The sequence below is a fragment of the Euphorbia lathyris genome, chromosome 4, assembly GCF_963576675.1.
Source record: "Euphorbia lathyris chromosome 4, ddEupLath1.1, whole genome shotgun sequence".
Lineage (NCBI taxonomy): Eukaryota > Viridiplantae > Streptophyta > Magnoliopsida > Malpighiales > Euphorbiaceae > Euphorbia > Euphorbia lathyris.
In genome coordinates this window covers 75,778,408-75,849,321 of record NC_088913.1, presented here as the reverse complement: position 1 = coordinate 75,849,321, position 70,914 = coordinate 75,778,408, and the positions used below count along the sequence as shown (strand labels likewise).

At 34.5% G+C, this 70,914-nt stretch overlaps 7 protein-coding genes across 7 annotated transcripts; 3 read left to right on the top strand and 4 right to left on the bottom strand.

The window, feature by feature from the left end:
• The first annotated feature begins 24,840 nt into the window (after positions 1–24,840).
• Positions 24,841–29,527, top strand: LOC136225719 (uncharacterized). The gene is made up of 10 exons (XM_066013826.1): positions 24,841–25,114; positions 25,194–25,331; positions 25,809–26,024; positions 26,153–26,335; positions 26,610–26,831; positions 27,044–27,160; positions 27,248–27,391; positions 27,528–27,629; positions 27,784–27,852; positions 27,936–29,527. Exons 1-10 carry the CDS (start codon positions 24,923–24,925, stop codon positions 28,167–28,169), a joined length of 1,617 nt encoding a protein of 538 aa, XP_065869898.1. The 5' UTR covers positions 24,841–24,922; the 3' UTR covers positions 28,170–29,527.
• A 143-nt stretch (positions 29,528–29,670) lies between these two features.
• LOC136225720 (sedoheptulose-1,7-bisphosphatase, chloroplastic) lies at positions 29,671–33,142 on the top strand. The gene is made up of 8 exons (XM_066013827.1): positions 29,671–29,854; positions 29,926–30,054; positions 30,152–30,337; positions 31,325–31,406; positions 31,494–31,715; positions 32,390–32,490; positions 32,569–32,640; positions 32,724–33,142. The coding sequence occupies exons 1-8, from the start codon at positions 29,753–29,755 to the stop codon at positions 33,006–33,008; spliced, it is 1,179 nt and encodes a 392-aa protein (XP_065869899.1). The 5' UTR covers positions 29,671–29,752; the 3' UTR covers positions 33,009–33,142.
• A 5,578-nt stretch (positions 33,143–38,720) lies between these two features.
• On the bottom strand, positions 38,721–40,053 carry LOC136225769 (glucan endo-1,3-beta-glucosidase 2). Its single transcript, XM_066013879.1, has one exon. The coding sequence runs from the start codon at positions 39,959–39,961 to the stop codon at positions 38,807–38,809; it is 1,155 nt and encodes a 384-aa protein (XP_065869951.1). The 5' UTR covers positions 39,962–40,053; the 3' UTR covers positions 38,721–38,806.
• Positions 40,054–43,173: 3,120 nt separating this feature from the next.
• Positions 43,174–45,912, bottom strand: LOC136227319 (LIM domain-containing protein WLIM2b). The gene is made up of 5 exons (XM_066015963.1): positions 45,713–45,912; positions 45,188–45,327; positions 44,769–44,868; positions 44,545–44,669; positions 43,174–43,663 (listed from the first exon to the last, which is right to left on the bottom strand). The coding sequence occupies exons 2-5, from the start codon at positions 45,320–45,322 to the stop codon at positions 43,454–43,456; spliced, it is 570 nt and encodes a 189-aa protein (XP_065872035.1). The 5' UTR covers positions 45,323–45,327; positions 45,713–45,912; the 3' UTR covers positions 43,174–43,453.
• Positions 45,913–55,998: 10,086 nt separating this feature from the next.
• LOC136225582 (trihelix transcription factor GT-2) lies at positions 55,999–59,159 on the bottom strand. The gene is made up of 2 exons (XM_066013661.1): positions 58,594–59,159; positions 55,999–56,996 (listed from the first exon to the last, which is right to left on the bottom strand). Exons 1-2 carry the CDS (start codon positions 59,055–59,057, stop codon positions 56,228–56,230), a joined length of 1,233 nt encoding a protein of 410 aa, XP_065869733.1. The 5' UTR covers positions 59,058–59,159; the 3' UTR covers positions 55,999–56,227.
• A 3,628-nt stretch (positions 59,160–62,787) lies between these two features.
• LOC136227521 (uncharacterized protein At2g39910) lies at positions 62,788–66,997 on the top strand. The gene is made up of 8 exons (XM_066016212.1): positions 62,788–62,905; positions 62,986–63,526; positions 63,612–63,698; positions 64,262–64,452; positions 65,160–65,355; positions 65,723–65,787; positions 66,304–66,405; positions 66,490–66,997. The coding sequence occupies exons 1-8, from the start codon at positions 62,865–62,867 to the stop codon at positions 66,605–66,607; spliced, it is 1,341 nt and encodes a 446-aa protein (XP_065872284.1). The 5' UTR covers positions 62,788–62,864; the 3' UTR covers positions 66,608–66,997.
• A 226-nt stretch (positions 66,998–67,223) lies between these two features.
• Positions 67,224–70,794, bottom strand: LOC136227522 (probable sugar phosphate/phosphate translocator At3g11320). The gene is made up of 4 exons (XM_066016213.1): positions 69,914–70,794; positions 68,900–69,003; positions 68,536–68,764; positions 67,224–67,797 (listed from the first exon to the last, which is right to left on the bottom strand). Exons 1-4 carry the CDS (start codon positions 70,352–70,354, stop codon positions 67,651–67,653), a joined length of 921 nt encoding a protein of 306 aa, XP_065872285.1. The 5' UTR covers positions 70,355–70,794; the 3' UTR covers positions 67,224–67,650.
• Between the last annotated feature and the right edge of the window lie 120 nt (positions 70,795–70,914).

Genomic DNA, 70,914 nt, shown 5'->3' with positions numbered 1-70,914 from the left:
GCAAAACTCTCCAGGATGTGAAGGAGCGAGAAGGGGGAGTGTGAGCATTCCAAACAAATTTATACTAGTCCACCGAGTAGGAACGAGGACCGATAATCGAATAGTACTCTTTGATAGAGAAAATACCATTCGTAGAGGGCTGCCAAACGCATAAATCAAAATCATCTCTACCCTTGTGAATAGATCGAATACTGTCTTGAACAACTGAAGGCAGAGTGCCTAAGCCAAGCCAATCTGAATTGACCAAAAAATCATCAATAGAATTAAAACGTGAACGCTTATCCTGGTGGTCAAGACCCAATCTGTTCGCCACCGAAGGAATGATCCACCGATCAGTCCAGAAATTGAGTGATGAAGACTAGCCAATCCACCAAAAGGTCTAGTCCCAAATTGATGAATAAACAATCTTATAGGAAGACCAAATCGAGGAAGGAGCAATGGTAGCCTTAGGCAAACCAGAGACAGCCATAAATCTAGCCTTCATCAGAGAAATAGCAAGACTGTTGCCTTGAATTAACTCCCAACACATCTTACCCAAGAGAGCCTGGTTAAAGATCCTAAAATCCTTAACGCCCAATCCACCTTCCTCCAAACGTTTGCAACAAGTTTGCTGGGGAACCGTGATTAACTTCCTCTGATCAATACAACTCGTCCAAAGGAAATTCCTAACACTTCTATTGAGCTTTTTCAACAAACTCATTGGCCACTTATAGATAAAAAATGAATGAACCAGAGAGTCAGTAATAGCAAACTTAATAAGAGTTAAACGTCCTGCAAATGAGAGAGAGCTACCTTTCCATTTGCTAAATTGAGATAGAAATTTGTCTACAAGGCAGCTGAGATGATGGGCCCTAGGAGCACCTTTAAATAGAAGGACTCATAAGTAACTGAAGGGGAGAGACTCCAAACGGATGCCAGGACAGTTAGCAAGCCGAACCCTCCTCAAAGGACTCACCTGAGAACCAAAAAAGATAGCAGATTTATCCCAACTAACCTGCTGACCGGATATCTGTCCATAGAGCAGGAAAAAGTCCTTGAGAGCACGCACATTGCTCAAAGATGTCACTCCAAAAATGAGCATGTCATTAGCGAAAAGAAGATGAGAGGGAAAGGAATTTCCACCAGAATAATACATAGGAGAATAAGTACCATCCCTTACCATTTTAGTAAGCCAACGAGAGAAAAAATCCCCAGCAATGTCAAACAGCAAAGGAGAAAGGGGGTCCCCTTGTCTAACCCCTCTAGAACAAGAAAAGTAACCCTTTGGAGAATCATTAATCAGCACATAAATACGAGCAGATGCTAGAATGTTTAGTATCCAATCCTTGAAGGTGAGAGAAAAACCAAAGGAATCCAACACAACCAAGAGGTGTTGGTCCCGTGTGATTAGTTCCAATGGGGGGGGGGGTTAGGAACTAATATAACTTTTTTGCTTAATTATGCTGACTTAAGATAATTCTTTAATTACTTTAACTTAGTTCAGGTCAGCACGACCGAGAAGTGTAAGACAGCTTTAGTCAGATGCTGACTAGAACTGTTTTACTCGTGAGTTGGGAATTAACACTTGAGGTTAGCTTCCAACTCAACACCAAGATTACTCAGTGTCAGCTTTCACAATTTATATCCTGAGCAATTTAACCAAGCAATACGTATATAGATATATTGAGAGAGAGTTAGAAATTACTCAGCACGACTTATCCTGGTTCGGCCTCTCCGCCTACGTCCAGTCCCTAGAGTCCCTCCGGACTTTTTCAATACAATACTGAGCTCTTTAAAGGTAGAGCACAAACCGTTTACAAGGCAGTTGAATATGCAAGAGTACCTTCCTCTATTCGTCTACTCAACTCCTACTAAGTGCTATAGCCGAACACCTAGATTTCTCTACCACTGAGTACTTAAAACTGAGTACTCAGCACAACTCTCTCAATTTTACAATTGAAACAAACTTGTTCTTTCTAGATGAAGAACACTTTAGATGATTACAAAATCAATCTAGCTTTTACACATAAATGGAAGTTTGGTGTAAGATCTTTTTCTTGTTTTTAATGTGCTTTTTGTATCTTTCTCTTTTTGTATATCAGCAACCGGCAAAGGATCCAAGAATGAACTTGTCCTTTTATAGTTGAGGTCTGAAGCTGTAATGATTTGAATATGGAATTATCCGTTGGATTCAAACGGCTTTTTCTTGCAACATGTTCTGGTCAGCTTCAGATTTGCAGGCCAATCCTATCGTCTGAATTCCGCAGGCATCAGGCTTGTCTTCTTCCTCGCAGGTGTGTCTTCTAGTGCAAGTTCGTCTTTTAGCTAACGGACAGTTGACCCATGCATCTTGAAATTGACTCTGTGCATAATTCTAAGGTTTCTATTATTGGTGCAGAGAGTTGTCGGATCTTGTCTTCTAGCAAACGGATCATTCATGTTGTCCTGACGAACACTCAGATTGACTGTATTAACGTTGCTTTTGTTCTTTATTTCTGAGTCATATTCTTACTCAGCTTTCGTGGTCAGCTTCGTCTGCAAGCATTATCTTAGAGGAAGACTTCTCTCCTTTGATACTGAGTTGCGTTCCACTCAGCATCTTTGGTCAGCTTCATCGTTAAATATTTGTTCTGAAGATGGCTTTTCTTCTGTTATGCTGAGTTGCACTCCACTCAGCTTGTGCTGTGTTTTCATGCTGACTTCATCCTGTCTTACTTTTTGATTCTGTTTTCATTTATACTTATACTCCACATTGAACAAATATATTAGTGCAATTAACTCAAAGCACTTAAATTTAATTGCCCCTTAATCATGGATTAACTTAAATAATTTTGTCAAATCAAAATCATGTGGAAAGGTGTTTCAACAAGAGGAAGTTCCAATCTAAAGTATCAAAAGCCTTACAAATATCAATTTTTAAGACCATGTGACCACCAAAACGTTTTCTGTCAAGCATATTAACCCCCTCAGAAGCTAAGGCAATGCACTGATGAATGCTTCTACCTTTAAGGAAACCATACTAGTTGGGAGAGACAATCCTTGCAGCAATAACTACAAGGCAATTCGCAAGAATTTTTGAGATGATTTTGAAACCAAAATTACTCATCACAATTGGATGAAAATTCTCAATTCTGTCAGCTTCAGCCACTTTAGGAATAAGGGCCATAATACTAGAGTTTAAACCAGGCAGGATGCAACCATGATCAAAGAAAGCCTGAACCATACTACAAACATTGGTCCCAACAATATCCCAAAAGAAGCGATAAAAAAGTTCCCCCAAAACCATCAGGACCAGGGGCACTGTCAGGATCCATGGAAAAAACTATGTCTTTAATAGCTTCAATGGAAGGTTTATAAATTAAATCCTCATTTTCCGAAGAAGTTACTAAGTTGGGAATCACCTCATTAATTCGAGAAAGATCGATATGATCCCTAGAACTACGGAAGAGATTAGAGAAATATTCAATGACATGATCAGATAATCTAGCCGTGTCGGAAGTGGGAGCCTCATCGCTGACCCTTAAATGATGATTGCTAGCCCAAGTCTTTCTAACTTTAGCAGATCTTTGGAAAAAAAACTAGTGTTCCTATCCCCCTCTTTAAGCCACTTAACACGACTTTGCTCTCTGTACATCATCTCCTATCGAAGAAGTTGTAAATCAAGATTGGAGCAGACGGCAGAAGTAGCACTACTCAACTCCGGAGAATCACCTTGCTCAGAAATTTGCTTTTGAATATTGGCAAGATGAACTTCTTCCAGGTGGATATTAGAATCAATTCTGCCAAACACGTTTTTATTCCACTCCCTGAGAACATGCCTAAGAGTGCGAAGTTTATGACATAATAGCTGTGCAGGAGGTAGAGAGATGTGGGATGCAGTCCAGTGATTGGCAATTACTCCCTTTAAAGAATCATTAGTGGTCCACATGGCATGGAATCTGAACCTAGCAATCATTGGTTCCCCAGTTCTGCATTAAAGAAGCATCGGACAATGATAAAAACTATACCTTGCTAAAGTCGTGCAGTAGATAGAGTCCCAAGAATCTAAAAAGCCCTCAGACACCAAAGCTCTATCCAGGCAACATTCAACATGAGTCATCCCATGTCGACCATTGGACCAAATAAACCTCTGACCCAAAGTATCAATATCAATAAGATCACAATCATCAATAAAATTCCTGAAATCCTTACATGATCCGACAGTAGGAGGGGGACCAAGCTTCTCATGAGAGCCCGTAATAGCATTGAAGTCCCCAAGCACCAACCAATTATTATTTGGAAAGGCACAACTATAAAGAGAAGACCACAACTCCCTTCTTTCTGAAGCCAGGTTACTACCATATACAAAAGAGATCAGAAAAGATTTATCTTCCAGCTGGTGTTGAACAGTAACATGTTGAGCATGCGAAGAATGAAGAGAAAGAGAAGAAGCATCCTTAGTAAGAAGCCAAATAGTCGGCGAATCCTTATCATTCCAGGAAAAAAGAGAAAGACCCAGAGATCTTCAAAACCTATCATCAGTGTCACCAAAACAAACAAGAGGTTCTGCAAGACACAAAAAATCAGGACGATGTTGTAGGCACAGAAGCTTCAGGGCTCGTTGAGTGCGATCATTACCAATGCCCCTACAATTCCAATATAGCACAATCATTGAAACCGCACCGGCGGCTTGCTATGTCGTTTACCACTGACCTCAAAGGGGATGATGTTGTCTTTTTGCTTCTTCCTTTTCTGGACTTTGGATCAAGTCTTTTCCTCTGTAACATTAACCACTTGCAAACAGTCACTGCTATTGACACATGACGATATTTTGACAATTAGACTTGAAAAATTTTAATTGAGAGATTTATTTTTATTTATTTATTTTTGTTTTAATCTAATTAATTATTTTCACATGAGAAAATCTATATGTCAAATAAATTTTAAGACGTGTGATGTCTCTAGTCCATATGTCAAAATATTACCACATATCAGAGGGATAACGATTTTGTCAAGTCTCCATCAAGATATGGTGAAATCTCAATTGGAATAGGTCAAGAGCCAAATATGATCAAATAATAGATCAATGGTTAAATAACAAAATTTTAAATAGATCATGAGGTAAATAACACTTTAATCAAATTACAAATTATATTAGGGATATGGGTACAAAATAAGCCTATGGTTTTTTTGGGAAGTATCAATTTAGGTTCCATGTATAAAATAACACTAATATAAACTTAACGTTTAAAAAATGTATCAATTTAGGCATCAATAACGGAATGTGACACATTATTTATATTATTCCATTAAGTTCTGTCAGTTGTATGAAGTAATATGAATGATTTGTCACGTTCCGTTACCGATGTCTAAATTGGTACCCGTTTTTTAACGTTAAACCTACATTGGTACCTGATAACTTGTGGAAAAATCCTTGATCAGAGCACTTCCCTGTGAGGCGCCGTTGGGATCGGCCGGGGACACTCCGATGCCAAAGTCAGTAATATTTCTGAGAATAAACTGTAAGTACAAAAGTAGAGAATCAGTAAGTGTACCTCAATAGCTTGGGATGCAAGCTATTTATAGTCATGTAGTTGTAACCCTCGGTAACTAGAAAGTCTCCATTAATGCTCCATTAATGGCGGTTACTGATCTTATTCAAGTATGACTGTTAGCACATTAATGAGTTATTAGTTGCCTTTATTGGGAATCGGCTCAGCCGTTGAGTTGGCGTATCGAGGTATGATGGCGGGTCTCCCAAGGCGTTTGACTCTTTGTGGCGTGTTGGAGAATCTATAGATCCGCCACCTATGAGTTTTGCTTTAAACGCCATCTGGAGATTCGCCAGTGGATCCTTATCCATAAGAGTATTGATGGCGGATCCTTCATTTTTTGTCTAATTATCCTTTTTCCCCATGTATGATATTTGGATGTTATGGAGATGTAGATGAACAGTCATGTCATTACTCATCTTTAATTGCTATCAATTCTCCATTAATCTCAGCATTTATCCTTAAAACCCTCAGAGTTGAGGTATTCGAACAGTCAAGTCTTTATTCCGCTTTAATGACTATTAATTGCCATTTAATTGTATTTATTCCCATTCATGGATGGTAATAAAGGCGTCTTTTGGTATTCTTGGATCCGTCAAGGCGTATGTACGCTCTCCTTGAGAACAATGGCAGGTCTCCGTTACTCGCTCTCATCGGGCGTATCTCGTTATGGCATATCTCGCCATGGTGTACGTGGTGTGGCATAATGCTAGAAACTCCTTCCTTTTCCTCATTATTTGCATATTCACCCCTGCATTAATCCTGCATTAATTATCATTAATTCCACATTAATCATGCATAAATATCTCTTTTAGAAGGAATAATGGTTTGTCATTATCTCTATTAATTTTCCATTATTCCTTATTCAAGAATAATTTGGGTTGTTATCAGAAGCCCCCCCTAAAGGTATAAAAAGCTCTTTAGGGCTGTTTAAATGGTGTTTCATTTTTCTATCTTGGAGGAAAGTGGACCCGCCCTAGATGGGGGATCACATATGGATATGATACGCTTTTAGGGGATTTTGCTTCTTCGTGGATAGGTGGCCAACCGTATCCATTGTTAGCCTCTAGGGGCTTCTTGAGAGTTATATTTCCTTTAGAAAGGAATAACCTGCCCTTTATGGGACCATTTGTTCCTACCGCATAGGATTATGATTCGCCTTAGGGACTTCTTTTCTTCAGTTCTGCCATATTGAGGAGAATGACCCGCACTTAGGGATCAGTAAGAATGATCAGCCATTTAGGGACTTTTGTGCATTTTGTGGGGGGTTTTGACACTCTAGGCATTTGCTTTTTTAGCCTTTACTCATTTTCCAAAGTGTTTTACTTTGCATTTGTGAAGGAGAGACTTCGTTATTTCTATGATGAAGATGAGGATTCATTACTTCGATGAAGACGAGGCTTCATTGTTTGGATGAAGACGAGGCTTCATTATTTGGAGATGAAGATGAGGCTTCATTATTTGGATGAAGACGAGGCTTCATTATTTGGAGATGAAGACGAGGCTTCATTATTTGGATGAAGACGAGGCTTCATTATTTGGAGATGAAGACGAGGCTTCATTACTTGGATGAAGACGAGGCTTCATTACTTAGAGATGAAGACGAGGCTTCATTATTTGGATGAAGACGAGGCTTCATTATCTTGATGAAGATGAGGCTTCATTGTTGGATGAACCCTTTTCTTTCCAGAACTATTTTTACTAATGCATTATATCTTAAGTAACTTTTTAGAATCTGGTTTAGGATTTCTCCGATTGTTTAGGGTAAGTGGCCAGCCGTACCCCAATGTGTGAACCTTTGTGAAGGTTAGAAGCTTTTATTCCTGGTGAGGAAGTTAAGCTGCCCCAGGTGATCGATTGTTTCCTATCTTTGAGGTAAATTGATCCGCCATCGGGTCTTAATACTCTCTTTTGAGAAGAATACTTGAGGGTGTAAAGATCTCACGTCTGAGAAATTTTTAACCCGTCCCTGACGGTGATCAATCATTTCCTATCTTTGAGGTAGATCGATCCGCCGCTGAGATTATTGTTCTCCTATCTTTGAGGAGAAAGTTTAGGGTGTAATTTTCTCATGTTTGAGATAATTTTAACCCGCTTTTGATGATGACCAATATTTTTCCTGTCTTTGAGGAGAGAGTTGAGCTTATTTGAAAGCTCTTGAGGGTCTGTGCTTCTTATCTTTATGGAAAGGGGACCTGCCCTTGGTGGGGACCAATTGTCCTATCTTTGAGGTAATTGATCCGCCTGTGGAACTTTTCATTCGCCAGCCATTGGGCGTATATCACCTCTTTGATTACATCCGCCTGTTCAGCTTTGCTATTTCTTCTTTCCTGTGAGGATCTCATTCTCCCATGCAAACACGCTTTGAGATTCAATGAGAACTTTCGTAACATCCTCCTTGATCTTAGGTTTTAATCCTTTGGCGATCCGCACCCGCTTTCCATCATCAATAAGGAGCATTTCCGTGTCGCCTAAAGCTGTAGTGACAAGTTCATCTTCCTCACCTTCGTCATCTTTGAATTGTGGGCGGATCAATAGTGACGCCGAGTAGGCCTCTTGAGCCACCTTTTAGTTCCCGCTAATCATTACTCCTCCTTTGTTGGTGGGAATGTACATTGCCAGACGACGGATGGAAATTAGGGCTGCAACCTCTGAGATGAACGGCCGCCCAAGAATGATGTTATAAGCTAATTGTCCATTCATAATAGAGAACTCCAGATCACCAATCCACGCTTGATCATCATCCGCCAGCTTGCATTCCAAAGTTACCTGGCCCTTGGTCTGGATAGTGTGACCTGTCACTCCTATGATGTCAACAATGGTTGTTTCTATTTGGATCGGATCAACCTTTAGTTTGGCGAATGCACCTCTGGTGATGACATTGCAAGAAATGCCCGTATCTACCATTACTCGCTTCATTTCCCAACCTTCCACAATCATAGTAATAACTAGAGCATCTGCATGTGGAGGGATTACTGGACCTGTTTCTGCAAAAGGGGCAATTAAGGGATGTTTTATCCAGGACGGATATTTTTGCTTTTTTCACAAGTGGATGATACACTGGTCCATCTACTATGACATTAATGGCACTTATAGATTTCTTTCTAGGCTCTCTCTTTTGCTTGTCGTTGTATTGTTATTTGTTATTTTGGACAAATATATCTAGTTTGCCAGCTCCCAGCAAGCTTCAGTGTGGTGGCCAACCTGTAGTACGCTTTGGCATTTCTTCCAACGGTTACATGCTCCCCTCCTTTGGGTTTGGGATATGTAATGTCCCGCTTATATTGATTCTTTTATTTTATATTATGGCAAGTTGGAAGCTTTAATCATTTTTTCCGCCTCGTACCCCATGATTCGCGCTGTGAATGGCGAATTCCTATTAACTGGATGGCGTATCTTTCTGCATTGTTCTCTTGTCTATCCAGAGTGGCATGCACTCGCCTTTCAATCTCATCATTCGTGTGTTCAATGTTGAATCATGATGGTGAAGCCGGCTCTTGATCTCGATCATGTTGAGGTTATGCTTAGAGCTATGGTTTAACGCGGATGGATGTTGTCACAACCGTAGGAGCCATTTTATCTAGCTTCGAATATCTTGTCTCCGCAACCTTCAATATTTTGCTAACATAATAGATGGTGAACTGTTGACCTTCTTCTTCTTAAATAACCACGGTGCACATAGCTTTATCCATGACAGATTGATGCAAATGCATGTCTCCCCTTCAGATTGGTCTACTCATCAAGGGTGGTTCTGCTATGAATTGTTTTATACCTTGATATGTTTGTTGACAATCTTTCTAGTATGATGATCCGCCCGTTCAACCTCTGGATCTTTCTCACCCATTATGGGGCTTTCATTTAGGCGCTCTTTTCACCTTTCTCCTCGTGGGACTTTTATTTAGGCGCTCTTTTCGCCATTTACCTCGTAGGGCTTTTACTTTGTCTGGATTTGCTCTAACTCCTCTTTGGATAATGATGTACTCAAGGAATTTTTCTGAAGTGACTCTGAATATACACTTCTCTGGATTGAGCTTTATTTTTCATGCTAGTGTTTGGCACTGGTTGCATTATTAGCAATTCCCTTGTACCTGTGGGTTAGCACTGAAAGAACTCCAGAAGTGGGGCATACCCTGTCCATTATTAAAAGATTGTGGTAAGGCATAAAAGCTATATTCACTTACCTTGGGGATCAGTGGCTTGATCCACGGAACATACTTCATAGCAAAAGACTGTTTGCATTGGCCTTGTTGGCAAATATCATGTATAATGCAATGTCTCTTTATGGAATTTTTAGTTCATCTTGGAATCAACTTAATAATTCCTTCACGTTGGTCCCTGACTCTAGAATGAACTTAGTCAAAGGATAAAACCGAGTAAATATTATATGTCAAACAAATTCATAATAGAATTTTAATCGTGCTTGTTTTAATAATAATATCACGTATAACAGTCATAACCATAAAGATTGCTACTGCACATGAATATCATAATGAATTCTTAATAAATAACCATAATGAGAATGGTTTAAGAATAATGTCCTTTTGTATTTCAATGCGCATTAATATCCAAGATAGCATATTTATTTTAAACATCATAAAAGTTATGACATTCTATATTGGGTAAGATATCTTACATAGTTGCTATTTACTTGCAATTAATATTGTGCATCCATACATTAATGGCATTCAGAGATCATTAAAGCCTCATTTGAATGAGGTGTAATTAAAGAAAGGTAAGTGATGATTTAATAATATAGTTATATATAAAATTACTCTTATATCATTTCATTTGTACGAATAAAATAAAAGAGAAAGGGTAATTTTGGAAGAAAAATACATGTACCATGATTCTCCTCCAATTTGGAGTGTAAGGAAACTTACTCAAAATCCACTCTCACCTACCTTCACATACAATCCTCCAATCTTTAAGGAATTCTCATGTATATCCTAAGAATTTTGCATAAATTAATGTTCTGATCCGAAACCGACACTGCACTATTTTGTAGTTAGCTCAGGACATGAAAGTTTTGTTTATCCCATTTGGTAATTCATCAGCCCATAATGGCCTTAATAGTTAGCGACAATTACAGGATAATTACAAATAGACTCAATATTTTCAAGTCTCTTGTATTGGTAACAGAAATTCTAACAATGTCAAATAAACAGTTTTTATATGAATAGACACATCCTTGTAAAAAAGGGAATGAAATAACTGTTTGACAAAACAATATTAAAAAATATGAATTTCTGATATTAAAAGTACTATATAGGAGAAAAGCTATATATAGATGGTGAATTGTACAAGGAAAAACCAAATATGATTTTTTTTGTAATTTCTTCTAATAGTTATATGCATGTTCATCCAAAAGACCGACCAGATCTAAATCATTTGTAATTACATGAGTCCTTTTATGATATTTTAATATCAAATGACAAAATCACATTGAATGGATGATTTTTTTTGTAAATCCCAAGATTACGGGTCTTATACATGCGTTTGTACTAATTCAATAATAATATCATATTATACTTGTCATGCATAAAAATATGAGGGCATAGTAAGCATGCAAGATTTAATGAAAGATTTGTGTCTATGACTTCATCTTTCACAGTTTATTAGATTTATCATAATAACATGTAATGATATTCATAGCACTTTATAAGAGTGAGGGATCTCAATTTTCTTTAATTAAAAATGGAATAAGAAAGGGGAGGAAACTTATCTTTTTCATCATAAAATTCCAGATTTAATGTAGAAAACTCTTTCCCACCAATATATGGAGAACTGTATCTTTGGATAGATTTGTTGTACTGATTGAGCCAAAGTTTGAGATTGTGATTTCTATTCTGTTGACTCCATTGTTTTGTTCTTTGTGAAACTCTATACAATCAAGATTTTGTGATCTTCTGTTTGTTAGAGATCCACGTTCACCGCACCAATTGATAACTTGTGGAAAAATCCTTGATCGGAGCACTTCCCTGTGAGGCGCCGTTGGGATCGGCCGGGGACACTCCGATGCCAAAGTCAGTAATATTTCTGAGAATAAACTGTAAGCACAAAAGTAGAGAATCAGTAAGTGTACCTCAATAGCTTGGGATGCAAGCTATTTATAGTCATGTAGTTGTAACCCTCGGTAACTAGAAAGTCTCCATTAATGCTCCATTAATGGCGGTTACTGATCTTATTCAAGTATGACCGTTAGCACATTAATGAGTTATTAGTTGCCTTTATTGGGAATCGGCTCAGCCGTTGAGTTAGCGTATCGAGGTATGATGGCGGGTCTCCCAAGGCGTTTGACTCTTTGTGGCGTGTTGGAGAATCTATAGATCCGCCACCTATGAGTTTTGCTTTAAACGCCATCTGGAGATTCGCCAGTGGATCCTTATCCATAAGAGTATTGATGGCGGATCCTTCATTTTTTGTCTAATTATCCTTTTTCCCTATGTATGATATTTGGATGTTATGGAGATGTAGATGAACAGTCATGTCATTACTCATCTTTAATTGCTATCAATTCTCCATTAATCTCAGCATTTATCCTTGAAACCCTCAGAGTTGAGGTATTCGAACAGTCAAGTCTTTATTCCGCTTTAATGACTATTAATTGCCATTTAATTGTATTTATTCCCATTCATGGATGGTAATAAAGGCGCCTTTTGGTATTCTTGGATCCGTCAAGGCGTATGTACGCTCTCCTTGAGAACAATGGCAGGTCTCCGTTACTCGCTCTAATCGGGCGTATCTCGTTATGGCATATCTCGCCATGGTCCATGTGGTGTGGCATAATGCTAGAAACTCCTTCCTTTTCCTCATTATTTGCATATTCACCCCTGCATTAATCATGCATTAATTATCATTAATTCCACATTAATCATGCATAAATATCTCTTTTAGAAGGAATAATGGTTTGTCATTATTTCTATTAATTTTCCCTTATTCCTTATTCAAGAATAATTTGGGTTGTTATCAGTACCATTTTGTACGTTGAGTCTAAATTACTATTTTTCCAAAAGTCATTGAACTATTTTAATACCTTATCCCTTATAATTAGTTTTATCTTATAATTTATAAAAATTTAAGAATTTATAAATTACTACAAATTTGATAACAAGATAATACTTAGGTTCTAATTTATATTGTTTCTCAACTCAAATGTATTTTGTTTCAAAAACAGATGATGAGTAAAGAAAAGTTCTAGAAAAAAGAAAAATAAAATAAAAAAAGAACAGCAAGCAAGCGGCAAATTGAGTGAGAGACCTTTTTGTATGATACAATGTTCACATAAAAAAAAAAAAAAAAAAAAAAAAAAAAAAAAAAAAAAAGCCATCACCAAAGGTGAGGCCCTAGAGGGACCGGTTTAGGGGAACTCCCTAGACCAGGTCCAAATAGGAGTTGGTCAACGATGCAACACAACGGGACTTTATAAATCTATAGGACCCTTTGGTTTACCTGCTGTTTGTTATTGCTGTTTGCTGTTGCGGTTTACTGTTTGCTGCTACGATTTGATATTTACTATTTGCTGTTTGATTATTAGTGTTTGGTAAAACTACTATTGCTTGTTGCTGTTAGTATGTCAAATGATTAATATGGACATGTTTCAAATAAATATATAAAATTAATTCTTAACTTTATATTTTTAGAGGGAATGGTCAAATTTAATCCTACCGTTTCAAAAGTGCAGATTTAGTCCTAATATATGAAATTGTATAAATTTAACCCTAATGTTTCCAAACAAGATCAATTTTAACATAGTATATGAAATTGTACAAAATTAATTTTCTAACGTAAAAATTTTAAAGGTTATAAATTTATTATTTTTAAAACTTTTTAAGAGTTGATAAAAGAAATTCTAAACCATAAAGAGCAAAAAAAAAAAATTAAAAAGAAAAATAACACTGTTTATTTTGTGAAGGGATGAAGTCCCTCGGAAAAAAAAAGCTAAGTAGGTAAGGTTTTAAGTGAAGATTTTTTTTTTTTTTTTGAAGATTTTAAGTGAAGATTTAAAAGGATGTTTTAGGTTATAAATTTTAAAACGCAGAGGCAAACAGGAAAAGCAGCCAATTGTTGCTATTGCAAACAGCAGCCTGTTATTGATTAGGGTAAATAATTATAAAGTCCTTGAATTTCTACTTTCTGTTTTTAGAAATAATTATATAATCCTTCAGTTTTTAGTTTCATCAACTCTTTGGTCATTATGTTTAAGTCAATAGTCAAACTATACCAAATAAATTTCAAAATACCAAAATTACCCTCCACTCTATATTTTAATAATAAAGCATTTATTTTTCCTATTTTATGTTTTTTTCTCATTTTTTTATATAATCTCTACAATATTTTTTTCCTACATAGTCTCTATATGTATTGAGTAATTAATTTATTAAATTTTATATAATTATAGAAATTTAATTTAGTAGTCTAAATTTTATTGACCCAAAAAATCAATGAAAAATATTTCAAAAATTATCAAAATAAGAGCAAAACTATATAAATTGTAAAAAGTAATCTTTATTTATCTCTAATAAATTTTATAAATGAAGAAAAAAAATATGATTTTAATTTTTTTTATTAATATTTAATGCTAGTTTAAAGACATTATATTAAAAAAATAAAAATTTAAGAGAATAAAAATACATTTTTAATGATTTGTATATATAATTATATAAGTTTCGGTATATATATACTTCATAAACTTTATTAAAACTATTTAGATTAAATTTGAAACTAAAAAATAAGTTTTTTTATGTAAATAACTAGAGATAATTTGGACTTTCATCTACAAAAACACATGAAAGGACTAAAAAGTTGATTAAAATAAAATTTAAGGACCTTATAGTAATGCGATGGACCTACTAACATGTTAAGAAAAAACATAAGGACTTTATAATTATTTATCCTATTGATTAAACAACAAATGACAGCTATTTTTTATTTTTAACCAAACACTAGTTTAGGTGCTTTTAGAGGAGAAACAGCAAATAGGAGGTGGAAACATGAGAAATAAACACCCTCTAAGTATAGCTATTAAGTATTGGATTAAATTAATGAATTTATAAATATTTGTACCAAATGGAACGTAAGTGACATTAATTTTTTAATTGATTTTGAAAAAAAAAATCATGTGCTTTCACGTTTTCATAGGTTGGTAGATATGAGTTTTTTGCTTTAAACTAAATGACTTGACACCTTTAAAATAGAACGTTATTTTCGAGAATTTTTTAAGTCACTTTTTTATTTTTTTTCAATTAACTTTTTGACCCGTTTTTTTGGAATTCCAGATTTCTAGATTTTTTGGAAAGAATTTAGAATTTAAGATTTTTGAACTTTCAGGATTTCTAAAATTTCAGAATTTCTAGTATTCTAGAATTTCTAAAATTTCTGAATTTTTGAAATTCCAGAATTGTTGGAATTTGAAAATTCCAAAAGTTTTAGAATTTTGGACTTTTCGAAATTCCAAAATTTCTAAAATTCCAGAATTTCTAAAAATCTAGAATTTTTGTATTTCTAGAATTTTTGGCATTCTAGAATTTTCAAAATTCCATAAATCTTGAATTCTAAATTCTTTTCAGAAATCTGGAATTCCATAAATTTCTATAATTTTTGGAATCCCATAATTTCTGAAATTCCATAATTTTTAAAATTTCAAATTTTTTGAAATTCCATAATTTTTGAAATTTGGATTCCATAATTTCCAATTTTTTATAATTTTTGAAATTGCAGAATTTTTGAAATTCTAGAAAATTTGGAATTTCGAAATCTGGAAAGTTATAGAGTTTTTATCATTTTTCTTGTTTTTTTCGTTTTACCTTTTTTTTTTACTTTTCTTGTTTTTTTTCCGTTTTTTGCGGCTTTCACTTTTTTTTCTAACTTTTTAGTTTTTCTCTTTTTATGTTTTAAAAAAAATAAAGTTTTCATTTGCATATACTTTAAATTACGATTTGTTATTTAACACTTTTAATTTAATATATAAATAATAATAATATTTTGTAATAAACTTGTTTTTAAATGGAAAATAAAAGAATAAAAAATTACATGTAAAATATTTGAATAAAATTCAACCCAACCCAATCCAACTCAACCCAATTAATCAATTCCTTATATGGGTTGGATTCAATCCAACACACAATAAAACCATTAGAATGAAAATATATGAATTGAGTTAGGTTGGATTGGTTATATTTGATGAGTTAGGTAATTTTTGTACACCCCTTATCAGCTATAATAACTTGGTTAGCTCATTTAATCAACCAAATAAGTTTGGTTACAGATTAATACTTTTGCGGTCTCAGACTATGTTTTAGCAATACCTCGTACCGCTATGATTTTATCGCAAACAACTTGGCACTTGTTAACTGGTTCTTTCTTGACTACATTCTCAAAGAAATTTCTATACACTCCCAATATAACTTTTGTTTTTATCTTTTTAATTTCTTAATTCACACATATACATGCACAATACCATCATTCATATTTATACTTGATCTGTATAACTATGTTAGACTCCATACATGTGGTTACTGCTATTTGCTGTTTGCTTTTCCAAAAAAATATAAAGATTTAAAACTATTTTTCAACTATAAAAGGTAAACATGAGGGGTCTGTTTAATTGCTTCAGCTGTTAGCTAATAGCTGTTGCGGTTGCTGTTAGCTGTTTGCCGTTGCAGTAAACTGTAGCTGTTTGTTATTAGCTGTTTAATTACTAGTGTTTGGTAAAATTATATTGAACTGTTGCTGTTCGGATTTAAAATGTCTAAAATGGACATTTTTAAATTAATCAACGATGAAATTATAAAAAGGAAAAATATGAAAAAATGCTCATAACATTTACAACTAGGAATAATTTTACTCTTAATGTCTAAAATGGTGCAATTTTACTAACACTGGTAGCTAAGAGCAATTTTACCCCTAGCATTGACAAGTTGGGTCGATTCAGATATTATTAGAAAACATAGATATTTTATTTCTTATTATACACAAATTGCACATACTAGTAGTTCTAGAAAAGAGATTTCATATTTTTGTGATTTAATAATAAAATTGAAAATTAATATTTATAAATTTGATGAAATATTAGAATTTTTTTTTTGTCCAACTCGTACAAAAGACAATATATTTTGTTATTTTCTTAAAAAAAATTCACATCTAATCATATGTTTGTGATCTGTTACTAACGATGATAAAATGGTGCATACGTGAAGTGTAGATGACAATATTTATGACCAAGAAGACAATTTGATGAATTATTTCTCAAATTGGCCCAATTTGTCAATGTTATGGATAAAATTACTTTTAGCTGCCAAAATTAGGGGTATAATTGCATCATTTTATATGTTAAGAGTAAAAAATTACCCCTAGCTATAAATGTTGGGGGTATTTTTACACCTTATCCTATTATAAAATACCAAATGTGTTACACAAATTAATAAAAATAATCTATATAAAAAATAAAAATTTATTGAATGCAACAAAACCTTGTTTTCCCGGTAATTATGTTGCAGAAATATAAATAATGTTAAAGAATAAACATATTTTGTAAAAATAAGAAGGATAATTCTGTCAATAACAATTAACTACAAACATCTGTTTATGAAAAGCTCAAATTGGAGCTTTTCGTGAAACGCTCCAAAACGTTGCAGTTTCCAAACAAAATGCTAAACGTTGCAGTTATATAAACCTAACCAAAAGCTATATTTCCTACGGTTTGGAGTGAAACGCTAAACGCTCATTCGAAAAGCTGAAACAAACACCCTCGAGGTGTCTAATCAAACATTTAAAATTTTGTTTTTCAAATTGAAAAGACAAACCAGAAGTAAAAAGTTGGTAACCAAACACCTCCTTAATTACTCTATTTCAATACTTAAAAGACAAAAAATTCTACAAATAATATATTAGTTGAAGGAAATCCTATGATTAGAAAATCAATAGTATTTTATCCAAGGAGAAGTTGTAGCACAAATATAATTACAAGTGAAACTATACAACTAATCTAGATAAGACTTAAAGAATTTATAGTATTTTTGTCTCGATAAGACTTAAGAAGTTCATATTGAATAAAACACATCTAAATAATTAAATAGTAAAAATAACAACTAAATAATTAAATAAATCAATCGCTAAAAGTAATTTAAAGGGTTAAGGTGCAAAAATACCCCAAACGTTTTGGACCGGGAGCAATTTTATCCCTAACATCTAAAATGGTGCAATTTTGCCCCTAATGTTGGAAGTCAAGAGCAATTTTACCCCTAACGTTAATAAATTGGGTCAATTTCAGATACTATTATAAAACAAATATATTTTTGTTCCTTATTCAGCACCAATTGCATAACAATTCGTTCTGAAAAAAAGATTTCATGTTTTTTATAATTTAATAATAGAATTTGAGATTAATATTTATAAATATGGTGAATTTTTTGAATTTATCTTATCTAATTCGTACAAAAAGACAGTATATTTTTTTTTTTCACATCCCAACCTATGTTTATGATTTGTTACTGATAAAATGACACACGTATGAAGTGTAGATGACAAGATTCATGACCGAGAAGACAGTTTGATGAATTATTTCTCAAATTTACCTAATTTATTAACGTTAGGGGTAAAATTGCTCTTAAGTTCCAACGTTAGGGGTAAAATTGCTCCTGACCCAAAACGTTAGCGTTATTTTTGCACCTTAACCCTAATTTAAAACTTAGGAAAAAAGTAATTTAAAAAACTTAGAAAAATAAAAAAGACACCTTTAGCTTATAAACTTGTTTACATATTATCTATATATATATATATATATGGAAGATAGTTTAGAGTTTTGAATATCTAATCAAGCTATGAGGTTCCTTGGTGGTTCGTCCTTGAGGATTCTGAGTAGCATAAAGAAGTCGTCAAATTTAGTGTCTCCGGTCATCGGAAAACAAACTGATCTGTTCAGTCCTCCTTCAATTGATTCTTCTCTCCGTTTGTCTGCTCCAATATTCCGTCGCTGTTATGTCGGTATTTAATTCTTTGAATTTGCCTTTCTGTTGTTTTTAATATTACTGACTAATTTATTTATTTGCGACGGTGAAGATGAGAACGTTATCACCAAAAGATGATTACTGGATGAGGTATTTATCGGAGTTGTCCCCTTTGGATCGGCCACCTGATGATTGCATTTGGGATGATTTGACTCCTTACTTGAGTAAAAGCGGCTTGACTCCTTACTTGTTTGGTTGCTCATTTTTTTCTTTATCTTTGTATTTTCACTTTAAGAATGTTAGATTTAAGTTTTTTTGTTGGACATAATATTCTTATTATTATTTTTAATGAAATGTTTTAAAATTTCCCTGAGAATCCGCTGAAACTATTAATTTGATACTTCTCATAATTAAAAATAAAATTTAGCTTGATTATTTTATATTTGTAATTTGGTTTGGACCAATATTTTTGGATATTTAGGTTTCAATTATTTTTTCATTTTAGAAAAAATAACTTATTTTCAATCAAATTTTATAGCTAAAAATATCATAAAATACTAATAAAAACAATAAAAAATGTGAAATAATTGAATTTATTGATAAACCAAACCGCATGTACATAATTATGGGTAAAGTTAAAAAAACATATATGCTTTCATAATTCTATGGGTAATTTTATGTGTTTTGTTTTAAATTAAAAATGAGGATTTTAGTTTGACATTGTAATATAAAGTTTGGTTAGTATCATATTTAGAACTAAAAATCATCCTTTGCTTAGCTTTTTTAGTCCGAATATTCAATTTCTGTCTCCTCTCAAACAACCTTATTCAAAATTAAAATTAAAAACTTGAATAATTAAAATTACTTAAAATACAATCTGAGTATTTAAATTTTTAAATTTTGAACTCCTTGTTTCAATAGAGCGGAAATCTTCATTTGGACAAAAGAATCAAGTTATCTCTTTGACAAAACATAAAAGCACTTTAAGTTTTTGTGGACTTTACCCTATAATGTATTTCAATTGAAGAACGGATCTAATTAGCAGTTTCAATATACAATGGATCTAATTGACTTTCACGGGGTGTTTGTTAAAGAAATTAATTTGACTAAATCCAGGTGAAATGGTTGATGAAGATCTCACGAACTCCTGAAATTACTGGGATCCCAGATTATAGTATTGATGCCGAGAAATATTTCAAGAAACTGATGGATAAAGATTTTGGCTACGAAAAGGATTATCTGAAAGCAATAAAAAGCGACCTGGAGATGACGTCGTTTAAGGATGACTGCGTTAAAAAAGAGATTGCCGAGGTCAAAATTTACTGACAACAATAGCTAGTTTATATTTTATCTAATAATTAACCATCTCTCTTGAACACTGCAGCTCCTTAAATTTATCCAATTTGCTAGTTCGTCGGAAGATATCGACAATCTTGCTCATGGATTGATGCTCAAAGATTCAATGGACAAGGTCATATATCCCATGATGGATAAATTGATCAAATCTATTTGCAAGATGGCTGAATCTTATGCTTCCATTTCCATGATTTATCGCAATCCCGGACAGGTAAATAGCCTGTTTCTTGGCCTGTCAAAGCTAATCAATTTCTAATTTTAGGGTATTCAAAGCCTCCTGTCGTATTTCCACAAACTAATCTGTCAAATTCTGTCGCCATCACAGACAGATTTCCGTCGCCCTCGTCCGTCGGTGATATTCATTTTGCTTGTAGTATCCATTAGTCAGATTGGCAGTTGATTTTTGCTTGTAGTGTCCATTAGTCAGATTCAGGGGCGTAGACAAGGGGGGCCGGCCCCTCCAGCCACCGGAACCACGTTGATCCCGGATAGTTTCGGCTCCTGGCTCAAAAAAATTTTATCGGAGTGTTGAATTAGCCTCCCAAACTACGTGTTAAGCTTGTCCAAAATTCAAATTTCAATATTTTGGGTCTATTAGGTATTTCCTAAATCCAAATTTCTAAACTAATTTTTTTAGCCTATTAGGCCTCTATAAATCCAAATTTCTAATTTTTTTTCTCGTTAGACCTCTCTAAATCTAAATTTCTATTTTTTTTTTTTGCCTGTCAGGCCTTCTTAAATACAAATTATTAATTTTTTTTACCTGTTCAACCCTCCCTAAATCCAAATTTTTTACATGTTAGGACTATTAAACGAAATCTAGCTTAATTTTGAGAAATTGTACATTAATACTTAAAAATTGATTATTGACCATTCAAATTATAACACGCATATATATATATATATATATATATATATATATATATATATATATGTATATATATATATATAAATTGACCAAGTTCGATTTAGCAAAAAGAAAAATTTCTTTTTTTGCGAACGCACGTGTAAAATCGGTCTCCCAGTAATCCTGTATTCGCCACTACCACTGGTCAGTTTGGCAGTTGTTTATCTAGAGTCTGTCATTGACGACAGCATATTCCGTGGCTGATACTGATTTTGCTTGTTGTACATACTCTAGGCAGCTTCGGCTACAACTTTGGGCAAGGAATTGGCAGTTTTTGCAGTTAGGTTGAGCAGTCAAAAGCAGAGAATTTCTAAGGTTAAGATAGAGGGGAAGTTTTCTGGTGCAGTTGGAAATTATAATGCACATATTGCTGCCTATCCCAAAATCGATTGGCCCCCAATTGCCGAACAGTTTGTGAGATCCCTTGGATTGCGTTTTAATCATTGCGTCGCTCGGGTATGTATATATTTAATTAGAATGTATCGTTATATGTTATATTGCACCATAACTTCATATCGGTAGCGTGTCTGCCTAAAAATGACAAATTTGTGTATGATTTAGAAACTGTTTCTGTCGAAAAACGGTTACAGTTCCAATTCTGACTAAAAACTTTACAATTGAAACTTCCTCTTTAGCTCAAACTTCTTAATTGATGATAATTTCTATTCGAATTTATAATTATGGAATTAACAAATTTGTAATTTTCAAAGTTTTATCAAAATTATATTACATATGCTTATTATAGTTATGTTTATAATAAGAGTTGTTGTTTTTAGATACTTATAAAGTGTCTCGTTAGTCTCCTGAAGTTACTTAAAGTGACTTATTAACTGCATAAAGTAACATACCGGCTCCCTAAACTTGCTTACAGTGATTTATTCACTTATTAAATTTGTTTAAAGTGACCTATCGTGTTTCTGTTGTTGCAGATTGAACCGCATGACTATATGGCAAGGCTTTTTTCTAGAATTGTTGTGTTTAATACTATTCTAAGTGATTTTCATAAAGAAATTTATTGTTACATCGAGGTGAATTTTCTGAGACTGTTAAAAACTTACATATATGTTATCAGACTAGACAGATCACTTAATTCTTGTTCTCAATTTTAAGCAGGCAGGTAAACTTCGATTGAAATCCCCAATAGATGATTTCGAAAATATTGCAGTTAAACTTGGTATGGCAGTAACATTCTATCTGATCTCAGTGATAAATTACCTATTTCACGTTGGCAGGTAATTCATCAAGGATTAATTTTGTCTAGACAATAAAATAGACTTTTTTTTCTATTTTTTTTTTTAATGTTTATGCTACTTTTTAGCGTGATTTCACTGATTCAACTATGGTGAGAGACGTGGTTGTCGGCTTGGCACATTCTCTTCATGCTTACGAGGCTGCATCCGAAGTAATACTTGAGGTATGCTGCATGGCATGACCTTAATGACCATGTAGTATTTGGTCATTCATTGTTTGATTGGTATACATTGCATCGTTTTGATTTAGGTTAATAAAAGTCGGTTGAATAAAGAATTGGACAAATCATGGGAGGTTCTTGTTGGAGCAATCCAAACAGTATGTACTACGTACCCTTAAACCAATTCAATGTTGTTCTTTCTCTTCTATATATTCTAAAATTGTCTTCTGTTGTTTACCTATGTATTGTAGGTAATGACCCGATATCGTGTTCCAGATCGTTACGAGAAGCTAAAAAAACTAGTCGGTGGCAAAAGAACTATTACCAAAAAACGTATAAGAGATTTCATTCAAGAATTGGAATTGCCAGAAGATAGAAAGACGTATCTTTTAAACTTGACACCTCGTACATATATTGGAGCATCTATCGAATTGACTAAAAGTGTTGTTGACTGGACGGAGAGAGAGCCAGAGAAGGATTCGGATAGCGATTCGGATTCAGATAGCATATATTAGGATCCAGAGTTTATTTTTTAGTATCTAATATTCATATTCAAACGCTTGTATTTTATATTTTAGTATCTAAAATTTTATATAAATTATTAGTAAAAGGAAAGTGGATTATGTTATATATCATTATGGTTAGTTTTAATCGTAAACTAATAAAGATATTTATTCTCTAGCTAAACTAGAAGGAATTAACCCAATATTAGGTATAAAAACCTTGCTATCAAAGGAGTTATATTTGATTGATAAAAGTTGCATATCCTTATAAACAATGAGTTTAAATACCTCTTCTAAATTAAAGATGAAAGACTTAAATACTCTAGCTAGGGTTACAAAACATAAAGGAAGTAATAGGGGATAGGTCGGGTGAAGTGGTTAAATGGAAATTAAGCCTAAATGGTAAAACAATATTAGTTTAGTGGCAAAACAGTAATTAAGAGAGAGCAGCAATTCTGGCAGTATTAGTCCCCTTTGATCTTCTTGTCGGCTAAGTCTTCTTACACGACGTGTGAGTGTAGTGACACGTCATATGGCCAATTCCTCCGACCGCCCAACAATTAACGAACATACATCAAGGTTCCTCTTCCAACAGGTCATATATCGTGTGAGTAATAGTTGTGTGAATTACCATCTTGAGTTCCAGGAGCTCATCAGCAGCCCACAGTGTGCCCCTAATGACATGTCATGTGGGTTGTGGAGTGTCACATGTTTATCTCAAATGGTATTAGCAGGTATAAGTAATCCCCAGCCTCAAATAAATATTAATTAGTGATTATGGATTATGGAGTGTAGTGCTTAGACTCTGTTCCAGCACGATCCACTACAGAGAGGACTCTGGGGTGTCTAAGGCAGACGTTGGGTATCACATAAAGTAATTGCAAGGTAGTTAATGTTAGATTGAGCATTTGTCACTCCTGATAGATAAGAGATATATTTATGGCCTCTTGTGGAGAATTAACTGGAAATCCTTGCAATGTGATAGAGTTAAGAGTAGAAATTGAGATTTCACTTAACCTATCTATTCAGAGTTAATTCTACCTGGACAGTAAAACAGATGTCTCAATATATGTAACTTTACTAACCATTTTCTTTTCTATTGATCTCATTGTTCGTGAAATACAGTTGAGAAGTTGTGGGCACTTCGTTTGCAACGGTAGATAGATCTTCAGAAAATGTACACATGTTTAATTTCTCTTTGTATGAAATAACGATTAACAGATCTTGAAAAAAGAAAAATACATAAAATTTTATATTTCCGCTGCGTTAAAACTTGTCTATTTCCCTACATGTTGTTTTTCCATAATTCTTCAAGTAGCTCTCTGCTCACACATCGTGTGGCTAATGGCACATGCCGTTTGAGACTCTTGCCCTTCTTACCTTGGTCTTTCATTGGAGATGTCTGCATCATTCTCCCCTTCTTCAAAGGAGTTGGACCCCGACTCGTCCTTGGTAGATTCGAGAGGCTCATCCAGCTTTCATAGACTTAGATCATGCACATTTAATGAAGTTGGCATTTGCATTTACCTTCTTAGTTACCTTGTGGATGCCATACTTCTCTGGTAAGCTCACGGTCCCATTATAAGCAAACTCTGCTTGAGCGAATATGAAGTCCCACATTCTCAGCTTATCCATACACTTACTTCTCAAGATGTTGCCCAATGTGCAATTAACTATCTCCGTTTGTCTGTTCGGTTTGTGGATGTGCAGTGGTACTAAACTTCAAAGTAGTGCTGCTAAAAATGGCTTATGAACTTCGTATGTCGATCTGATACAATACTCTTAGGAACGCCATGCAACTTTACCATCTCTCAGAAAAACAACTTAGCGATAGGACGAAGTGGAGGGAGAGAATTTATATCGCTTACACGACTTGATTTCACGGTTTCGTATCATGTTAGCTGATGCCAAATTATTCCGACACTAAAGCTTTATTGTTGTTGTTGTATCCAACTTGTCAAAATTAGAGATAAAAATTTCTTTGAATGGTCAAAATTAAAGGTAAAATTATACCGTTTTAGAAGTTAAAAATAAAATTACTTTTGAGTATTTGAGTATTTTTACACTTTATTCGGTACTTTTAAATTCATAAAACGTTCGGAACTAAACATTGTTTTAACATTGAACCTAATATGAAACTGGGCTGTAATTCAATCTTTGTAAAAAGCCCACTCCATTATAGTTTCTCTATTAGAAATGAAAAAAAGAAAAGACAAAAATGAAAAAAGCGGGAGTAAAATTAGGTTTCGCCTGAGTGTTAGAAACCACTCTTCATAGTTGCTCAGGTAGTAATGGAGTTCATAGCTGCTTCATCTTCTTCCTCCTTTAGGGTTTTAAATTCCATAGGTCAATTCTCATGTTTACCATCTCCAAAAGTCCAAAAACCAAAGCTCTTTAGTTCTTCAATTTCTTCTCTCCGATTGTCCCCTCGCAGAGATTTCTTCTGCAAGTCTACTCTCACTACTTCTGTCTCTACTCATAAGGTCTGTATATAATTGACTATCCCTTGGATTCGCCTTGATTTTGATGGTTTTAGTATTGATTTATATTCTGTGGTTGTAGAAAATGATTACGTGTGACTTTGAGCTCTCGAATTTAACGGCGTTGTCGCCTCTGGATGGGCGGTACTGGAGTAAAGTGAAGGAATTGTCTCCTTATTTGAGTGAATACGGCCTAATTTATTATCGAGTTGTAGTTGAGGTAATTTCATCTGTAACTTTTTTTTGGCTGCTTGAATGATTGATCATATGGGAACTTCCAGTTAACTTATTCATTTATCAGATAAAATTTTGATTTTGGTATTCTTGCGCCTATTCATCCTAATAAAAAATTAGCTTATCGCTTTGACTAAATTGTGGAGAAGCTTTTGACAATTGCTTCAAATATGAGCTAATTGGCTAAAGGATTATCATCTTCTTTGCTTTTGAGCAACTCCTTGTACTGTGGGATTGAGCAGTCAAGTTTATGAAAATATACCAATCTGTTAAGCTCATTAACGTTGAATTTAATTGCATTTTAATTTTTAAGCTTGCTAATTCTGGGGCTATGAATTAGTGTCCACAGAAGTTTTTGAAATTATATTATTTTCATTTTGACTCTTGCAGTGAGTTGACAATTTTTATTTAATATCTTTTGCCCTTTTTAAGAGTAGACATAAACTTAGATTTCCTCTTCCAGGTGAAATGGTTGCTGAAGCTCTCACAAATTTCTGAAATTCCGGAGGTACCAAATTTTAGTGAAGAGGCTCAAGAATATTTGCAAGGCTTGATTGATGGATTTAGCCTCCATGACGCAGAGGAGGTTAAAAAGATTGAGAAAGTGACAAATCATGATGTCAAAGCAGTGGAGTACTTTTTGAAAAAGAAATGCCAACCGCATCCAGAGATTGCTAAGGTTAAATATGTTGTATAGTTGCTTTATATATTTAATACAGCTAGTTTCTATTAATCTGATGCATTACAGATTTTGTTGAAATTTTTGTGATTGCATAATCATTGCTTTTTCTCTATTATACATTGCAGGTGCTTGAATTTTTCCACTTTGCTTGTACATCTGAGGATATAAACAATCTTGCTCATGCATTAATGTTGAAAGAATCAACGAATGAGGTCATGTTTCCCGTAATGGATGACTTGATCAAAGCAATATGCAACATGGCTGAGGATAATGCTTCGGTTCCAATGCTTTCTCGCACTCATGGACAGGTAAACAAGCTAATTCTTGGATGGTAGAATCAATTAAGTTTTGTTTCGATGCTATTCATAATTCATCAATAAGGCTTTATGTGATTTGGTAAAGTTAAGAAGAATGTTAAAACATGTTTTCACTTTTAACAAACCTATCCTAATGCATCCATTAACATCTTGACTGATCTCATATTCTTTTCTTTGTTGTAATATTTAATTTTATGCAATTCTTTGATATCGTTTATTTTTGAAGCTTCTATAGTCATAGATTTTCATCTTTGTTGTTCTCTAGACAGCTTCGCCTACAACTTTGGGTAAGGAAATGGCAGTCTTTGCTGCCAGATTGAGCGAACAAATGCAGGAAATTTCTCAGGTTAAGATAAAGGGGAAGTTTGCTGGTGCAGTTGGAAATTATAATGCACATATTGCTGCATATCCTGATATCAATTGGCCCGTAATTGCCAAAGAGTTTGTGGAATCTCTTGGATTGTGTTTTAATCCTTATGTTACACAGGTATTCTGTTTGTGCTTACTATTTTTAATAGATTATTAGATTAGTCAAAAGATAATTTGCTATTATATATGTGTATGAAACATTTGGACCTTTGAATGACTTCTTGATAAGGTTCTTCGAAGCTTCTTCTTTTTCCTTTTATGTTTCAGGATTTGTTTTATACATGGATAGTTCCATTGTTTCTTATTCTGACTGTGGTCCTTGTTTTGCAGATTGAACCACATGACTATATGGCTAGACTTTTTTATGCCGTTGTTATATTTAATACTATATTAGTTGATTTTGATAGAGATATATGGGGATATGTATCCTTATCATATTTCAAGCAGGTGGGTTTCTTTTGTCGTGTTTGACGCTATAAAATAGTTATCTTACCCTAGAAATGTAGCTTACTTCTTGTTCACTTTTTGAAGCAGATAACTAAGGCTGGTGAAATCGGATCCTCAACTATGCCTCACAAAGTAAATCCTATTGATTTTGAAAACAGCGAAGGAAATCTTGGCAAAGCTAACGCAAGTTTATCCTATCTCAGCGAGAAATTACCTATTTCACGTTGGCAGGTCAGCCATAGTCCATTTGCTCTTCAACCCTTAATTTGATAAGATTCTTTTCGTGTAAATGATACTCATTTCCTCCATATTCATTGTTGGTTTTTGTTTTGCTAATAATATTTTTTGCCATTTGTTCTACTTTCAGCGCGACTTGACCGATTCAACTGTTTTGAGGAATATGGCTGAGTGCTTGGGGCATTCTCTTCTTGCCTACAAAAGTGCATTGCAAGGAATTGGAAAGCTTCAGGTATGTAATATGACATTAATGTGATACTTTCTGTGGAGGTGTGTCAAAGCTTTTATTTGTGTGGAATTTATGTAAAATTCGGAAATGACTTTCAAATGAAGTACTCTTCTAAAAAATTTGATTGGTTATTCTCTGGTTGCATGTGTTTCGTAAGGTTAATGAAAGCCGCATTAGTGAAGACTTGAACCAATCATGGGAGGTGCTTGCTGAACCAATACAAACTGTATGTACCTACCCTTCAATCTTTTCTACATTCGACATTATTTATTATCTTCTATTCTGAAATTCTGTTCACTAATACCATAGGTAATGCGGCGATACGGTGATCCAGAACCATATGAGAAGTTAAAAGAGCTAACTAGGGGAAGAGCTGTTACCAGAGAAAGTATAAGAGAATTCATTCAAGGCTTGGAATTACCAAAAGAAGCAAAGGCATATCTTTTAGAGTTGACACCTCATACATACATTGGAGCAGCTATTGAATTGGGTAAAAGTGTGAATGTCACTATGAATTTAGTAAATGGAGTGAGAGCTTTATAGAGGGCGAGCCTTGGCGCAACGGTAAAACGTTGTTGTCGTGTGACCAGAGGTCACGGGTTCGAGTCTTAGGAGCGGCCTCTTGCCAATTAAATTGGCAAGGAAAGGCTTGCCCCCAATACACCCTTGTGGTGGGACCCCTCCCCGGACCCTCGCTCAGCGGGGACGCGTAATGCGACCGGGCCGCCCTTTTTTTTTTTTTTAGTGAGAGCTTTATAAATGGGGTGATCCACATCTCATATACTAACACAGTACTAGAGTATTAACTTCTTTAGGATCTCGAATAGCGAGATCCCGTAGTTTTTCAGGTCAATAGGATCTCCAGTAATATCTCACATTACCCCATAGCAAGCACAATGTATGTGTGTGTTGCATCAAATAATGGTCCTCAGGAAGTCTGAAATTTTGCAAATGATATTTATTCTTTTGCGTGTTGCAGCCAAATCTTCGTGTGGTTTACATATTCATTTTCTTTACGTCTGAATTTAGTAGGATCGGGACATAATTTTGTCTCACAAATTTCAGGGTACTGAATTTCTGAGTTGAAGGTGTTCCTCATTTGGGGATAAATGAGATTGGAATATCTTATAACTAATGTTACCATAAACACAGCTTAAAAGTGCTAATTGTTCTCAACATTTGCTAGTCGTTTCATCACAGCTATAATTTTTTTTATTTATGCTAGAAGCTTTTAAACTTCAATTGCATTTGTATTAACAATTTATGTAAAAATTGTTTGGTAAGGACGCGAAAGCTTTTATTTGTGTAGGTATATTTTATGCGATGTGTAGATGCTTATTAGGATGTTCGTTTAGCAATTCGGTGAAGATCCAATTGATTGGAAGTTAGCCGAATTTGATTGTGAAATTTAGTTCAAGATCAATGTTTATTAATATCTTTTCCAATTCTAATGAAATCAATTGATTTTATATACTAAATACATGAGGTACTCTAAATTTGGTCCCCAAAAAAAAAAGCTATTGGCTCTTTGAATTTAAGACATAAGACATAGTAAGTTATTTAAACTTGATTAAAGTGATTTTAATTTATTTAAATTGGTTTGCATCCAAATAGGGGTTATTGCTTTCAATTGAATAATCATATAGGATTATTTGAAATTTTTAAAACTTCAGTAAGGGAGTAGGAATGGCAACGGGTACCCAGTACTATCCGATTTTAATGAGACTACTCGTACCATGTATAGAATGGTATAAGATCAAAACCATTATCTGCGGGTACTTTACCGTTAAAGGCCGTTGAAATTTTGGAAAATGGCACTGTATTCAATAAAACATGGAGATGTGGGTTGAATTCCACATAACCATATCTTATACAACTGAACTAACTAAACATGCATATATGTATACGTAATGTATACCATAACATGAAGTAGAAACCAACAAAAAATAAAAGCTACAATACCATATCTCAATAATAGCTCAACCACAAATATTTGAGCGATTGTAATTATCTCTCCTATCTACTCACAATCATCCACTTGTCATTACATTGTTAACTGCTTATCTACTATCTAATTCACTACTCAAAAACACTCCCCAAATCTCCACACTTTCACCAAATTTACAATGGAAACTAGCATAGTTTGCTCTGCCCGTACTGCTCTATTGCCTGCTCTTTCTTCTCAGCATTCCAAAACTCTATCTTCTCCTTCCTTCTTCACTGCCAAGGTATGTCATATTCTCCATTTCATAACATTCATCTCATCTTGATCAAATTTAAGCTCAAATCCAATTTGTAGTCTCTGAAATCAACCTCACTGTTCGGGGAATCGTTGCGGCTAGTGCCAAGATCGTCCCTCAAGGTTTCGAAGGCGAAGAGTTCGTCTTCTGGTGTTGTTGTGACAAGATGTGAGATTGGAGAGAGTTTGGTAAGTTGGTAAGAGAATAACAAAAGAGAACATGTTTTTGTTCTAAGGTTAATTAGTTAGATTAGAAGATTGAAAATTAATGTTGTTGTTGTTGTAGGAAGAGTTTTTGGCAAAGGCAACAAAAGATAAGGGACTTGCAAGAGTAATGATGTGTATGGGTGAGGCATTAAGGACTATTTCATTCAAGGTTAGGACTGCTTCTTGTGGTGGAACAGCTTGTGTTAACTCCTTTGGTGATGAACAACTTGCTGTTGATATGCTTGCTGACAAGCTCCTTTTTGAGGTTAGACTTTAACTTTAGAATGTTCTATCAATACTTTTAACTTGTTTTGTGTTCATCCTCAATTCTTTTTTTTTTTTTATCAAGTGAGGGCGAGCCTTGACGCAACCGTAAACGTTGTTGCCGTGTGATCGAGAGGTCACGGGTTCGAGTCTTAGGAGCGGCTTCTTGCCAAACAATTGGAAGGCTTGCCCCCATTCACCCTTGTGGTGGGACTCCTCCCCGGACCCTCGCTTACAGTGATGCGTAGTGCACCGGGCCGCCCTTGAGTGTTAAGTTGTTCAGTTTCTAATTGAGCAAGCTAAAATCACATTGTGAGATTATCTTGTAAATCAGGAGTATATGCTTTTTGGGTAAATGGACGAGCTCGGTAGAAAATGGACGAGCTCAAGCTCGGTTCGAACTCAACATCTTGTTCGAGCTCGGTCCATAAGAAAATTATCTGATCGTGACTTACTCGTGAGCATCTTATTAATTCTGTTCATGAACAACTCATTAATTATGTTGATAAGCTATGTAGTTTTAAAACCCAAGAAACTAAAGTTATACCCAAAACTATGTACTTTTACATTTCCCACTTTATAGAAATACTATTATTAATCAAACCGATTTTCTTCACGAGTCTGTTCATAAACATTATAATCCAGCTTAATCTAAAACTGAGCTTGCTTGCGAGCTTTCAAGCCAAGTTTCACGGTGCTCAAAGCTCGCCTCTCGTTTACAAATCGAGCTTCAAAATCATGCTCAAGCTCGGCTTGTTTATAAATCGAGCTGAACGTTGAGCCGCTCATTTACAACCTTAGTTATTTGCTATTGGAGGGTTAAGGGACTTTTATGTTAGTATAGGACAAAGTTCGCAGATTTTTACGTCCAGTATTGAAGTACTAAGGCCAAAATTGAGAGACCATGGATGTAATTTACTTTATACTTTTTACTTTCAAAATCTGCCATGAAATTTAAACAGCAATGTGGATCATGTTGATTGTGCAGGCCTTGACTCATTCTCATTTCTGCAAATATGCTTGCTCTGAAGAACTTCCTGAACTACAAGACATGGGCGGTCCAACTGAAGGTTTGCACATTCTACAGCTTGTTTAACATTATTTGAGATCAGAAATCATGAATCAAGATCCTAACATGATCATTCTATTACAAACAGGTGGATTTAGTGTTGCTTTTGATCCACTCGATGGTTCGAGTATCGTGGATACAAATTTCGCTGTGGGAACAATCTTCGGAGTGTGGCCAGGTGATAAATTGATAGGAGTAACAGGAAGAGATCAAGTTGCAGCAGCTATGGGAGTTTATGGTCCAAGAACTACATATGTTCTTGCCATTAAAGGCTACCCTGGCACGCACGAGTTCCTTCTTCTCGACGAAGGTTTGCTTCTCCCTTCTTCTGCAACACTGTGTTGTACGGACACTTCTCTTTATTAGTGTTTTCGCGTTTCCTTTCCTTGTTTCGTGTCCGTTTCTGTTTGTGTTTGAAAGGCTTTTTTTATGAACGATGATGAAGGAACATAGACAAGTCTAGACGCCGCGGAAATATAAAATTTTATCTATTTCCCTACTTCTTATTTCATACAAAGAGGGATTAAACAAGTGTATCTTTTCTCATGATCTATCTACTGTTGCAAACGAAGTGCCCACTAACTTCTCAACTATGTTTCACGAACAATGAAAAAGAAAATGGTTAGTAATCAACCAATGGATATCAATCTAAATTGGTTGCCTTTTTAGAAATCGACACGAGATCAAAGAGAGAGTAAACGAAATGAGTAATTAGACGAGTGGAGTTTGGAAGAATTTCTTCCCTTCTGATTTGTGTTGGCCGAATATCATAGACCATTGGGTTATGTTTTAGAAATAACATTGACACTTCTCTTTAGTAGTGTTTCCTTGTATCTGTTTCTGTTTTTGTTTGAAAAGCTACTTTATGAAGGTTATGTTTTAGAAATAACGTTTTCAGGTGTCTGTGCAATGTAGCTGCAACATAATTCTTCAAAATTGTGCTGCATATACTATATATTCATTGTTTTATTGCACATTTTCCAGGAAAATGGCAACATGTTAAAGAAACCACAGAAATCGGTGAAGGAAAATTATTCTCCCCGGGAAATTTGAGAGCCACATTTGATAATCCTGACTATGACAAGGTCTTTGATACATTTCTTTCGATAGAGTATTAGACGGATCAATCTTGTATTAACTTATCGTTGTTCGTCTCCTAACAGCTGATCAACTACTATGTGAAAGAAAAGTATACCTTGAGATACACTGGAGGAATGGTGCCAGACGTTAACCAGGTCCGTTTTACTAAACAAACATATCTGCAAAACGTGTAGTAAACATATCTCTCGCTAATGATGAATTTGTTATAATGTTACAGATTATTGTAAAAGAGAAAGGTATTTTCACGAATGTGATATCACCAACTACAAAAGCAAAGCTGAGATTGTTATTTGAGGTAGCTCCTTTAGGCTTGCTGGTGGAGAATGCTGGAGGGTACAGCAGTGATGGATATAAGTCTGTGCTAGACAAGGAGGTAGTAAATCTAGATGACAGAACTCAAGTTGCTTACGGATCGAAGAACGAGATTATTCGATTCGAAGAGACTCTATACGGGAAATCGAGATTAAAGTCTGAGGGTGTTCCTGTTGGTGCTGCTGCATAAGTGAAGAAGTAGTGCTACCACCAAGCTTCTTATGCTTTCTCTCTTCTCTTCTCTTCTCTTTAGTTTCTTTTGTTTGAACAGAATTATCTTGTATACATGTTTGTTTATAAGATAGAGCGCGAAAAGTTCAATTATCCGACACCTGTTTGAATTGTAAGGTTGAATTTTCGCATCTTTTCGGAGGAAATGCATAAAATCGCGCCATTATTTGAATGAAATAATGGGAATGCAATAGCCATTTCTATATCACCAAGCAATGTCAAAATCCAAGTACCATTGGCAAACTATCTTAGCATTTTCGCATTTCATATCCGTTTCAGTTTTGTTTTCGTATAGAAATAACATTTTCCGGTATCTATTTTTGTTTCCATACAACATAGTTGACTAGTTATTCTATAGCAAGAACAACTTTTAGAAAAAAAAAAATCCGCCATTCAGGCGTCCTAGTGGTAACGGCATTTCTGCCTTCCTGAGAGGATCACAGCTCGAATCTTCTTAAAGCAAATAATAGCATAAAAAAAACAGTTTGATACATAATTTCACACTTCAATTTGTAACTTTTTTCTGTTTGATACTCCATATACTTATATTTGGACATCATTACACATTTAAACTTATAATTTTTTATCATTTGACGTCAATTTTGGACACATAACACCCTATTTTCTGAGGTGTCCGCTATGGTTACTTTGTTTTTTACAAAGTACCGTTACTTGGTGTGGTTTTCACCATTGGATTAATTTTCTGCTCCATCATCCGATGGTGAAAACCACACCAAATAACGATACTTTGTAAAAAACAAAGTAACCATAGCGGGCACCTATTTTCTGATTTGGCTTATTTCAAATTTGATTGAGCATGCAACATGGATTTTATATGAAGTTTGCTAAATTAACAAATAAGGGTTTTATACGCCCAAAATTGTAAATTTCGTAACATCAAAAGTTTATTAGTGTAGGAGTGTGACAAAATATAAATACACGAAGTCAAACCACAAAACGTTACGAATTTAGATGTGCAATTATATATTAACCTAAAAGAAAACTGTCTGAGCAATTTGTAAATCCCTAAGTTGGTAGTCTTAGGAGTTATCATAACATTGTCCCCCTAATGAAGAAAATGCCAATTCTTATAACATTGGTTCATAAGATTCCTTCACAAGAAGCAATCAAAATCTTTGATATAACCATCTTTACATTCTCCGTTCAATTGCCTAAGACTACACAAATACACCTAAATTTTTTCTGCCTCATCAACAGACATACACTCATAATCATGGTATGCATTGAATTTATTTATCTATTTTACCGATACCAGGAAAATTAAAAGAAAATATAATTACGGACGAAATTATCCGTCATAAATGCTTAATTCAAACAAAAGTCTATAATTTTTAACATATTTTCGTCCATTAACTCCTCTCTGATTCAGGCATTTGAAGCGAAATGGAGGGGATCGGTAGGAGGAATAGTTGAAGCAAGTATAGAACAAGTATGGAGTGTAGTTTCTGAAACAAGAAGATTATCAGAATGGATGTCAATGGTTGAAAGATGCACAGATTTAGAAGGAGAAGAAGGGATTGCAGGGTATGTTAGATTAGTAAGTGGATTCATGTTTCCTCAAGAAGATGGTGAAAGGTCTTGGATTAAGGAGAGGTTGGTTTCAATGGACACTAATTCATATACTTATGTTTATAAAATGGAAGCAAGTAATGTAGGATTAGATGGATCTGTAAATACATTAAAACTTGTGGATTATGGAGATAATTCTACATTGGTTAATTGGTTATTTGAGATTAATCCTTTAGAAGGTGTATGTGAGGATAATATCATGGATTATTTGGGGTTTCTCTATAAATCTTGCATTAGGAGGATCCAAGGTGCCATTCAAGCTTCATCAACTAAAATTGTCCCAAATTAACCCTTAATAGTTAATATAATTGGGTAAATTCTCAAAGCTGCGCAATTAGCTGATCATATTTACGATTAACGGATTGTTTTTTTGTTTAACAAATTTGACTAGTTATTTGTGTAAATATGTTTGTAAATTTGGCTGATGATAAATAAGGATATTAGTTTTTTTATGAGCATTCTTTTCTTCTTTAATAAATTATATCTAAATGGTGAATCCCTAGTTAATTTATAAATATAATTTTGTGTAAATAGATAAATATTTATGTTTATAAATAAGATTACGAATAAATTTTGCAAAATAAAATTCTATTAGTAAAATATTAAATGTTAAATTTGATAATATTATGAAAAGAAATTAATGAATTAATAAAAAAACAATTTATATATAATAATTGTAAATTTAACTAAATACGTGATAAAAATCAAATTGATGAGAAATTTAAATTTATTCTAAAAAATAATAGGAATTTAACAAATATTATATATACTTCAAACATTACATTGTATTGTATTATTACCAAAAAACATTAGATTGTATTCAAAATGTTATGAATATTTCTACTAATTAATCTGTTTTGAATTGAAATGTGAAAAATATTTTCCTTGATTATAAAATACAAATAAATGGAGTAAGTTTTAAAGGATTAAATAATCATTTGGATAAAAAAATTACAATAATAATAATTTACTCAAATTATAATAGCTAAGTGGTTCATCAAAAGCAGATAGAGATAAAATAGTTTTTTAATATAATTGTTTCAATTTTTTATTTAAAAAAACTCATAAAACCAACTTTTTACAAATTCGTAATTTGAATCCTATTCGTCTTATTCAACTACTTTTCAACAAAGAACACTATCCAATTTGTATCAAAGTGTATCCGGGAACCTATCCTAACGCATGTCAACAAACTGTTAAAGAAGTCAACACGAAACTTAGACAAGACCAAATATATATTAATAGGTATACTCATAGATATCCCATTGGTGACCCAACAGTATGGATCACAAATCTTCACGGTGCAAGCATATTTGTTACATTCTCTGACTCATTGTTATAGGAACATTGATAATTTTTCTCTCTATCTCATACTATAAAAATGGATATTGGGTTAGAGAGAGAAAGTGAGAATTAGAGAGGGAGAGATGAGAGTTAGAGGGAGAAAGTGAAAATGAGAGAGATGAGAGTTAGAGAGAGAAATGATATTTGATAAAAATAGAGGAGAGAAAAAATAAAGATAAAGATACAAGGTTGAAGAAGATGAGTGGGTCCCATTTTTATTAAAATATGGGTTAAAAATTGATGATTTGGCATGTTGACTAGGTTGACCAGTCATTTTTACCTGGTATACACTTTAGTGGGATGTCACCAGAAAGTTGTACATTTTAGTGTGAAAAATTTTTGGTTGTACACCAAAGTGTGAAAACAAGTAAAATTTGTACACCACGTATGTAATTTACCCCCTACTCCATTACAACAACAACAAAGTCTTAGTCCCAAAATGATTCAGGACCGGCTAACATGACCGTCATACGAAATCATGAAATCAAATAGTGTCAGCGACATAAATTCTCTCACTCCAATCTGCCATATCCACTGTCGTATTTTCCTCAATCCGCAATAAACTCATATCACTCTCAATTACCCTCTTCCAAATTTGCTTAGGTCTTCCCCTACCTCTCACCATTACATCCATTTGCCACTCTTCAATCCTTCTAACCGGCGCATCAAGCGCTTTTCGTCTTACATGGTCAAACCACTTTAGCCGATTTTTCCTTATTTTATTCTTAATAGATGTAACCCTACTTTTGTCCTAATTATTTCATTTCTCAGCTGATCCTTTCTCGTATGGCCACACATCCAGTTCAACCAATCAGATTTGATCCTATGAGCAACATCTCCATCCAATTCTCCATCTGTTTGAATAATAGACCCTAAATAACAGTAGCAATCCAAGCCCTGGACAACCTTCACATCCAAGGTGATTATCCTTGCCTCTCTACTTCTGTCGCTGCTAAACTTACACTCCAAATATTATGTCTTACTTCTGCTCAACTTAAAGTCTCTAGGTTCCAAAGTTTGTCTTCATAATTCCAACTTACTCTCCATGCCTTCTTTCGTCTCATCAACTAACACAATATCATCTGCAAACAACATGCACCATGGTATATCATCTTGAAGTGAACTCGTTAATTCGTCCATAACGACGACAAAAAGGAATGGGCTAAGTGTGAAACCTTGATGCACTCCAATCATAATAGGACACTCGTCAGTCTTCCCAACACTTGTATGCATGCTCCCTTGTACATGTCCTTTATGATATGTTAATATATTTCCGCGAAATGCTTTTCCTTAGTAAAGCCCACCAAAGTACTTCCCTTAGTACTTATCATATGCCTTCTCCAAGTCAATGAAAATCATATGCAAATCTTTATTCTTATTCCGATAGTGCTCTATTAATTGTCTAATTAGATGAATGACCTCCGTAGTTGATCTTTCGGGCATAAAGTCGAATTGCTTTTCCAAGATCTTCACACTTCTCCTTGCCCTTTGTTCAAGCACCCGCTCTCAAAGTTTCATAGTGTGACTCATGAGTTTCATTCCTCGATAGTTGAATCTTGTACAATAACAATATTAAATGGGAGTGATATTTTAGTAAAAACATTAGCAGCCAAATCTTGAATAATGCTAAGTTATAGGTTAGAGATTAATATAAAAAAAAAAAAAAAAATACTCTTTTTAGTTTTGGTATTTTACATGATATATAGTGATTAGGATAGAATAGAACTCCTATTTATATAAAGGATCGAGTTAATAATAAAAAAGATCTAAATAAATTTTACTGTTATCTAACAGTGGCTAAGTGAACTTGTTTACAATGTATAGTAAAATTCATTATGCAATTGCTTTTCTATATATGCAAATGCATTGAACCAAAGAAATATGGATGGTTTGAGTATGAGAAACATAAAGATGCTTAATCAGTATGCATGTCATTCATGTAATAACTCAGAACAACCTAGATTGTGGCAGTCCCACATGATTCCTGGTTGAGTCTCAAAAATTCCACTTGAAATTTGCAATTCAATAGGGGAAAATAACTATTGATGAAACCAATCCATTTGAATCACGATCACATAATAGCATTAATGTAAATAGCATTTACTTGAACAAATTGAGATTAAACAAGCAGAACTTTTAAGACCGAATTGCAAATTTGCATGCTGTCAATCAAGGAGACAAAAGAACTCTAATTCAGAGAACAGAGGAAAAAAAAAATACCAGCTATTCAGCTCAGCTGCGGGGGTGGAACCAACTTTGCTCTGTAGGATCATTATGATGTGCTTTCTGAAGCTTGAAGATGGTGAGCTGGGCTCTATCACAAGGCACCTTAGCCTGGTTTTAGTGAAAATCACAAGCCCAAAATGAAGTTGCAGACTGAGTCAAATAAACCCATATGATCATGTAAACTGAAGTTGCTGTGCATTCAAGTCTCTCACAGTCATAGCTTCCCTGTTCTTCGCTGAATTGCGCCGTAATTTTTAAGGCGACAAATAACCATCTAGCTTTTGAGATATGTGTAAATGCAGGAATGGCAATGGACATCCGATGAAATATTGAACCATAGTAACAGATAAAATAAGAGTAACAGAAAATCCCAAATACAAACAGAATTCAATCTCATTTACCAGAAACTTCAGATTTACATTAAGAGATGTAATCTGTAGGTAATGTATGTGGCTAACAAATGATTATTTCTATTCAAACCTAACCAATGATGTTCAAGAACTAACCTCACTAAAGAATTCAAAAAATCAGTCAGAATCGGTTCATTCTGGAGCTACAACACAAAAGTACCAAAAGTACTTGCACCAATCCAAAATGTCATCCTAAAAACCACAGTTTATAAAATCCAGAATCAAAAACTCCATGAAACAGGCAAATGGCAATCAAGAATATCACTGCTACATTATTCTTACTAGTACCAGAGAAGTCAATTTTATACTTCTTGCTCATGTTTGCATACAAAAGACCCCAATTTCGAGACCCTTCCTTCCCTTCCTTATCAATCAACTCAAAAATGTATGTCTCTGCAACACCTTCCTTCCTCAGAGGCGTACCCAAGCCAGAGCTTAAGTGTGCAAGCAAACCCCTGGTATACTTCTCCGAGAAGGCCAAAGTAGCATCAACTTCACTGAATTCCCCGCCGGAGCTCGGCCATCCGGTCTCAGCCACTATTAGCGGAACATTCTGGTGGCCGGCCAGCGCCATAGATGTAATCACGGCATCCGCCATCATATCAAAGAGATTCCTGTATCTGACTCCGGTAACCAAATCATCCCTAAAATTGAAAGGATGCTCTTGAAACAAAGCAAACCCTATTGGAATCTCAGAGTATATCCTGTACATGTTGTACGGATAAATTTTCACCAAGAAAGACGAATTAGTATCTTCCAGAAACTGAAGCAGAGGCCTGATTACGAGTTCACCAAGAGGTTCTTGAAAATTAGCAGCAGACGGGGGGAACGGTGTCGTTACAGCGTTAACGAAAGAGAAAGTGGTGGAGACCGAGATCCTGCTGATCCCGAGGTCACGTAACGCCAAATACACATTCCTGATCGCCGGAAGAAGATACGGTACGAGCTCTGAAGAAACGGCATCTTCACCGACTGAGATGACAGAGATCTTGGAGCGAGGATAGAAAGGGAGGACATGTCCGTACAACCAGTGAACGGCAATAGTGCGGTTGGAGGCAAGGGGAAGAAGAACGGAGTTTGGGATGGAGAGGAAAAGAGAGACATTAGTGTAAGCAAAAGAGCGTATAAGTTTGGGCTCAGCGTGTAAGAGTCGAAGACGACGGAAGTGAAAGGAATTGACGGCGTCGGCGACGTGTTCAGGTGTGAGAGATGGAGTGGAAGGAGAGAACGGGAGAGTGTAGGTGACGCCGATTCCGGTGGAAGTAGGAGGAACGGAGATGGTTCCGGGAAGGAGAAGAAGTAAAATAAAGAAGAGAAGAGAAGAGGAAGCGAGAGCATCCATGGTTTCTTTCTCCGGAAGAAATAGAACGAATGGTGGCTCAGTTCAGTGTAGTTTTGTGTGGGTTGAAGGAAGGAGAAAGGTGGGTCCCGTCCAGTGTTGATGATTTGGCGGGAATTTTAATCGAGCAACTCATAGATGGCCACGTCAGAAACATTGACGGCGGTGATGTGGTGTTAGTTAGATTTCAGTTACAAACCAGTTTGAAGAATTCAGGGTAAATTACATTCATGGCCCTCAACTTTGCTATTATTTTTATTATGACCCCTAAACTTCAAAATAGAACATTATACCCCCATGAAAGAATGAATCTTTAAATAAAAAAATGGTCACTCCAATACCAGGAGACCTCTCATTGTTGTTCTCCAGTTAGGTATCTTAAATTAGGGTGTTTTTTAAGAAGAAAGGAAATAATATTATTGATCGGTTCTCAAAAAATAAACAAGAAAATGAGGAGGGACAACACCTCAAGCTCCACAATCCAACTCAGAATCAGTCGTTCTAGCTAAAATTTGAGCTACATGATTCGCAGATCGGCTAATAAATTGAACACATCAATTATGGATAGCTTTTACAATAGTTTTTATAGTTATTAACAATTAAACTAAACATAGAGATTGAATCCTCCTAATAATTGATAGCTTAAATTAAAAGTTGAGAATCTGATTGAAGTGTGATATCTTGAAACTCATTTGCCTTTATCGGGCTTAAAGCTTTTCATTACACTAAAACCTTTGGCAATCAACACATCAGAAATATAAGGAAGCCTGTAATTTTCAGCAAACACAAAACCAACCGAGTTTCTCAAGATTGAACCATATCCAACATGTTGAGACAATGGAAACACAATAGCATCGATATTACAAATAAGCGAACCAGAGGCAAGGGGTAACTAACAAGTTGTCGAGTTGGGGGAAGTAGAAGCAATGGACAAATGGGTATGACACAGATTAAAAAAAAACGATGGCGCTAAAAATTACTCTCGTCAGCAAAAAAGAGTTACTACAAACAAGTTGTTTTGCAGTTGTACACTCAACAAGAACATCAAAGAGACCACATAGAAGGAAAACATCTGAGACTGGAACTTGTCTGGCTTTAAGAGATGTTTTAGTTAGAAGGTAAGAAGAGATAAAGCGCCAAATTAAATCTTTAAATCTAGAAGGAACAATTAATTTCCACACTTTTTTTCTAAAAACCTGGATGATCAGCTTGTTGATTATGGGCATGGTAGAAAGGATTTTATATCCTTTTTTCATCGTATATCGTCCTTTTCTATGACCAAGCTAATACCAATTTAACACATGCATGGAAACCAGATCGGCCGAGAAAGAAAAGAATAGAAGAAACTGTCTTATAGAAAAAAAAAAAAAAACTCCTCAAGAGACAAACATTTTTATAATTGTTATTTAATTTTTTAAAATCATATTTTGTTTGTGGTATATATAAAAAACAAGTGAGCTATTTAAAATTAATTTTAATAGTATGTAATTTATGATTTGATGTAAAAGCCCAAAAATTAATTAGATTAAAATCTCTTTTACCAGAGCTGAGCCCACATCGGACCCATGACAAGTAGCATACATAATTTAGCCCAAATCAATACAAGTAGTGAAGCAAACTGAACGAAAACAAAATGAGAAAAAGAGAGGAAACCTTACACTATTTGTAAAGGGGGAAATTCATAATTAAAAACTTATCTCTAACTTTATATAAAATATTATGAATTATGTCTTGGGGGTTAATAATTTCCACCACCATTTTACTAATTAAACCATTTATATAATTGACATTTGTAAAATAAAAATTCATACTTGATATTATACTAATTAAATTAGTAATATTGAATAAACAATAAATATTATTATATTTATAAAATTATGTAAAAGAAACCCATTTGTAAATGCATCCTAATTTCCTTTTTTTTTAACATTAAATTTATAAATAATTTTAATTAAATATTTTCTTATGAAAATAATATTTTGTTCTTTATTCTATACCAATTGCATATTCATTGTTTTTTTCAAAAAAATTATATTTTTTTTATTTAATAATGGAATTAGAGATTAATATTTTTAAATTCCGTAAAATATTTGAATTTTTTTTGTCCAACTTGCACAAAATACAATATATTTTTTATTTTTTTCTTTTTAATATTTTTCACGTCTAATCATATGTTTGTGATCTATTGCTAATTAGTGGTATAGTGACGCATATATGAAGTGTAGATTACAAGATTCATGACCGATAAGACAGTTTGATGCATTATTTCTCAAATTGATCCAATTTATCAACGACATGGGTAAATTGCTCTTGTTTGCCAACATTAGGGGTAAAATTATACCATTTTAGACATTAATGATAAAATTATTCTTGGTTGTAAACGTTAAGAGTAATTTTACACCTTATCCTTAATATTTAATATAATTTTTGTAAAACAAAACATTCATTCATTATAGTTTTCAATTAGGGAGGGAAAATTGTATTCCATTAATACATATGTTTTTAGTTCTATAAATTAACGAGGTCAAAACTCGAATTCTCGGACTATTTGATCCAATTGATCTTATGATGTGTTAGAAATGATATAAAATCTAGATTGGATCTTAACTATAAATTTGAGCTTTTAATTTAAACGATTTCATAACATGATATTAGAATCTTTTAAACTAAAAATCGCAATAGTTTGAGCTTTCAGTTCAAAATTTAAATCACAAAAATAAAATCCAATTCTGACCAGTGAGTTTTCAACTTTCTAATCATAAATTTTATAATACTATCATTTTTTTTGTCACCCTTCGTCATTCGTGCACGCCCTTAAGAAATTAATAAATTTCATTATAAAATTTAAGGATTTAATAAAATAAATTCAAAAAGTTGACAACTTGAATAGTGCTTCTGAAATTGCAGTTAAAATTATTATTTTAGTTCTAAGTTGGGAACATGTCCATTATTAATAATGGAGGGAATAAAGTAGAATTCCTAAATAAACGGCTCAGAATGTGAACAAATATAATAATTAAAATTCCATACTAGAATATAGGATTATACTAATTTAATGACCTAATACATCTCTAGCCCCCAAATTTATTCATTAAAATCTAATGATCACTTCAACTTTGAAAAAACAACTGTTTGGTCTTGAAGTTGTTTAAAGTGCGGAAATTTCAAATATTGCAATGCACATCAATCATACAAACAAATCACAAACACTTAGAAGCTGAGAAATATGATTAGATTATGAACACTTCACCAAATTTTTTGAAACAAACAGCAACCATCAATCTAAGCCTTCCATAGATCATTTTACAAACTTCGGTATATGTTTCCCGTTGATAAATCAAACACAAGAATATACGCAACAGAGTAGTGATTCAAAACAAAAATGGAGGTGGGATCATCGTTTATCAGTTCCTCTTAATGGAAGTCAGATCCGAAGGAAATCACACCGAAAAATAGTAAACCACACACATAGATATGAAAATGACGACAAGGCAATCAGGATTCTGGTACTGCGGCTGCTGCTCGCTTGATCGATGCAGACTTTATAAGATGATTGTAGCTCCCCTTCTCCTTGAAGAGTTGCGAAAAATGATGTTTGCAGTATAAAATACCTTCAAGTGCTGCATAATTTGATGGAGATAAAGAGCAGCCGCCGTGAGAGCATTTGAAACATGACTTGTGATAAGCCTGGCTCTCCACTGTTACCTGCAGGATTTTCGATCGAACAAACCCCAATTATAGTTCCATACGACAATGTTCGGATAGTAAACATCATGAATTGACTAGCAAAACATCAGACGAGTATAAACATAAACTACTACTATGTGCAAAAAGAGACTCCGATCAACCCGTTCAGACCATCTTATAATGAATTGTATACTGCTACATAACAAAATTAGAGGTAAACACAGCCATGGCATAGCCCAGTTGGCCAGTCAATGGCACCGGACTAATCAAAGAGCAAGCAAGAACGGCCAAGTTGTAATCTCCAGTACCTCACGACACTTATACCAGACATCGATTCAAAAATACATTTCCTTTGGTGTAGCAAAAATTACATTTTCAAGTGTAAAATCAGAACTAAGCTGTGGTATTCATCTAACATTACCCTTACGAAACCATTAACAGTTCAGCTTCACTTGAGAAGATGACATCCTATATGTCTAGACCATTAAAAAAAGCAGTATAAGTAGTTACGCATCCAATAGGAAAAGAACTGTGATGTAAGACTCGATTCTTGGCAAGGCCCAAAATGGAAAGGCAGAGACTGAAAACAGAGATCTGCCAAGTAGTTGAACTTCAATAGTCAATTAGGTTCAAATAGGCACTGCTGCATTTCAATCACGGAGATACGCGAGTTCAATTTTTTACTGTACTTTCAAAGTCATTTCTAATCTTCATAACGTTTAAGGGTTTATCTTTTCAGCATATATATTTGTGCAAAAAGGAGCATTAAGCAATGTTGCTGTTTCTCTAAGCTGCTAAAAATCCAATCAAACAAAGTGTTTGAGCACGAAAAATCTCGAATTGAAGAAAACTAGGATAAGTGCATGCAAGATCTTTTGGAAACGTTCATGGGATCTTACCTTCTCAAGTGGATAAGCAGTTTTCCCACAAGTAGCACATTTTTCTTGTGTCCCAGAAAACATGCCTGCAGCTTTGCTAGGTGATCTTGTGAATTCAGGATTTAGCTTCTCAGCTGACTTTGCAGCTGTTAAAAACGAACGAATCATGATTAAACGGGTTCAAAACAAAAGTTAGCACAAATTGTGACTAGGAAATTAAGGCTACCCAACACCAAGAGACATACGTGATTGAAAATTCTTATTGAAGTTGCCGCTTTCCTTGAATAGTTGCTCGAAGTGAGGCTTACAATATAGAACACCTTCCATTGACGAATAACTGCTCAGCTGAAAACACATCAATTATGCAACCTGTTAAGCTCAAATATATTACACTACATATAAGTCAACTGGTGAAATTGGCTACACAACATAACAACTTCCCTCTACTAAATCCGGTTCCAAAATTCTGAAGAATGACATTAAATTGAATACCGATGATAAATGATAAACACTCCCTCCTAGAGTTAATCTCTAACATAAGTACTATTACACCATTCCACCATCTACATATGCTGCATATACAAACCCGAGACATAACTTAAGCGACTAGATGTCCTTTCTTTTACATAAATGGAGCAGAAATTAGGGGAAAAAAAACTAGTACCTTTAAAGTTCCTTTGCAATGGAAGCACTTGAAGCAAGACTTATGATATGGAACACCATCTGCAGAACAAAGTTCCATAGGATATACAGTCTTCTCACAGGCCTTGCATTTCTGCTGGGTACCAGTGAAAGACATTGCAACTGCAAAAACACATATCTTACATCTTAGATCCAAAATATTCTTTTACCTTAGTATATACCAAGTCCTAGATCAGCCTAACTGAAAACAGTTTTCTCACTTGTACATGCCTAACTACTTCAAATAAATGATAAAAGAGAAATAAAATTTGAATATTGGACTGAAACAAATATCATTTGCAGCTCAGAGAAGGTAAAATTTCGAGTTAGGGTATTATTGACATAAAATTCTGCAACCGATCTGAAAGCAACAGATATAGTAATGCGGCAACTGAAATCAGCAAATCTCAGCTAAAACTCGACTAACTAAGATCTGAATACTGACAATAATCAGAAAACTAAGATCTGGGAAAAACAAAAACCAAAGCAATTGAAAATTAGTACGCACCTTGATTGCGGGAGGTGGAACTCTCGATCTGAGAGTCAAAGAAAGAGAGCAGAAGGAGAAAAGGAAAATGAAGGGAAGAATAGGAATTTTAATGGAGGGAAAGAGGGATTGAAAAAGAGAGAGGAGCGGATTAAGAACTTTTCGCAGAGATTGAGATTATTTACAGAAAAGGGAGAGAAGATGTTGTTGGATGGATAGAGGAAGTTTGGGTCCACATTACAAGCAAATTTCGATATGTTTGTCTGATTCAACGGTCTTGATTTCGCGGCTTCTTTTCTTCTCTGTTTTTTTCTTTAAGAATTTATTTTATTTACTTTTACAGCTTCATCCTCGCTGTTATGTTAAGAAGCGACATTGGAGAGTAAATATGGTATGCAAGTGTTTCATTTTTTCCTTTGACTCATGTTTTATTTATGTTTCTTTCTTTTCTTTTTTGACATGAATGAATTTGGCCTTCTTATCCAAAAACAACCATTTTTTTTTGGAAGAAACAACCAAGTTTTTTTAATTCTTGAAACGTATATTGATTGATAATAATAAAGAATCATATTACCATTTTTGGAAGAAACAACCAAGTTTTTAAATTCTTGAAAATTATATTGATTGATAATAATAAAAAATCACATTAATTGGAGTTTCTAAAACATTTATTCACCTCATGAAAATGATTTATTTTTCTTTTTTATTTGTTTTATTGATATTAAACAAAGTTGAATTGAGTATCAATTAAGGTTGATTTAAGAGGTTAAGCGCGTTTAAATTAGAAATTTCAAGTTCGAATTCTATTGTAGGCACAAAACTTTATTTGGAAGAGAAACCACTATTTATGTGTAGTCCCCGATGTCTTAGAGTCGAGGGGCTAGTGGATTGTCGTGGTGGTATTCGTTTCTTTCGGACTTAGACGAAAGTAGGCCTACCTATATTGAATCGTTGCAGCCAAGAAACATAATATTTCAGGAGTTTTTCTTCAGGGATGATTGGGATCATTCCTTCAAATCTCGACCATCCAGTTATTCATGTGGGGAAGGCATGCTTGTACCACCAACAAAATGGTCATAACAATTATTAGTGTCAAGACTAGAGTGAGATGTATCAGTTGATGATTGACTGGGGGTTATTCTTGACCTTGAACATCTAGTATGATGGGGGGTTATAGGGGAGCACGGTGATGTGTTCGTTGTTGGAAATTTTGCTTTTGTAGGTCCTCTTCACTTAGTATGATGTTTTTATTCACGAGGTGTCTTTAGGAGTGCTAACATCATTTGATATAGAATTTGATGACTCGGTTGCTTGCATTCGCAAGGTATCACAGGAAGTGTTGATACCGTTCGGTATGTATGCTTTGGTAATTATACTCATATGCAATAAACAAATGGAAATGGCTGAAGGAATATTTTTGTTATCGATAATATCAGTGAAGAGTTTGTATTCAATGTGTTGTCTAAGGGTGTGCTAAAAAAAAGATGACAATTTATAAGCCCTATTGTAGAGGTTTTTCAAAACAATGATGGAAGCGGGCCAAATAGCCTATTAGGGACTTGGTTGTGCGCTGGAGAACATCATTTAGGTCGGAACTAGTCCGCATAGCCTTTATGGCCCCTACAAATCTAGCAATGAACATGTCTTTCACTAAGTCAAAAAAGTTTATCCACGTAGACTCCAATCTCATGTACCAATATCATGCAACTCCCATCAGGGTCGTTTGGAAAACTTTACAAATGACGTGTTCCTCCTTGGAGTATAAATTGATCATACTCATGAACGTAGTGCCTTAATTCGTTGTGATATTCAATACCTTTTATACATGGGCAAGTTGGGGGTCTTCCAATTTTTGTGGGAAACTAGACTCGATGATCCGTTGGACCAAGGGTTTTTTTCTTGAGGTGACCTGGCCCCCAATGACTCCACCTAAGTCCTTCTTGTCTAAGAACCTTTGGAACTTTGTTTCCCAAGTGTCATTTAGCTGATTGTCTTTCTTGTTCGGTGGAGGAAATAGTTTCGGTTATCCTCTTGGATTATTGAGCCTCGGTCATCTGGCTCTAGGTCTCAATCTACTGAGCTTGTGTGGCTTGAAAACTCTAGAGAGTCTCCATTAGCTTCGCAGCAAGGTCTATGACTTTACCATACGAGTCTATATGGTCGAAAACTCCATTTTTAAGGTTCTTGTCGAGAGAAGTGTTATCTTTTTTGTCTTTTGCTTGTTCGCTAGTTCCGACAATTTCCTTCGAGGGAGTATATCCAGAAGGAGGAGCTCCCACCATTTTGCTTTCTTGATTGTAGTGAAGGACAAGTAGTGTTCTAGTCCATACTCACCGTACCAAATGATGAGGTACGGAGATTATGTCTGCAAGTCCTTTCGGACGATCTGACCTGCACTAGGAGTGTGAATATACTTTGACGATCAAGTTAGAGAGATAAAAAAAATAGTATGTAGAGACGGAAAAAGAGTCTGAACCCCTTACTTAATGACTTAGAGGGTTGTATTTATAGATATTAGAATACCTTTAATCCCGTGTGATCCGGCCCGATTGGATGTATGTGGAATTGGGTTGTTTACAGAGCCTGACGGGTCAGGCTTTTGGGTTGCCCATGAGATGAACCAAGGTTAGATTTATTATGAGTTTAGGCTTGCTTCCATATTAGGCTTGATGAACTCACTTGCTACATCACTTGTTACAAAAGAAGTTAGTATAAACTAACGAGGTGTTTGTTATGAGGGATATAGGAGGTGGGATAGGGATAAAAAACACGAGATAAGTTATCCCGCGTTTGTTTGTGAGATAGAAGAGTGAGACAGATGAGGGATAAGTCTCTTATCTCTCAAATCCTGTACCCAGAAGGGGGTGGGATAAGGAGGTGGGATAAGCTCCTGCGATTTTAATAGGATGGAAAAGTCTATCTTATCCCTCAAATTAATGTTATATAGTTTAAATAAGGTTAAAATAGTAAAATGTATCATTTTATCTCTATCCCTATCCCACGTACCAAACATTGAATAATAATTCTCGAATTATATTTTGATCCTTATCCCAACTATTTATCTTTGTCCATATCTCAACCTTTATCCTTATCTCTATCCCAATAGAATATCAAACGCCCCGTAAAATTAAAAGGGATTGATAAAGAGGGGTCCGATATTGGGGGGGAAATGGATTGGAGTGTAGTAAAATTGTCGAATTAATGCTTGAGTTGGAAGCGAAATTCAAAGCGAAATTCACATGCTTAGGTTGGCTATTATGATTTATGATGGAGAAGAGTTTATCTTTTATTACCTTCCTATCACCAAAAGTCATTTTGGTCCCATGTTGTTGTACACTCATCATTCACTTGCCATCCTAATCTTTTTTCTTCTTTTACACCTCAATTTGGCTTGTTTTTAACAGTCACTTGCAATCCGTTACTATTATTTTGAAACCAACAAAAATAGATTAAGAAAATTTAACTAAATGATTATATAAATAAATTGCTATTATTTTTAAACCAACAAAAATAGATTAAGAAAATTTAACTAAATGATTATATAAATAAATTTCACTATATTCTTAATTTTTTTATCAAGATGAAATATTTTTTTTTCCTTATCATTTCATAATTTTTTATTGATTTGAACTTTTATTATTATAATGATATAAGTAAAAGCTATAATGTTAATTACATTTTAATTCAGGAGTCATTAATGTAATTTATCCAAGCCTTTTCATTTTTTATACTTTTGATTTAATTTTTTTTATTGAAAATCGATATCTTATGGTTAAATTTCCATTACCTGTTTTATTTACATCCTTTCAAGGTAAATTCTTACTAATATTATGATAGCTCAACTTTAAAATCTTACATAAAAATCATTCAATTTTATCTTTTATTAATATAAAACTTATTTAACTTTAACCACTTTAATAGCAAGGAAGTAGAGTCGATAGAAACAATATTCTAAACAACTTTAATTCTTAAAATCATGCATATCTTGTTTAGATAGGAAAAAAAAAGCTTAAAAATGGTGACTTGAAAATTAAAAACATGATCTTATGATAAATGTTGTTTTAAGGGGACATTTGGTTCGTACATGTGTAACATAAAGGAATTTGGAAAGAAAAGGAAATGAATAACCCCGAATTCCATTATCTGTTGGAAATGAATGATCCTGAATTCAATTGTCTCTTTGGTTCAGTTCTAGTAAGAGAATGATATATCTCTAGTTCTCTTTGTAACTATTTATTTTTGCAAGAGAACTGTAATTTTGGTAAAAGATAGAATTGAATGACTTTTTGGTGGACAACGCAGGGAAAGCATATTTTGGTGGACCACAAACTGGTCACAGGCACTGCATTAATTTATTTCAAAAATGTCTTTTGAGATTTATTCACTGGATCAATGAATTATAAATAGGGTTAATTTTAAAAAAAAAATAACGTGGTTTCAAGTTTTCGCATATTGATACATGTAGTTTTGTTTGCCCTAAAAACAATACTTTGGTTTCCAGTGTTAGTAAATTCACAACAAATCCTTTGATACCATTAAAATGCAAGGATATTTTTTTTAAAAAATAATTGACTTTTTTTACTTTTTCTTCGTCTTACTACCTTTTTTTTCTAAAATTTCAAAATTTTGGTGGTATTTTAGAAAATATTAGAATTTCAAAAAAAAAAAGAGTGAAAAAAAATTCCAAAAATACTCCTACATTTTTACGGTATTAAGAAAGTTGCCGCGAATTTGCCAATGACAGAAAAACACATGGTTATTTTTGGAACAAAAAAATTCACATGTATTGATCTACGAAAATGTGAAAGGACATAGATTTAGTTTTGAAATTAACCCTTATAAATATGAAGATAATATTGTAAGTATTATTCAATAATATTGGGCCCATCAGTAATATTCACTCTAATAACCAAATGAATTTTATCATTCACCTTTAGATCTAGCTTTATTAAAATTTTAGTGTGGAGTTTCAAAGTATTGTAAGATTTAAATTTAATAATATTAGATCTAACAGTATGAATGACCAAATTCTTTGATAATTCAAGGTACATGTCAACACTATTGATGTGTCCATAGTCCATAATGGAATTTTCTTTGGAAATATGGTTATATTAAAAGTTATAACTATTCCTTTCAAAAATAAAATTATGACTATTTTTTTCAAAATAAAATTTAATCAAGGGAAATAGTTGTTTAAAAAAAAGTAGTTTTATATTTACTAACAGCTATTTTTAATTAAAAAAAAAGTTGTTTTTATAGTCCGTAAAAGCAATGTCAAACGCGTAATATAACTAACCAAATCAGGTAGCATGGTTAAATTATATACGTGGTGTATAACTTTTATTATCTTTCACACTTTGGTGTAGAACTTTTAATTTTACATACTAAAACATATGACTTTATAGATGATCTTCAAATTGTTGAATATACGATGAAGATAGATAGAGAAATATTTGTGTTTAATGAATTCCCCTGATTAGGATTGGCTTAAAACGTTGTATATATAGTGGAATACATGAGTTAGTGTATAACTAGGATTGACAAGACGTGTTATAAACAAATATAAACACTAGCTAGATAAAGATTCTAATTAAGAGATAATGTTGTGAATTATCTCTAACACTACCCTCAAGCCGATGGCGAAAGCAAACAAAAAGATGAGAGTGAAGCATAGTGAAGCGGCACTTGCAAGCTTCTTGGTTAGGCTTAGGGATGGCAACGGGTAGGGTACCCGCGGGTAATGTCATTTCCAAACTCTTACCCTTTTATTTTTTAATTACTCGTACCCGTCCCATTACCCTAACGGGTATACTTTTTGCATCCCATACCCTTCCCATTTAATTCGCGGGTACCCTTAGCCGTTAAGAATCAATAAATAAATAAAAAATATTACAAATTTAACAAACTATAAATTTAATAAATCATCAATCTAAAAATTGAATAAATTGAACTTTAATTAATAAGAATAAAGTAGCTTAGTGGTATCACTCAGTTGTTAAAAAATAAATGGTTGGGTTTAAATTTCATGTCTTACATCTAAAAAACAATAATATTTATTAATATAATTTTTTTTATGACGGGTACCGGGTACCCTAGGGGGTATTCCTATACTCGTCCCATTACCCTAACGGGTAATGATTTTGATCCCATACCCATCTCATACCCTTTTATACAGGGTACGGGTAGTCCCATTAGGGTCGGGTAGTGCCGGGTACCCGCGGGTACACTGCATGTTGCCATCCCTAGTTAGGCTATCCGCAATTTGATCATCAGTCGAAATAAAGCGAACGCTGAGAAGGCTACATTGAACTTGTTCAGGAACAAAATGATAATCAAGCTTAACATGTTTCGTTCGAGCATGAAACACCGGATTTGAAGTGTGATAAATGACCCCAACATTGTCGCACCAAAGCTAGACAAGTGTCTGGAGTGGAAATCCCAAGTCCGAGAGCGAAGACTGAAGCTATAGGAGTTCAGCTGTAACATTGGCACCCACTTTATATTCACTTTCAGTGGAGGATCGAGCAATTGTGGATTGTTTGCGAGTCTACCAGGAAACAATGCTCGTGCTAAGATAAACACAGAATGCAACAGTCGATCCTCTGTTATTTGGACACCTCCCAATCACTATCAGAGTAACAGTGAATGTGATCTATAGGTTTAGCATACATGACTATTTTAAAATCAGATGTGCCCTGAATATAGCGACGAACCTGTTTGACACTCTTCCAATGCTCATTAGTAGGACAATGGACAAATTGGTAATTGTTGACAGCAAATGCAATATCAGTCGAGTTAAAGTTAAGTATTGAAGAGACATCTGCTCAAATCAGCCTGGGAACGCTGAAGAGTCTGGGAGTTCAAAAACTCCTTATACAATGCCTGTTGCGTCACTGCATGCGAGCGACTCTCATTACGCAAGTCATCTTCCCGCTCCTAGACCTTCTTCTTCATCAAGGAATAAGCAGCCTTCCACCATAGGTTATTTTGACACTCTCCCACCACTTCTTCCCTTAGCTGCTAAATCTTTGTACGACCATTAGCCGCCTCAGCCATGCAAATCATCACCTCCTCCTCCTGAGTGTCACCTACAATTTCAAGCTTGATGGGAACAACCTCAGACCCCGAAGGAGAAAATTCCAAGATCAAAGAATTAGTAGCCAGAGAAGTTGCCGCCTGGCTAAACGAAGGCACGTCGAGATCAAGACAAGTCCTAACACCACTGCCACTAACGACAGGCCTAGTCTGACCATCATTAGAGCAGAAGGTCCGATCCCTTAGTTATGTCATGGTAGCACGCACATTCCCTGATGCAGCATTATCTACCGAGACAGACCCACCTCAGGACACAACAATAGATCTTAACATGCATGCAGATATCCGAGTTAGACATGATAAAAACATGCAACATATATAGTAAAATCAAAACAATACATGTAAAATTCACCTGAATGAGCTAATCATACTCGGGTGTGTCAGTGACTTACAACACCCCATTCGGGTCCCTTACACAACATGGCAGGTATGTCTTTATCATCCGGATCATGTCCGCACAATCACATGCCAGATCAAGCCAAATAAGTTGATCCACTACCTTTTCCTCATCCTCAGACAATACCCTCTCCTCCCTCCACCCACTACCTAGGGAAAGCCGCCAGAATAAGATCATCCTTGTTGGAGCCAACCAAAAACCATTTTATCTTGAACCCCTTGAAACTATCCTTCTTCTTGGTCAAGAAATTCATCAGTTTCTTATCCATATCCCAAATAATAAGATCATCCACGACCCTTAACTTGGACCTCCAAAGGCGGCGAAATATGGCTTCGTTCAACGAGATATTGAAGTCGTGATAAATATTTGTAAAAGCAAGTAGCTCCACTTAGGAGTTTGGGGGGATCTAGGAAGCACTGAGAGCAAATTCTGCCAGAATGTCCTCCACACTTCCCATGAGAGGAAATCACATCCCTATATCCACATGTTGGGTATAAATACTTAAGGAACTTTAGCGGCTGGTACCTACTCGACAGCTGGGGGAAGCATATGAACATCCATCTATTGAAGATCGGGACAACCTTCAATGAACGATCTAATTTTCACCTCAGTCAACATCGATGACGGCTCTTCAGCATGCAAATAAACCTTCCCCGACTTCTTCCCAGTAGACTTATCCACTTCAGAGTTTTTCTTAGGGTTTTGTTTGTTTTGTTTTTTTAGGAGGCATAACCAGAAAGAGGCAAGCAAAGAAAAAGTTAAAATAGAAGAAACACTTACTTCCGAGAAAAGTGTCAATGAAGAACCAAGTAAAAACGAAAGCAGATAGTGAAGAAAACCCTCGAAACAAAACCTTATCCTTTTAAACGAGCACCATCATTGTCATTATCTATCAGTAATGATTAAAGAGGCACTAAATTCCTCTGACATGCACCCCTAAAAAACACAGTACTATGTCACACGACGCACAAAAAAACCACCATCAACTCGAAATACTCCTAGAAGCACAAGAAAACGTGCCCTGACAGTTGCATTTATGAGCATTGGACAAAAGGCAAATCAAACGTCAAGAGCCTGCACAACCTCCTTACCAGTCCTCTATTTCCTAATAAATTTCCAAAAAGGTACCATAATTCAAATCCTCTCCAACAGCTTATCAAGAAATGACAAGGATACCGCTTATCGAAGCTAATGCCTTTTTTTCATCCTTTCATCCTAAAGAACGATATCAGGCAAATATAAACTTGTCATTTGAAACTACAGATTCCCGAATCTACCCTTTAGAAGATAGAATATGAAGCTCCTCATTGTGTAAAACACAGTCAAACAATGGTGTACTAAAAGCTTGATTTGAAAAACATCGCAAGACCTAATCAACAATTCAGTTGTTAACCACTTCCCATCCCAAGAATCACAGGTCAAATGACCTTGAGGGATATCATGCCTCGATACATGAGCTCACACTCTCTTATCAATAGGAGACATGTGACCTACCCGTTCTATGATCCATAATCAACTTCTACAGCTCAAAATCAATATAAATAGATAAGCTCAGCTCGAAGTAAACAAGTTCATAACACATTTGACATTATGGCTTCATATAACAACTATATAGTTAAATACCTGGCCTGGTTTAAACCGTATTTGAAAATTACTATAATATTTTTATCTAAAACTATACATATAATGGCTCGTTAATTGAAATAAATCTCTAAAAAAACCCAAAAGAGCAAAAATAATGAATGATCACTAGTAAATTATGTATATTCTTATTTGACTTAACCTTAGTTTCCATTTAAATTGACAAAAAATGAAAATATCCTATTAATTCCTAGTTTTCCTTTCATGGTCTTATAACATTGAATAATTCAATTTTAACATCAAGGACGAACAGTTAATTTGATATAACAATTAATTTGTGTGTAGATAACAATTAATTTGATATATTATAACTTAAACCTATGATACATAAAACTAATGATTTATTTATATATATATATGGAAAGTACAAAAAGCAAACTCTACAGTTTCGACTATTTTCAAAGACAGTCTCGTATTTTAAAATTTGACAAACAGAGATATTGAGATTCATTTTGTTAGCAAAGACATCTAACCGCGTTAAAAAAACTGACGTGATAGTCAAAGTCAAATTATCATACGGTATTTTTATCTTTCTATTTATTTCTTTTAAAATTTATTATTATTTAAAAAAACATTTTCATATGAGAATTTGATTATGTAGGGAGGGAATTGGTAGCTGAATATGGAGTAGTTAACCTTGGTGCACACTGATGAGGATATTCTCAAGTGACCTTGGATTGGATGAAAATCATCTACAAAACGCTTTTGGTGGTGATGAAAATATTGGTGCATGTCTCTTAGAGTCAATTTCTATCCTAAGTGTCCTCAGCCAGACCTTACATTAGGTCTCTCTCCCCACTCCCGATCCCGATGGTAAGACCATTCTACTTCCCTGGGAGAACATCTCCGAGGGGACACCATCAAACCCCTACCTAATGCCTTCATCATCAACATAGGAGATCAACACTAATTGATGAAAGTAATACAATAACCAAAATGTATTTTGAAATGACCGAAAGCACGGAAATGTATTTGGAAATGACCGAAAACCAACATGATTTATTTTTGTAAATTATTCTCTTTTTTTAGCCTTCTGTTCACAAGGCTACAATAACAAAATACCGAAAAAAGGACGGAATAAAACATGCACACAAGCACTTAAACCCTATTTATTTGAAAGAAAAGTCAACTAACATCTACCAATTAACAACAAAAGAAACACATAGCTATACCATTCACTAAATTAACGGTTTTATAGATATAACTTTTCGTCGATAATATGCATACAATGTCGAATCAAATCATGTTCTTTCCAATAGATAATATGCATATCTCAATTGCTAGAAAGTATAACAAGATAAAATCCGAATCATGCAAAAATCATATGTTTTCGAGATTTTCTTTCCTACCATTGCTTGCTTTCACAACGAGGAAAACAAGTTTTCTAAGTTATGTTATAACCCTTAACTATTACTATCTTTTGTCTCATTTTCTATGTCTGCATGGTCAAAGGCGTTTCCTGGATTAACAAATCCATTTTTGTATAAGATTTGCAATTCTTGAAAGTATGAGCAAGTCTTACTATTTTCATACCGCTTTTTCCCGCCACTTCCGCACGATCTTCTGAAGTACTTGTTCATGTTCTCCCATTTCTCTTTACACTTCCTTGCAGTACGAGTATAGCCCATATTTGACATTTCAGTTGATATCTCATCCCATATGTTAGTGCATTTTCCGCCCATAGATCGAAACTTTTGCTCCATTGCAGCTCGTAGCATTATAAGAGCTTGTACTTCAGCTTCTGGCCATCTTTTGTTGTTCGGGTCACTGTTGAAATCCTTTTGAATGGAAATATTGCTGTCGTTGTTTTCTTCATCGTTCTCTACTAGAGGAATCATCGACATCAATGATTGAGGAGTCTCGACTTTATGGCCCATCATGTTCTCGATGAAGGAAATGAGGGCTAGACTTCGAGCGTTTTCTTGTGCCCTTAACTCCTTTTCTCTTTTCATCCTTTCTCTTTCTTGCTGTCTCCAAGCTTCTTCTCGAATTATTCTCTCCCGCTCTCTCCTCTCCATTGTTTCTATCAACTGCTTGTGCATCTGCTCTTGCTTATCCATCACTTTCATCACCAAACCTTGCAAGAAGTCCTCAAGTTTTTTCCTTGTTTTTCTCTTTCTCTTCCGATTCGCATTTCCCTTGATGTCAGACGAATCATCGCCTGAAGATGAACTGAAATACAGCAAAATTTCATTAGCTGAAACGGTTTTAAAAGAAATAATATATGGACTAGAATACACTACAAAATTTTCTCAGTAAGTGAGCAAACCCCTAAATATGCACACAAATTAAATAAAAAAGAAAAGATCGAGTTCTAGGATTCAATTACTGCTGGCAGAAATCATACTCATACATTACATACTTGGAAAGATTACGACTTCATATGCAGCAAAATGTATGTAAAGTGCAACGACTTAAGAAGGTATATGAAAACTGATGCCCACATGTTGTGCAGGTTTTTCTACAATCTATTTGGAAAAATTTACTGAAAAATACTATATACGTTGTTTATCATTATAATCAAACAACAAAAGGAATATTGTTCATAACATTATACTGAAAAAAGGCTATTCATGTCTATATTTGCCATTTATAGTGTGAAAAATTAATAAAATAAAATTTAATTCGAAACTAAAGCTATAAACTATAAGATTTATCTGTACACTACAAATGAAAAATATTACTTAATGTATTAAATATGATAGTTAGATCAATAAATTCCTAATTCTATCACAATAATCAACATCATTGAAAAAGCAATACTTTCACCATGGCATTTGCTCAGGACTTAAATCAAAGCTTTAAATTATTAATTTATGCAGTACGAATCATCATTAAACGAGTTAACTGAAATGCAGCAAAATTCCATGAGCTAAAATGGTTCCAAAAGAAATAATTAGTGGCCTATAATCCACAGAAAGAATTTCTCCAAGTGATGAAACAAAACCCCAAAATATGCACACAAATAAACTGGAAAGGAAAGCAATCCAGTACTTGGATTGAAGTAATGCTTGATTCAGCTTTGCAGAAATTATATTATCAAACCTTATGCATACTTGTTTGTTCTTTCAACTAAATCTTGGCAAGATTACAACTTTACGGCTTACGACATAACAAACGTGGCAAAATGCAATTGATTAAAACATAACAATGATTTTATAATGCAAGATTGTAAGAAACTGATTTTATAATGCAATGATTTTATAAATGCAAGATTACAACTTTACGGCTTACGACATAACGGCTTACGTCATAACGTGGCAAGGATTACAACATAACGTGGCAAAATGCAATTGATTAGAAAGGTAAAAGTAACCAAACACATCAGATAACAATGATTTTATATAAAAACAAAACGACTATCATCGTGGTGCATTGCTTTTGGTTTGTTTAATTCGGCTGTTCTTGTTGTTCGCTATTAGCTGTTTAATATAACTACTGCTTAGCTGATTTTTCTTCCGAAATAGCTATAAACAAAACAAATTCTAGCTTTTGGAGTGAAAAAACAAAAACGAGCTATAAAAAGAACCAAAGGAGCACTAAGAATAGTTTTGCCTAATATTATACCATCCAGTCCAGTAATGTGTCCTTTAAAGATCAAAAGTTTTTCTTTTGTTTTTTCCTTCTTTTTGCATATTGAAGAATTTTTTCACTCTATATAAGAACAGCAAACTATAACCTAATAAACCATACATGCAAATTCTCTTAACTCATTGTTCAATTCTAAATTTATATTACATGTAAACACAGTTTGAAAACGAATACTCACCTTGATTCATCTTCGAATAAACCTTCTACGCAATTCGGGTACCCATGCTGTCCACCCGTACCCGACCCGATTCTCGTGGAACAATCCGCCACCAAACACTGAAGCCCATTATCTCCAAAACCATGAAAGCCACCCGTCTCCACTTTCCCTGGCGACGCGAAATACTCGCTATCGCCGCCACTCATCGCGCAAACCTGGTCTACTAAGAGTCCAAACTTCTCCAGCGTTCCATCGAGACCACTCGCCGGCGGAAGATCGTTTGTATGGGAACTAGAGGGGGACCTGCCGCTCGCTCGAATCGGACGAAGCTTCTGCGGAGGCAAGTTTTGACGGTCTATATCTGAAGAGTGAACCACAGCAACTGGACTAGGGACTAAAAGGCTGTCGGTAGCCGGGAAAGGCGATATGTGATGAGGGAAATCGGTGACGTTAGGGTTTCGCCGGTCGCCGTTAAGTAGTTCCATAATGAACGGTAATTTTTTAATTTTTTTTATTTAAAAAAAAGGGATAAAGGTAACAGCAGCAAAGATGGATATTTTTTTTCAGAGATAAGGTGAAATGTTAGCTAGTAAAATGAGAGGAGTAAAATGGGTAAAATGGTTCTCCCTCTTTGCCAATTTACGATTTTGTCCTCTATCTGACGTGGCGCCTTCTTCATATATGGGCTTGTCATCTCTGGGCCTATGGACCTTTTCAGTGGTTCTATAAGGGGTCAGAATTAATAAATTATTTACAATTATTTTAAATCCTTAAACAAATTTATTTAAATGTCAGGTTTTCTTAAAACTATTTTTGTTAATAACTGAAAATTTGACAAAAACAAAAATAAAATTATGATATTCTGATATTTTAAGATTTAAAATCATATAATGATAAAATACATAAAAACGATTTTCATAATTGTAAATAAAAATTAAAATATGATTTTTGGTATAATTTCCTCTTCTATATAAGGGTGTGCATTATTATTGAGTAAATTACATCAAAAATTGCATTTCAACCTTTATTTCACATTTGCATAAAAATATATATTGTACATTTAACTAACTCTTTTTTTCTTTTTCTTTTTTTGAGGAACATTTAACTAACTCTTAAAAATATATATATTTTTTACTATATTCAGTTTAAAATGATAAAAATTTCACATAGTTAGAATTTTTATTTTGAATATGGGACAATTTTAATTTAATTCATACATAATTATTTTGTAACTAACCTATTATTATTCAGTTATAACCGAATCAATTCGTTTAGATCTTTTTTTGTTCATTTTGTTTTTAAATGGGGTGTGAATCGGTGATAATTTTAAGCGTATTAATATTTTGGTTCGATTTGATATTAAACATATGTAAAAAAACTTAACTGAATTATGTACATTATATATATTTAAAAAATAGCAAGATCCTTACAAAGAGAATCAACTAACCCACTAGGTATAGAAAATGAAGAAAACTCGCTGGTATCAGAGAGGGCATGTTATGCAATAACAACAACACCCCTATTCGCTATCCAATGAGAAAAAACATCGAGCAATTATATAGATTACTAACTAATTCCCTACAGTCCTAAATGATGCTTTCAAAATCGGATCAGTCAACAACTTCTTCAACGCACACTTGAAAAGAATAGTGTGGCAATGAAAAGAGAAGGCCCAAATGATGTCCATGTGCAAAGCTAACGCCGCTACATCACGAGCATCAATAACACCAGTAGTCCAAGAACTATAACAGACCATGAAATTTCTATCGGAACTATGGAGAACAACACCCATTCCATTATTTTTATCTCTGTTGAAAATAGCTGCATCGATATTGCACTTAATGAAACCTCGGCCAAGCTTCTCCCACCACGCTGCACAACTAGATTGGGGAGGATGAATAGTAGACTTCCTCCGCTGATGAAGATTCCAGTCATCAACAAAACACAGTGATAAATCCATTGAAGACCCATTTGACAACAATTTATTACTCCATACTCTATTATTCCTTTGCTGTCAGATGGTCTAAAGAGTGACAGAAGCTCGACACACAAAAACTTTAGGCAAGGACGAACAAAAATGAAAGAAACGGTCACTAAGAAACTCAAGGTTGAAGACATCAATGTTAATGCCAATGTGAACTCAGCACGAAGTAGTAAAAGCGCATCCTACCAAAAGATGGTAGGCATGCTCGATATCAACTTGAAAAAACGGGCACATAATTGGAATATTCATGCGACGCATAGTCAATAAATAGCAAGTAAGGAGACAATTCGAGCATAATTTCCACAAAACACTTTCATTTTCGAAGGCAGATTTAGGCCCCAGTATTCTTCCAACCATCCACAACAACTGAGTTATTTCTACTAGTTTCGATGGTACGGTAACCAGATTTTGAAGTGAAAATATCATCTCTAGTATGATGCCAAATCAATTTATTTGTTGAGGCATGAACTGAAATATTAATTTTGGCCATCATATTAGCATCCTCCAGAATAAAAAAAAAAAGGTATCAATCTTACCCCGACTCCAAATTTTAGAACCTGAAATAAAGAGCGTAGCCACCTTGTCAACCTCATGAGCAACGATAATAGGAGAAGTCAGCTTAAAGTTTGACTCATTATCAGTCAAATGATCACTCTAAAAGGAAATAAAACGATCATTTCCAATCCTTCGGCGAAAACTAAGAGAAAGGACTTTTATAGAACATCACACACTCCTTCAAAGAAAACTAGGATTAATGCGTAACTTAGAGGAAAGGAAAGTATCATGAGGAAAATATTTGACTTTGAATCACTAACCAAGAAGTATGGATTGGTAACAAACTTCCACCCTTCCTTTCCAAGAAGAGCAATATGAAAATTCTTAAAATCTAACCCCATTTATCCTTGCTAAGACAAAGACAAGACCGTCAAACCGCTATGATGTCCTTCTTTCTTCATAACCCATTAAAAAGAGTTCATCATTTTATGGAGCTCCTCACATATAGAATTGAGGAGCAAAAAAGTGCTCATACCAAAAGTAGGCAAAGACTGAGCAATAGACTTTAGCAACGCCTCCTTACCTGTAGATAAAAGAAAACGAAAGCTCCAATTACCAAACCTTTTACGGAGACGATATTTTTTAAAAAAAAAACTTAAAAATTGCAGTCCTAGACCTCGCAATAAGAGATGGGAGAACTAAATAGCACCATGTATCCAAATGGCTGCTAACATTAAGCAACTTACAAATAACTAATCTAGACTTTGTATTGACATTAGAGCTGGAAAAAATCCCAGAATTGTGGAGACTAATAGCTTGACAAGAAGCAAATTCATATACAAAAAAGATATCATACACAATACTGCTCTCCTCCATGGTAGCTTTAAAAAAAATGAAACGGTCATATGGGACACAGAAGGGCCCCTCTGGATATAGAATACACGTGTAATTTCAATCTAGCTCCGCTTTATGAATTAATTTAGAAAGAACCTCCACACAGAAAATAAATAAATAAGAAGAAGGTCCCCTTGGCGAATGTATCGCCCAGTTTAATAAGCTCATCAAAGTTACCATTTATGGAAACTGAGTTCTAGAGTAGCAACACATAACATGATCCACTGAATCCAACAACTATGGAACCCCATCCTAACCTCATCCTAACTAACACTGCCTACCAAAAAAAAATCCGTTATCATAAGTTTTTCTCATATTTATTTTTAAAGCCACTTTCCTTGAATTCCCTCTGATTTTCCTTTTCATATAACGAAGAGACTCAAAAGCAATTAAAATATTATCAACAATAGTCTGATCCGAGATAAATGCAGATTGGTTCTCAAAAATATATCCAGGCAAAACAATTTTAAATATATTAGCCAAGATCTTAGCAATAATTTTGTAAAATACATTATATAAGGATACAGATCTCAAATCTTTCATATAATTCGAGTTAGATTTAGAAATCAAAACAATAATAGTATCATTAAGATCGATAGGAAACTTCTTCCAACTGCGATAACCGTCACTCACATTAAAACTTCCATAAGTGTTGAAAAAAAGCGTGGACATAAACTAAACTTGCATTTAAAACATACTTTAAACTCATCATATAAGAATTATCACTAAGATGAGTAAATAAAGAGGAAAAGTTTTTTTTCATTGAAATATAGTGACTTTTAATTGTTCACTTTTTGTTAAATTTAATTTATAGTGGTGTCGTTTTGACGAAATTTCTTGTCGTTTAGTTAGAGGCCGTAAAGCATTCAAATATGCAGAATTCGTAGCGTTTTCTTTGTATTGAGAGCCAAAAAAGAAAATGGTGAATTCTCTCTTTGATCTCCATAGCCGATTAATTCAGTAAGCTCTTTCTTCTTTCTATCTATTTGTTTCCTTTCTCTCCGAAAACATGCCGATTTATCTTAATTCTCGCTTTTCAGGCTATCGGCTGGTATACTAGACTCTATATCCAGAGCAAACTACACACCAGCAGAAGGCACAAACGTATCTACCAAATTGATACTTGAATCTCTACTCTCTAATCAAAACTTTGATCGCAATGCTGAAATTACTGAAACCCAACTCCAGAATTCCATTAAGGATTTTGCTTTAGCTTGTGCCTTACTTTCCTCCTCTCAGGTCTCGACCCATGAATTGCTCTCATGGATACCTAGCGACCTCTGTCTTCTCTCGAATTCGGCTTTTGACGAGTTCTCAAGGGCGTATTGCACAAGTGGTTTCGGGGAGAGAAATAGGAGGAGGCTTAATGAGTTGTTCGAATTAGATTCTGGTTTGGTAAGTGAAGAGAAGCGATTGGTAGTGGAACTTATGCCTGAGGTTTTGCCCTTGTTGAAAGAGAGTATTAAGGAGAGTTGTATAGATAAGGACCTTGATGGCGATGAGGTTTCTTCGGCGGCAGCTCGAGCTCCGGTTGGGTTTGCAATTGTGGCTGCTTATCAGTTTAGATGGTTCGTTACTCAGGTAGCCAGAATATTTGTTTTTCTTCATTTTTTATATTCTCCGGAGTAACGATGTTTAATTCTTTGTTTGTTTCTTAATTTGGTAGGTTGATTATCCACATTTGGGGAAAATGTGTACTTTGGTTATTCCTTGTGGGTTGACTGCAATGGATCACTGGTCACCGGAGGTGAAAGTAAGTATATGCTCGGTCATTTTCTTAGTTTTGCCTAATTGCTTCTGGTTTTGCTGTAATTGATGCTGATTGTTATGTGTTCAATATTCTGTAAGTAACCCATAATCTTAATTCCTTTAGTGCAAGTGTTTAACACTTCCGTAGAATGGTGATTTTTCATAGGATGATAATTGGATTAGTTTCATTGCGTACTTTTTCATTAATGCAATTTTAATTTTGTGATTACTTCCGTTTTGGCTGCTTTAAAGTTTCAGTTATAGAGTGAACAAAGGAAAAAGAACATCATAATTTTCAAAGTTTTTATAAACATCATCTAAAAGTAATATTAGAGCTTTTGCTTCATATGCATTAGAAGAGAGAACATGCATACAAAAGGATGCTGAAGAGAATGAGTTGGGAAACAGATTTTCTATTAAAAAAGACATCATTTGAAAAAATGTATCCTCTTTGATTGTAATCGTTCTAAGAAACTTTTGCTATTCTAGGATCTCAGGATTCTAAAAAGATGTAGAACTATGTTTTTCAGAAAAGTCATTATAATGCTTGTTTTCTCTTGGTTTCAGGGGCAAGGCATGATTAGTTTCATACATCTTGCAAAAAATGTGAATACTACTGAGCTTAGTTGGTATGAGGATGTGATTCTTGATGCCTGCTGCCAGAATATTGCTTCTGCTGATGAGATATGGAGTCCTGCTATTGAGATGTCTGTGCTTGTTGTCACTTATACACAGCGGAGTAATCCTCGTAGTCAATGGTGAACTTCTCATGCACCTCCTTTCTTTTTCTATTTTGTTTTACCTAGTTACGTTTGACAGGAAATTACAATGTGCATTAATATGTTACAGAAGTTGCAAATGAAAAATAAATAAATAAATATTGGTGCAGTCTTAGATTGCTATTCTTTTTCACAAGAAGAAAGCTGATAAAGATTAAGTATTTCATTAGCTATTGGACTTCTGTCCACTCAAGATTAAGTATTTCATTACAGTAAGTTGCTACATGAGTCATAATGTTCTCCTTTTTGCAGCATGATTTGCTTTGATCTCAGTATCCTTTTTCTGATTTTCTTTATCAGTTTATCTTGCTAGTATTGGAAAAAATATAGCTGCTATTACAGTTTTTGCCACCGAGTATCACACATCTACTTCTCTAAGATACGCTATAATAAATTGCAGACATCATGTTTCCTTGCATCTTTTGGGTCAATATCCTATCCCTTGTTATGGTTTTCTGGGAATTAGCGGGATAGTGCAATTCGTTAGGCACTATAGTGGTTCCTAACAATGGAATAAACTTCACTCGTGCTGGATTTTTTCTTCATTCATGATTTTTTTTTTTCTGAATATACATTGTCATCTGCTAATCTGGTTTCTGGTTTTTCAAATGATTAGTAGTTTTTTTTTGAGTAAGCATCATCATGCATTTATTTTGGCATAAAGTTCTTTGTAATTTATTGTACAGGTTTGAGAGGATACTCAACGAGATGTTAGGTCACTTGGAGCGCCAGCCAAGGAATAAGGATCGCCGCATTGCATGGCTTAAATCTGTAGAGCCACTTTTCCATGCAACTGGTCTTCTATTATTAGCCCACTTTAGGCGGATTTTTCCACTTTTCTTTCAATGGATGCATGCTGATGACGACGAAACTCTTCTGCTGGTAAACTTGATATCACTGAATGTCTTTAGGGTTATATTTGGATTGCTTTGATAGTAATGTACACTTTTGAGCAATGTTCTGCATTACATTACATCCTTTCTTTATGATATTAATCACCAAGGAGACACTTTTTTGTTTTGTTTTAGGTTATCATTTATCAGATTTCATTTTTGTTTTTGTTTAATACTTTCAAGGCATCTTATTTCTGTTTTTTCTCTGGTCTATAGAAAAAACTTGACTCTTAAGATGGAAGTCTTCATTTGCCTCAAATAATTTCTCTTTCTGCTTCTGTATAGAATTGTTTTTGACATTTTATTGAACAATGCTTTTTGAGAATGCATGTTTGCTAATTTTGCTCTTTGTCCAGGTTCTCAAACGGGTCCAAACGCTAATAAGGTTAACTTGGATAAGGAACTCGCCGTACATTGAAAGGTAAGCCGAATAATAACGTTTTAACCTGCATAAGTTCGGCTGGCATTTGAAATCCTATGCATTGACTTCAAAAGAAGAACCATAATGATCTATGCAGTTACCTTAGGGTATCAAATATTATTTGTTTAATTTACTTGTAAAACTCCTCCCTCTTAAGCAGCGTCTCAAGTTCGAGTCTTGTGTATGGCAAAAACAGCTGTTGGGAGCGTTTTATCCCTTTCAGAGTCCAAATCTGGATTCAACTTGATGATAAAATACCAAAAAGCATTTCAAATGCTCATTGCTTACACTCTCAGGTGGACCAAATTCAGTTGACTATGTTTTCACCTAAAAAACCATTAGTAGATCCAGCTTTCAGCATAGTCTCTCATTTTTAACTTGAATTTGCAGGCGATTTGCCTTGTGTGAATAACTTATAGCCTGGACCTTAAAACTGAATCCAGTGAGCATGTGGTATCGTAATTGAGTATATAATTTAGCCTTTCATTTCAATTTTTACTTGTTTTTTTTTTTCAGATTGGTAGAAGAACTAGTACAAGTATATAAGGAAGGAGCATTTAAGATGGATCGAGAAGGAATTAGGACTAATATTCTTGAGATACTGGTCCTTCTTCAACAGTAAGCATATTTTTTTCAAATGTTTATACAAAATAGAGTTGAGGTTACTTGGTTTTAATTGAACTTTTTTGCTGTAATTCCAAGATGCAATGGCCTGCAATTTGAAACAAGCTGGGACAAGCACAAGGATGATCCAAATTTGACAAATCTGAATACATCATTAAGGGGAAACACAGTCCATGATATTGCTGCCCATGCATAGTGTTATTAACTTATTATCTTCAAGACAGTCACTGAAAGGGGTACTTGGGGTTTTCTATGGTGATCTATGGGTGTTTTTGCAAAAAAAAACTAAAGTTTCATTCCTACCTTCCATGGAGTTTTCCAGCAACTAGTGGGTTCTCAAACCTCCCCCTATCAGTTCAAGAGTTATTAAGATGCTAAGCTTTGGCAATGGTTATGGCTTCAAGTTGAGTAAACCCAGCTTATAATCATCTGTGATTCCATTAAGATTTCATCAAAATTCCTTTTTTTTTTTTTTTTGTCATTTAGAACTTTGTTTTTAGTCTAATATAAACACTTCATTAGGTGCAACCTCTTCTTATATGTATGTATTTATTGTAAATAAGTTTTTAAGCTGCTATTCCTCCTACTCCCAGCTAAATTAAATCATCAATCATGGACTGAATTGGAACTCCAATTTGTTTCACAAAAATAATGCCATGAGAACTTTTTTTCCTTTTACCTTTGGATTAACTATACGCTATGTAAAGATAAAATTTTATAAACAAATAATAACACATGAACTAAATATATCAAAATTAGAATTTAAGGGCAGAAAGCGAACACAGGACACCACAAAGTCACAAGATGATAAATAGCAGTAAAAATTGAGGTTTGTTTTCATTAATTAATCAGTATGACAAATTTCAATAACAAACTGATTCTGTAGAGAGCCGATTCTACAATAATTTCCTGAAAGAATAAAAAAGAAAAAAGAAAAGAAAGATATTCCTCTACAAACCCTATCCTGGGAATAATAGAGATAAATCAGTCCCTTATTTTGAGTTTTCTACTTCTTGCTAATTCTGCACTGCACTTGTTGCTGCTGCTGATACAAATGGAAACCTATCTCTTGGTTCCATGTAAACGAGAAAAAAGAAAAAAAAATATTTGAATTTAGAGGCCAAAATCCATAATCAGCATTCAACTGCCTCCCTAGGAAGAAGGTTGTTGCTGTCCTGGCACCAATGCTAACAAAATGTGTAACTTTTTGCTCAAATCTTTTCACAGATACTACACACTTCATTTGCTTCTTTTCTTAGCTTCGCTGTAGAGGATGACTCCAAAGACTGTAAGTGCGTAACCCATCATTCCAGTTACTGACACCGGATTTTTGAAAATTAAAATCGAAACAACAACTGCTACAGCCCCTTTTGCATTCCCTAGAACCTGCAAAGATCACAAAGATATTTCATATATCTCAAAAACACATTCATATCAAGAGTAAAGGTAATTTCACAAGTTTTTACAATGAACTTGCACTTCTTTCAAGAAGAAAACATTGCATGCCGAAAACTAAATCAAACGGATCCCTCTGCGTATAATTCAAAATGCTGATGATGAAGGATTTCTAATTTCCACATGAAGCCCTCAAAATAAATTAGACCACCAAGTTAACAGTTCAAAGTTCAAAGACATCTTCACTCATCATCATCATCAAAGTCCTTTCAGGAGATTATATCAATAATTTCCTAACTAGATAACATGCCAAGGTACATAAAACTCGCACTTTTTAGCACTAAAAATAAGTATGGTTTAATTATATCAAATCCAGTTGTCCTATCAACAAGAACGTTCAGTTATTATCCGCTTGAAAGTGCTTGCTGTCTGATAATATGTCTCACATAGAATTAATAATTTCAAAATATCACCAGACACTGTATTTCATATGCAGAGAACAGGACTGCGTTCAAAAAAATCAGAAAGAAGTTCTAAAAAAATGTGCATATCCGTGAAAGTTCAATGGTTCAAATGGAATTATTTGGCCCCGTCAACAATTACACTCCTTTCCGTTAGTCAGGTAGAGGAAATCATTGCATTCTTAAGCATTGCTGTTCAATGTAAACACAAGTTTTCTATTGGCAACATACGCAAGTGTAGGATCTCGAGTAGAAAAGGACAGCATACCTGTAAAGTCAAAGCACTGGTGTGTTTTGTGACCAAGAAATTGGTCAAATTCACAAAATATGCCAGTGATGAGTTGAACAATAGGTACCAGACGATCTTAATATCATCCCTTGCAAGAGCCAGTGTAATGCCAACAACATTATCTTCCATGATAAGAGTTGCAGGGAGCAAAAACACTACAGCAATAGGAGCCATGTAGAGAAGGAGATTCATAGAATTCAGCTTTTCCCTGAAAGATTAAGGGCTTTTCAGTATGCAATTCCATTTCCAGATTAATTTAGATTATGAAAAAAAATAGAAATAGCTTTATAATTTCAAAAGAAACAAAAACAATGCATTAAAACCAAAAAATAAAAAATCTTACCCCTCCGAAGAAAGTAAAATCCCCTGCAGCACTGATTTGAGTGCCCTTGCAGCTGTAGCCGCAATACACATTATAAACCCAAACAGATGAAAGCTTGGCTCACCCTGTGGACAGAGGCAAGATAAGCATAAGTATGTAGCAATGGAATCATCTGTATACTACATAGACCCCATATCTCCAAAAACAAGGAAGGGGGTATTCAATTGGACTGAGAAAGACAAAAGTAACCATCACACCACACGCCACAAAGACGTAAATAAATAAAAAGCTCTCAAATAATAAGTTCTTCACAATGAGAACAATGGCACCCAAACTTCAACATTGCTGGTACTCATTGCCAATAATGGAAATTCAACGGAAAAAGACTTTGGCTTTTCCTCCAACCAAAATTTAAGCATCCAACTAGTACTGAGACTTTTGGTTGCACTGCGGAACATGCCCAGGCACTCTTAATGGAGAGTCCCAATTCTTGTGAAAACTCTTATCTCCGCTCAAGTAATGCAATTTGATTATATTCTAACTATACAATTGAACAACTTATGCAAGCAGCTATATCAGACAAGGCAGTGGTAGTCCTATGTATGACAGGCAATCAAACACCCGAACTCGTACATTTCATTTACCTCCATTTCTAAGACTCCAAATTAAAGCCAAAAAGTTCATTTATTTTCTTTCTCTTTAGATTAGACAACTTAGTCATTCATTTTCTGGTATACAAATACAAGAGCCTCCAGTAACTTACCAAAGACCACTTGATACTTGCCACTATTCAGTTCAAAAGTCAAGCTATTCCACTTAAAATTAACTAAATTACATCAATAGATCAACTAACAGGAATTCCATTATCATATGTTTTCCAGCTACTATAAACAGCTAAAAAATTCAACTAAATCAACCATAATTCAAAAAACCTTTCCAAAAACACCTAATTTAGAAACAAACAAAGCAAACCCATCTCCAAAATTCACATAATTTAAGCTCTCATAAAGGGAAAAAAGGAAGGGAAAAACATACCCCACTGGCAATAACAACTCCAGTAACAACGGGAACCAAGGTGACATAAGTAAGCCAAGCCTCTCTCCTAAGAGTCATCAAATAAGCAAAAACCGCAGTGAAAAATGGCGTCGTAGCACCAATCGCCTGATTAAACGAGACGGGCAAGAACCTCAAGGAAATATTACCAAACACGACCGACACGCAGAAAACGAGACTCAAGGCGGTGATCTTGAAGAATTGAACGCGGGAACGAATTGTCTGCATAGGGACCATCTTCATCCAAGCAATGGCGATATAGCTAAGCAAACTACAAGCGGTCATATGGCACATAGTAAGGAAGATCGGATACTTGAAGCCATAATTGCTGAGCAAGTACTTGTTCAGTAACAAAACCCCAATATTTGATGAGTACCAGGAGGCAACTAGACCGATTGTGAAGAACCGCGATGTACTCTTCATATTTGGGGTTTTTTAATTTAATCAATTTTTCTAGAGGATATTTCAGTCCTGATCGGACGGCAGAGATTTGAGGAGGTGAACGGAGATTAGGTGAGGTGATGTGTACTCCCTTGGTATGGATCTGGAAATAGAGAAGGACTATCAATGGAGATTGGAAGGTGGCCCATGGATCTGTGACATAGAGAACTCGAATTTTCAACAAATAAAAATAGAATAAAAAGACGGGAAATTTGAGGGCAAATTTTGGAGGGAAAGCGATGATTAATTCAAAGGATTTAGAAGAAATGTGGGTTTTCCTGAAGAAGAGAAAAACGAAGAAGATGAAGAAGACGAAGACGAATTTGAGCAAGCAGCAGAAGAAGAAGAAGGAGGGAAGGAGGTGGTAAACGCGTGAGAAGTTTTTTTTTTTTTTTTTAGTTTTGGGTTTTTAATTTTTATATTTATTTTCTCTGATTTCAGTTTTCTGTATTGCAAAAAGAGAGAGATTTATAATTGATTTTAAATTAGGTTACAATACAAGGAAAGGTATACTTTTTGACTTTTTTATTTATTTATTTTAC

What these genes read in the sequence shown, in the direction of transcription:
- LOC136227521 (XM_066016212.1), top strand. Translation starts at nt 62,865, where the DNA reads ATGGTGAATTCTCTCTTTGATCTCCATAGCCGATTAATTCA. An exon ending in ACTGGTCACCGGAGGTGAAA is followed by an intron (nt 63,699 to 64,261) that starts GTAAGTATATGC and finishes TCTTGGTTTCAG; the next exon opens with GGGCAAGGCATGATTAGTTT. An exon ending in AACTCGCCGTACATTGAAAG is followed by an intron (nt 65,788 to 66,303) that starts GTAAGCCGAATA and finishes TTTTTTTTTCAG; the next exon opens with ATTGGTAGAAGAACTAGTAC.
- LOC136227522 (XM_066016213.1), bottom strand. Translation starts at nt 70,354, where the DNA reads ATGAAGAGTACATCGCGGTTCTTCACAATCGGTCTAGTTGCCTCCTGG. An exon ending in GAGTTGTTATTGCCAGTGGG is followed by an intron (nt 69,004 to 69,913) that starts GTATGTTTTTCC and finishes CTCTGTCCACAG; the next exon opens with GGTGAGCCAAGCTTTCATCT. An exon ending in ATTTTACTTTCTTCGGAGGG is followed by an intron (nt 68,765 to 68,899) that starts GTAAGATTTTTT and finishes TTAATCTTTCAG; the next exon opens with GGAAAAGCTGAATTCTATGA.
- LOC136225720 (XM_066013827.1), top strand. Translation starts at nt 29,753, where the DNA reads ATGGAAACTAGCATAGTTTGCTCTGCCCGTACTGCTCTATTGCCTGCT. An exon ending in GTGAGATTGGAGAGAGTTTG is followed by an intron (nt 30,055 to 30,151) that starts GTAAGTTGGTAA and finishes TTGTTGTTGTAG; the next exon opens with GAAGAGTTTTTGGCAAAGGC. An exon ending in GTTCCTTCTTCTCGACGAAG is followed by an intron (nt 31,716 to 32,389) that starts GTTTGCTTCTCC and finishes CACATTTTCCAG; the next exon opens with GAAAATGGCAACATGTTAAA.
- LOC136225769 (XM_066013879.1), bottom strand. Translation starts at nt 39,961, where the DNA reads ATGGATGCTCTCGCTTCCTCTTCTCTTCTCTTCTTTATTTTACTTCTT.
- LOC136227319 (XM_066015963.1), bottom strand. Translation starts at nt 45,322, where the DNA reads ATGTCTTTCACTGGTACCCAGCAGAAATGCAAGGCCTGTGAGAAGACT. An exon ending in ATTGCAAAGGAACTTTAAAG is followed by an intron (nt 44,869 to 45,187) that starts GTACTAGTTTTT and finishes ATGTGTTTTCAG; the next exon opens with CTGAGCAGTTATTCGTCAAT. An exon ending in CAATAAGAATTTTCAATCAC is followed by an intron (nt 44,670 to 44,768) that starts GTATGTCTCTTG and finishes CGTTTTTAACAG; the next exon opens with CTGCAAAGTCAGCTGAGAAG.
- LOC136225719 (XM_066013826.1), top strand. Translation starts at nt 24,923, where the DNA reads ATGGAGTTCATAGCTGCTTCATCTTCTTCCTCCTTTAGGGTTTTAAAT. An exon ending in ATTATCGAGTTGTAGTTGAG is followed by an intron (nt 25,332 to 25,808) that starts GTAATTTCATCT and finishes TTCCTCTTCCAG; the next exon opens with GTGAAATGGTTGCTGAAGCT. An exon ending in AAGGAATTGGAAAGCTTCAG is followed by an intron (nt 27,630 to 27,783) that starts GTATGTAATATG and finishes GTGTTTCGTAAG; the next exon opens with GTTAATGAAAGCCGCATTAG.
- LOC136225582 (XM_066013661.1), bottom strand. Translation starts at nt 59,057, where the DNA reads ATGGAACTACTTAACGGCGACCGGCGAAACCCTAACGTCACCGATTTC. An exon ending in TTATTCGAAGATGAATCAAG is followed by an intron (nt 56,997 to 58,593) that starts GTGAGTATTCGT and finishes GCTGTATTTCAG; the next exon opens with TTCATCTTCAGGCGATGATT.